The sequence below is a fragment of the Cyprinodon tularosa genome, unplaced genomic scaffold (genome assembly GCF_016077235.1).
Source record: "Cyprinodon tularosa strain WSP-4 unplaced genomic scaffold, ASM1607723v1 ctg5, whole genome shotgun sequence".
NCBI classification, from domain to species: Eukaryota; Metazoa; Chordata; class Actinopteri; order Cyprinodontiformes; family Cyprinodontidae; genus Cyprinodon; species Cyprinodon tularosa.
Genome location: NW_024039229.1, coordinates 2,243,495 through 2,315,583, shown reverse-complemented (window position 1 = coordinate 2,315,583; position 72,089 = coordinate 2,243,495). Strand labels below are relative to the sequence as shown.

Sequence of the window (72,089 nt, the reverse complement as noted above, 5' to 3'; positions counted from 1 at the left end):
GATCAGCTCTCTTCACTGCCATCGAAGGCTCCATCGTGTTTTCTTTTCAGGTGCTGCATCATAACAGTGGTGCTTCCGTGCCATGTTCATTTGTTTTTACAAAAGTTGTATGTTACGACTTTTTTCGCTTTACAAGGCGCAGGCTGTCTGCGAATTGAGACGCAGCTTGCGTTTGCGGTATCAGTCATTAGAACAGTTGACGCTTCTGCCTTTTGAAAACAGCCTTTGCTCACCTGCAGCGCTGGCTCGCTCTGCCGTAACTTTTTTTTTCTTCCCCCGTTTCAATCGAGTGGCAGTGATGATGACGGCGGCGGATGACGCATTAATCGCGCGACACAACTAATCGATGATGAAATTCGTTGCCAACGCTTTTAAACGTCGATTTTTATCGATTCGTTGTTGCAGCCCCATTTATTAGTAACCAAAGGGTTAAACTGTAAACAGTGTTTCTATCAGAGCTTTTAGCTGCAGCCTGATTTATACCGATACTCATTTATAAACTGATATTGAACCAATTTATTATAATCAATGTCTGATTGGAACTAGAGCTGGGCAATTATTTGCATTTGCAATATAATCACAATTTAACAAAATGCAGTTTTCAAATTACAGAGGCTCTTAATGTTGGTCACATTACATTTAACAATAGTAAGACACATTATTTCTAACTGCAGTCCTTTAATTGGTGATTATATGTTTAAAGTGGGTTTGCTGCCAAAGAGAAAAGAGAAAGTTGCAGCTAATATGCAGATCGATGCATGCAAGTAGAAGTAAACACTCTATCAAACAAAGATTACAGTAAAGTCCTACAACAATGGACTGGACAAGAAAACTTTCAAGGCAAAAAAAAAAAAAAAATGAAACTCTGGAATGAAGCATCTATAAGCTTGTGTTTAGTGCAAAGGAAAATCGAATAAAATCCCAGACTATAGAGATAAAAATAAAGTCAGTGTCAGAGAGCTGAGCTTCACTGGTGTTTAAATGTTTTGCAAACTTTGATCCAAACAGTGATCAGTTAGAAAAGCAAAAAATAAAAATACATTTAATTTCTTTGTTAATTAATTCTGCAAACTTTGATCAGTTTAGTTTCAACAATTTGAATTCATCATTTAACTTCAATGGGACTTATTTTAGATTATTAATTTACATTTATTGAAATCTTTATTAATTAGAATGAAAAACACAAAAATCTAAACATTGTGAGTAGAAATGATTCAGTCTAATTTCTATGTTTTGATCAGAATAAATCAGCAGCCTGAGTTACTAAATGATTCAAACTGTCGTTGGACCATCTGAGTGTTTTTGCTCATAGATCAACATTAAAACCGTGAAGTTAACTTTGTTAAAGATTCACCATGAATGTTTGATCTCAGTCTGTCGTCATGACGACAGAGCAGATCATCAGCTCTGATCCATGAAGGTCGACTACATTAAACAAGGAAATATTACTGAGAGAAAAACTGATTGATTTTATCACAGGCTGTTCAACATCAGGAAGATCATGAGATGAGGATTGATTTTATGATAATAATATCAGCTGATATAAATCTGACCTGTTCTCATGTCTCCATTCAGCATCCTGAGAGTTTTAACCTCTGAGCTGCTGAGAGGCTCCATCATGATGGATAATTAAGACAGAACAACAAAAATAATTTGTAACACTTGAAACATTCTAGTTTTTAAAGTAGTCTTAATATGTCCGTTAATACTGCATAACGAAATTACACAGATGTTATTTTCATGACACATCAGTCGACCTAATTACATCTAAAGTGGAAAAATGTGAAAGAAGATTTTTGAAACCATCAGACTGATGGAAGCTTGAAGCTCAGGCTGTAAAAGAGCAACAAGAAAAGCTGTAATCATGTTTCCTCTGATCAGAGAAACTTTAGATGGAGCTGCTTTATAGAGAAGGAGCTCCTGGGTCAGTGGTTCTGGTTCTAGTGAGGAGATCTGTGGACAGGTCTGTTTGTTTCCATGTTTAGAGAAGAAACACAGAGATGGAGGAGAGAAGATCAGCTGAAACATTAGAGACTGAGAGGAAGCAGGAAGATCAGAGACACTGATGGGGGATGGAGAACAGAGACTGAAGCTGCAGAGAGATTAAATTGTTCAAATCACAATCTTCTACAATCCCTTCATTTCAACAGTTTGGATTATATGAAATCACAGATCTTTTATCAGTGTAAATAAACTATGCATGCAGTAAAGCTGTTCAAGATGAAAGTTTCTTTGAAAAATAAACTTTCCTCAACTAAAGTGAGATTGTATTTCCTGTCTTCTAGGTGTCCACATTGTCCAGTACATGTACGGCTGTGAGTGGGATGATGAGGCTGGAGAGATTACTGGCTTTCGACAGTTTGGCTATGATGGAGAAGACTGGATAACATTGGACTTGAAGGAAAACACCTATATTACTCCAAAACCACAGGCTGTAATTACTACAAACAAATGGAACAGTGACAAAGTTGATCTGGAGTACATTAAGAGCTACCTCATTAAAGAATGTCCTGAGTGGCTGAAGAAGTATGTAAACTATGGGAGGAGCTCTTTGATGAGAACAGGTAGAGTCACTTTTTATGATTTTTATTAGATCAACTGTTAATCTAAATGATTTAACTTGCCAGAAATTTTCAAAGGGATTTTTTTTTTCACATTTTCACTACATTTTAAATGGGACTTAGTTTTTTTATGGCTTTTATGCAGCTTCAAATTTTTAAATCACTTGGCTATTAATCCTTAAGCAGTTTATATTTAAACTCTGATTGTCTCCATCTCCAGATCGTCCCTCAGTCTCCATCCTCCAGAAGTCTTCCTCCTCTCCAATCAGCTGCTTTGCTACAGGTTTCTACCCCAACAGAGCAGAAATGTTCTGGAGGAAAGATGGAGCAGAGATCAATGATGGTGTGGAGAAAGGAGAGATCCTCCCTAACAATGATGGAACCTTCCAGATGAACGTTGACCTGAAACTTCCATCATCTGAGGACTGGACAAAATATGAATGTGTGTTTCAGCTCTCTGGTGTCAAAGATGACAGTGTCCACAGACTGGAGAAACCAAGAATGAATGATGACTGTGAGTAATTGTGAGAATCCAATCCAATCCACTTTATTTATATAGCACGGTTTAAATAAACACAAGGTTTCCAAAGTGCTGCACAAAAAGATAAAATAACTAAAATAAATAAAAGTAATAAAATAAAATAAAATAAAAGCACTGCCCGCACAGGATAAAAATATGCATGTGTATACATAAAATCAACATGTGTACATAAAATCAACATGTGTACATAAAATCAACACTCTACATGGTGTTAAAAGCCAAAGAAAAGAGGTGGGTTTTAAGAAGCGTTTTAAAATGAGACAGAGAGGTGGCCTGTCTAATGTGCAGCGGCAATGCATTCCAGAGTTTTGGAGCTGCAACAGAAAACGCTCGATCCCCTCTGAGCTTAAGCCTTGCTTTAGGCACTGTCAGGAGCAGCTGATCAGCTGACCTGAGAGATCGGCTGGGAGTGTAGGGGTGCAGAAGCTCAGAGAGGTAAATTGGGGCAAGGCCATTCAAGGCTTTAAAAGTAAATAAAAGAATTTTAAAATGAATCCTAAAATGGATGGGCAGCCAGTGGAGTGAAGCTAAAACAGGTGAAATGTGCTCGTACTTGCGTGTGCCAGTTAAAAGACGTGCAGCAGCATTTTGAACCAGTTGAAGACGAGCAATTGAGGACCCAGCAATCCCCACATAAAGTGCATTACAGTAATCCAGCCGAGTGGTTACAAAGGCGTGGATTACTGTCTCAAAGTGCTTTCTCTGAAGGACTGGTTTGATCTTTGCCAGCTGCCTTAGCTGGAAAAAGCTAAGGCAGCTGGCAAAGTGCTTATTGGTCAACGTCTGCTGATTTAAAATATCTGTCTCTTATCTATCTGACTATTTTTAGATTTACATTAAATTTTAGTGTTTAGAATAGGAATCTTTTATTTCTTACAATTATCTAAGCCATAAAAAGAAATATGTGATTTGCTGCTATTACTATCTGCTCCAGTTGTTTGTGCTTCTTTATATTATAAGTAAATAACAATTTCTACAAAAACTCAAAATTCTATTCATTTTGAGGTTTTAGGTATTCTTAGACTATGTGTGAATATCCACTGCATTAATTTAAGATGTTTATAAAAGATATATAACCACCGACAATTATAGTAACTGAAAAGCAATACATTGAAGCCTCTTAGTGATGTGCTGTAAAAGAAAAAAAAATGACAGAACTGAAACCTGAAAAAGCAAAGAATGAGAATGTGAATTGGCACTTTATAACTAAAACCAAATTAATTGAATTGAATTAGTGAAAATACTAAATCCTGATCATGGTGTTACAACACATGAGCAAAATATTTATTTTACTTGAGTGTGACCTGTTTTTTTTTTGTTTTTTTCTCAACAGCAAATAAAGCCACCATCCTTGTGGCTGTGTTGGTTGTCCTTGGTGTCGTTGGTTTGATTGGTCTTATTGGTCTTATTTCCTTTATTGTGCACAAGAAGAATGGTGAGAAATTGGCATTTGTTCTCCATTTTCCCATATTTTGTTTGTTGACTTTAACCCCCAAAAATAGCAAGGTTTTATTGTTAGAGCTATTCATACCATGTACAGTAGATATGAGTCAATGATAAAGTGATGTACAACCATAATTTGGGCCTTATATATCTTGTCCAGGTTTTGACCAAGTCTTCCTGGTCTAAATTTGACCTAAATTTAGACTTTGGGCCATAAAAATTGTATTTAATGCAAAAATAATAGAAAAACTCATTCAACTTGATTTAATCCATTATAAATGTTTTTTTTGTGTGTCATTTTCTTTTTTGATACTGAGGAAATATAATAGTGTGCGGAAAAAAAGCATCAGGTTTTTTTTGTCTGACAGTAAAAAACTTTAAATGGCAGAACATTTTGTAAGATAATTGCACCACACTGAAAGATGCAACATACACTGGTTTCTGAGCTAACAATAAACATTCAAGCTGTACAGGCTACTGTTTGATTCATATACCCAGAACATTTTTAAATGCATCTGTTTACATAGAAATTAATCAACATGAATTATAATTTCCAGAGAACCTCCATCAAACAGCAGGGGCTCCTCTGAGTTTCTTAACATATTATTCATTCATGGAATATCTCAGAGTCAGATAAGAAACATTCATGTTTGGGGAAAAATAAATAAGTAAATTTATCCATAAGAATAAAATCAGAATAGCTAAACACGTGTTTTACATTTAACTAAGCTTGTAACTACATCTCACTTTTGTTTTTCTTACAATGTTGGCTTCAAACCAGATATCTACCAAATGTAACCAAGAGGTCCATGAGCCATTGATTTACATTTTCATTGTAAAATTTTTGTAGATATAAGGCAGACATAGCAGTATTTTTATCCAGCTAAATATCTTGTTTTTTTATCCTCTTTTTCAGCCAAGCGTCCAACTTTATGTAAGTTCAGCCACTCCCTTCTCTAAATCTTACATTTCTAGCTCTGTAGTTTTTTAGTATTTCTTGGTCTTTAAGATTTTTCCAGTGCATTTGAACTACATTTTTTAACAATTAAAATTTTAATTCATATGATTTTCGTTTTTACAGCTATTCAGAATGCTCAGGCCCCAGAGGAAGTCAGATTTATTCCAAACGCATAAGAAACAAACCATCCAAAACAAAGAGGTGAGTCGTTGAATGTTGAACAAAGGTGTTTATTACTGTGGAATTGACCATTAAGTTTAAAAAAAAAAAAACATGCAGATGTTTAATCATGGAAATGATGCTGCAGTTAATAAAGGCAGTGTAATGTGTTCAAAACCTTGGACCCAATATTCAAAAACAGACAGATCTGGATAGTTCAAAACAAGACTTTATTTAACACTCAGTATGGCTGCTCGTCAGCTGGGGCGGATAAACCGGATCCTGTTTCTGAGTGGAGCTGAAGCCAGCCGAGGCCGAGGGGCAACAGAGTCCTGAACGGAATGTCCGAAGTTGAAGCAGAACCAAGTTCACAGACCAGAGGATCAGAAAGCTGATGAGGTACAGAAGGGGAATCCAAGCCGATGTCAGAAAAACAGTCCAAGTTTGGTGAGCCAGGTGAATCCAGGAATCAGTCCATAACAGAGCAGATTAAAGAGCAGACTAGGGCAAAGCAAAACTCAGGATCCACAGGACAGAAACAGGTCACATTTAGATAATCAGAAAAACAAACAGAAGGCTAGAGTTACTCACACAAAACAGCTTGAATATTCTGGCACTGGTAGCTGGAAAACACACAGCATATATAGGAGCTGAAAACAGGTGGATCAGATAAGCAGTAATGAGAAAACGGGCAGAGTTAAACAGGTAAGTGGAATGATCAATCAGGCCAGCCACCAGTGCCAGGATCATGACAGAACCCCCCCCCCCCTCAAGGGCAGATTCCAGACGCCCCAATGGGCTGATCTGGGTGATACCTGTGGAAAGCCCTAATTAGGTCCTTATCCAAGATGAACCGGGCCGGAACCCAGGACCTCTCCTCAGGTCCATACCCCTCCCAGTCTACTAAATACTGGAGCCCCCGGCCTCTCCGCCTAGACCTGAGAAGGCGGCGGACCATGTAGACCGGGTCTCCATCAATGAACTGGGCAGGTGGAGGTGACCCAGGTGTGGGCACAAGACCAGAGGTCCTTACAGGTTTGACCCGGGATACATGGAAAGTGGGGTGAATTTTTAAGGTGCGTGGGAGCTGGAGGCGGACGGCCACCGGGTTCACCACCTTAACAATAGGGAACGGCCCAATAAAGCGGGGAGCCAGCTTCTTGCTGTCGACCTTGAGAGGCAGGTCCTTAGTTGAGAGCTAAACTCTCTGACCCACCCTGTTAGTGGGTGCTGGAACCCTCCGGCGGTTGACAGCCCTAGCTTGACCAACCAGGGCCTGAGAAATTGCTCTCCTGGCCCTTCTCCAAGCTCGTTGGCACCTAAGGGCAGAAAGGTGTGCAGAAGGAACCTTAGACTCCTTCTCCTGTATGGTGAACACCAGTGGCTGAAAACCAAAAACAACATAGAACGGAGAGAGTCCAGTGGTGCTAGAGGGTGCAGAGTTTATGGCATGCTCTACCCAAGGGAGTTGGCTGGCCCACTTAGTGGGATCAGCCTCACAGAGAATGCAGATCTTTGTCTCGATCTCCTGGTTGGCCCTCTCTGTCTGGCCATCTGTTTGGGGGTGAAAACCGGATGAGAGACTGACAGAGACCCCCAACAATGAACAGAACTCCCTCCAGAACCGAGAGACAAACTGGGGACCCCTGTCAGAAACAATGTCAGTGGGGAGACCATTGAGCCGAAAAACCTCACGGGTGAGGACCTCCCCCATTTCCTTAGCTGAGGGGAGTTTGGGCAGAGGGACCAAATGCAACATCTTAGAGAACCTGTCAATGATTGTAAGGATGACAGTATTACCATCAGAACAAGGTAACCCAGTAACAAAGTCCATGGCAATGTGCGACCTAGGACGGGACGGGATGGGTAATGGCCGGAGGAAACCAGAAGGTGGTCTTTTGGATGCCTTGGATTGGTTACACTGTAAGCAGGCTGCCACGAACTCCCGCATGTCAGCAGACAAAGAAGGCCACCAAAACTGAGAATGAACAATGTAAATAGTCTTGGTTATACCAGGATGACAGAACAGATGAGAACAATGACAAAACTCAAGGACCCTCCCTCTCAGAGCATTAGGAACAAACAGACGATCAGACGGACAACCACTGGGAGAAGTTTGGTCAAGAAGGGCCTCTCTAACCTCCTCTTCTATGTTAACCATAGTTACAGCACACCTCACAGATTCAGGCAAGACGTACTCCTCAGCACCACTGGGACTCTCCTCCTCCGCCTCAAACACCCTGGACAAAGCATCATAGTTTGGTATTCTTGGACCCGGGTCTGTAAGACAAAGAGAAGTTGAATCTCCCAAAAAACAGTGCCCACCTAGCCTGTCTGGGATTAAGTCTCTTGGCTGACTTGAGGTACTCCAGATTCTTATGGTCTGTCCAGACCAGAAACTGAATACCTGAACCCTCCAGCCAGTGTCTCCATTCCTCCAAAGCCAGTTTGACTGCATCATAGTTCTGCTCAGCTGCTGACAGTTTCTTTGAAAAGAAAGCACAAGGGTGGATACTTCCATCCTCAGCCTCCTGACTGAGCACCGCCCCGACCCCGGTAACGGAAGCATCCACCTCAACTATAAACTGCCTCTTGGGGTCGGGGGACACCAGAACTGGGGCTGAGGTTAAGGCAGCCTTGAGCCTTTGAAAAGCTCGATCCGCCAGATCGGACCAGCAAAACCTGACCTGGGATGACGTGAGGGCATGAAGGGGCGCTACCACCTGACTAAAGTTCCTAATGAACCGGCGGTAAAAATTGGCAAATCCCAAGAACATCTGGAGCTGCCTCCTATCCTTAGGAACCGGCCAATCAGTGACGGCGCTCACCTTAAAAGGGTCCATGGAGATCTGGTCAGGGGAGACAACAAAGCCCAGAAAAGAGATAGTGCTCATGTGAAACTCACACTTCTCTGCCTTGACAAATAACTGGTTCTGGAGAAGGCGAAGCAACACTGACCTGACATGGAGCTTATGAGACTCCAAGTCCCGTGAGTAGATGAATATGTCATCAATGTAAACAAAGACAAAGTGACCAATCATGTCCCTAAGAACCTCATTAACCAGGTTCTGAAAATCCGCCGGTGCATTGGTGAGGCCAAAAGGCATCACTAGATATTCATAGTGACCAGTCGGGGTGTTGAAAGCAGTCTTCCACTCATCACCCTCCCTGATGCGCACCAGGTGATATGCATTGCGGAGATCCAGCTTGGTAAAAACCTTAGCTCCCTGAATCTGATCAAATGCTGTGTTAATTAGGGGAATAGGATACCTATTCTTGACCGTAATGTCATTGAGACCCCTGTAATCAATGCAAGGTCTGAGGGATCCGTCCTTCTTGCCCACAAAAAAGAAGCCCGCCCCAGCAGGGGAAGAGGAAGGACGGATGATGCCAGCCCTAAGTGACTCGGAAATGTATTTCTCCATAGCTTGAGATTCAGGGGCCGACAAGGAATATAACCTACCCCTAGGTGGTGTGGAACCGGGCAGTAGATCAATCCCACAGTCAAAAGGTCTATGGGGAGGTAAGGCTGTGGCCCTGCCCTTACTGAACACCTCTCTGAGGTCATGGTATTCCTCTGGGACCTTAGAAAGATCTGGAGAAAACTCTGGATCAACAGAATAACCCAACATCCTAGACTTAGCTGATAGTAAACAGAAACCTGAACAAGCAATGGGCCAACTCAAAACCTCCACCCTTTGCCAGTCAATGTGCGGGTTATGCTTAGTAAGCCAGGTAGAACCTAATATTACAGGAATCTGAGGTGAATCAATAATAAGAAAAACTAACTGTTCAACATGGTTCCCCCCCACCACCAGCTCTACAGGTTCAGTCCTAAGAGATGACTCATTAAGCTGATGTCCATCTAAGGCTAGTACCTGATGAGAGTCCGGTGTCAGAAGAAGCTTGATGCCGAGCTTTCTGGCCAGGTCCCCATCCATGAACTCGGTATCTGCTCCAGAATCCAGAAAGGCTGACAAACTATGGCTATGTGAGCCAACAGAAAGAGTCACAGGAAGCAGAAAGTCTGGGGAGGCAGATAGCCTGGCTCGGCTCAATAGGATCCTCCCTGGTGCCTGATCCCTTACCGAGCAGAATTTCAGCCGATGTCCCTCTCCTCCGCAGTAGAGACAGAGCCGGAGCCTGTAGCGGCGATCCCTCTCCTCCTTGGAGAGGCACGAACGTCCCAGCTGTATGGGCTCCGGACCAGAAGAGAGTAGGGGTTCCGAAGTCCTCCCACAATCCTCCGGGACTGCATTGAAGGGAAGGCGGCACGCACCAGAGGGCCACTCCTTGCAACGCTCCTGTAGGCGAAGGTCGATGCGGGAAGCCAACTCCTCCAGCTCCAGAAGAGAAAGAGGATAATCAAGGGTGGAGAGCTCATCCTTGATCCTCTTTTTGAGTCCCGTGATGAAGACGTCCATCAGAGCCTCCTCATTCCAAGCACTCTCAGCAGCCAGCAGATGGAAATCGATAATGTACTCAGACACTGACCGATTCCCTGCTTTAGAGTCAACAGTCCCCTAGAAGCTTCTCTGCTGGGAAGAACAGGGCTAAAAACTCGAAGTAGTTCCTCAGAAAAAAACCTCATACGAATCACACAGGGAGGAGTTATTCTGCCACACAGATGTTCCCCATATCTTCGCCCTACCCGCTAACAGCGAAATAACATAGGCCACCCTGGCTCGGTCAGAAGGAAACGCGGTAGGCTGCAGCTCAAAGTGGATCTCACACTGGGTTAAAAAAGCTCTGCAGTGATCCGAATCGCCCCTATACAGTTCTGGGGCAGACAGACGTGGTTCATTATTGGCAGAAACAGAGGGAAGCGAAGAAACAGTCGCGGCTGTGTGGGAATGGTTAGAGACAGTTAGAGTCTGATTGCGCAGGTGAGTGAGAATCTCAGTAACTACGGATTCTAGCTGAGACATTTTCAGATCAACGTCCTCGCTCCAAGATCTGTCTGCTGATGGGTCGATAATTTGGCCAGAATATTCTGCAATGCGTTCAAAACCTTGGACCCAATATTCAAAAACAGACAGATCTGGATAGTTCAAAACTATACTTTATTTAACACTCAGTATGGCTGCTCGTCAGCTGGGGCGGATAAACCGGATCCTGTTTCTGAGTGGAGCTGAAGCCAGCCGAGGGGCAACAGAGTCCTGAAGGGAATGTCCGAAGTCGAAGTAGAACCAAGTTCACAGACCAGAGGATCAGAAAGCCGATGAGGTACAGAAGGGGAATCCAAGCCGATGTCAGGAATCCAGGAATCAGTCCAGAACAGAGCAGATTAAAGAACAGACTAGGGCAAAGCAAAACTCAGGATCCACAGGACAGAAACAGGTCAAATTTAGATAATCAGAAAAACAAACAGAAGGCTAGAGTTACTCACACAAAACAGCTTGAATATTCTGGCACTGGTAGCTGGAAAACACACAGCATATATAGGAGCTGAAAACAGGTGGATCAGATAAGCAGTAATGAGAAAACGGGCAGAGTTAAACAGGTGAGTGGAATGAGCAATCAGGCCAGCCACCAGTGCCAGGATCATGACAGGCAGCTCAGATCCCAACAAGCTCTCAATAAAATTTGCCCTCAACTTGAAATTTATTTAAAATAAAAGGATTCTGAAACATTCAGGATGCTAAATGAACTCTGTACCAAAATATGCTCTTAGATTTCACTGAACTTCTGTTTGAGTCTAAATAAATTTTTCAAAATGAAAACATCCAGATGCAAGATGTTCAAGCATGAATACTGAAAGTCACTGCAAAGATTACAATACAGAATAAAATAAACATGAAGAACAATTTGATTTTGTGGCAGATTTGTTTTATTTTTTGGGTAATTTAATATTTAAAAGATAAAGCCACAAATTGTGTCTTCCTTACATGAATTTGGTTTTTAAGGTTTTAAAGGATGTGATTTGGTTTAACTTGCGTGAGGGATATTGACACCCATCACCATGTTTTAACTAAATCTGTCTATATCTCTTTAGGTTCAGGAAGAACATTTGCACTGTAAGAACAAACGGAACCACTCTCCTTCTACTACTGGTGAAAAATTGAAGTCAGACCTCAACAAATGTTTTTAAATCTATTTTAAAATGTATGAATAATGTAAGCTGAATATGAAACGTTTTAAAATGCTGTTAAATTGAACAGAAGAGATATTTTTATTTTTCTTGTCTGGAAAGATGTTCACTTTGTTTACGAAACTATTGAATCATAACAAATTTTTCATCCAGTAACAATTAATCTGAACAAAAGTTTATCTGTAAACATCAAATACATTTGGACTCAGTTCACATTTTATCTGCTTTTTAGGTTTAACTGATATAAAGAAATCAATAATTGATATAGAACTTTTCGATTTACACAAACTGACTACACATACACAAACTGACTACACATAAACAGCATCAGAAAAAATGGTTATAATGATCCAGTTTATTATTCTTTTGAAGGAAAATACTTGCATATGAATTAAGATGTTTCTTGTGAATCCGATTTAAATGAAAGATTGAACAATTGGATATGTTAGCTATCTGACCAGTTAGTGTAACATCTGTGAGTGGTTTGTCTGTTGTACCTTTCTGATTCAGACATCTTCAATACTTCAAGCGGTCAGATATTAATAACAATAACTGGGTTTATCTTTCAATTAAAGTATAATTTTGTATTTTAATTTATTCCCAGATGTCTTAACATTAATGTATATCTTTGACAAATCTTGTTTGTGATAAATTATTTTTTTTCTACACTTTTGAATATGTGGGGTTTGTTTAATATCTAGTTCCTTTTTGTTTTACAGATTATTTCACCTTTCCTTTTTTTTTTCTTAAGATGTTTTGGATAGTGTACACATCAGAAATATTATGTTAAAGTTTTATTTTTGGCTAAGGTTATGATCTGGAACCTAAGTAATTGTGTGTGGGGTTAGGGGTTTGGATATTGGTGCTGTGCTGCATCCATTGCTGTAAATGTGCTTTACAACAAATTTCCACCAAATCCAACATTGTTTTGTCTTTATATGTCTGAGATAATTAGTTTCTGTCTATAGCCCCATTTACACTACCCTTGAAAAACCAATCCATGCCGAGACCGGTCCGAGCTCTCCGAGCTCCGTTCTGACGACCGTTTACACATCACACTATTTTGGTTCCTCGCCTCCTAGTGACGATCTGCGGTATTACTGCCAGTATTGAAGGAGGAAATCAAGCAGTTGGTGGCAGCAATGCACCAAAAGTTGTTTACCACAAGAAAAAAAACACAAGAAGAAGGAGGGAATCAAGCAAATCTAAATGGCGGCGCCCGTCACATTCAGAAAGTTATGCTTGATTATTATTGCTGTACTTCAGTGTTATTGTTTCAAATGCCATTATTTAAGATGTGTGGAGAAGATTTCGATTGTTGTTTAAAGTTGAAGAAGTTGTTCTTCTGTTTCTGGAGGGGCATTACCGCCAACTTCTGGAATGGAGTGTGAATTTGGATGTGCAGCCAGACGGAGATGACGCGTTCTGCTCATGCACTCTTGTTATCAGAGAACTGAGCCAGGGAAAAACCGAGCCGAGCCCACCTCTGGAACTGGTCTGCAGTTATCTCGATTCGGTTGTGTCTAGCTCGGTTCAGTTCAGTTTGCTTTCCATTTACACACGATAAGTTATCTCAGTTACTGAGCTCGGACCGGTCTCTGCACGGTTTTTCAAGGGTAGTGTAAATGGGGTATTTGCTTAAAAGACCAGTTTTATAAATAAGCAAATTTTCACCCACCTCTACCCCCATCTCCACGCTCATTCTCAGACAATTTTCAGTCCTACATCTGGCACAAACAGTGTCCAGGCCCCAGGGGAAGACGACTCCAATCCTTTTCTAAGTTACTCATCCCATTGTAAGCTGATTCACAGCATCACAGTCTTCTGCCGGAGCCCAAGCGAAAAGAAACTTATTTAATTTGTCTTTATCTGCCTCTGTTTCCTTGAACCCCAGTTGGCCTCGGCAGATGGCCGCTCACACTGAGCCTGGTTCTGCTGGAGGTTTCTTCCTGTTAAAAGGGAGTTTTTCTTTCCACTGTTGCTTCAAACATGCTTGGTGTGAGAGATTGCAGAGTCAATGATTCCTTGCAATCAACTGGTTTTCCTTAGATAAACTTTGAGGAATATGATTGTGTTATCTGTATAAATAAATTAAATACTATTCTAATTTCAGCTTTTATCTGTATCTCCCCAGGTTGAATTAAGCCTAACCTTAAGATACTAGAAGTGTAGTACAATAAATTTTTAATGTTTAGTTGTTAGGCACAAGTGGCTTTTATTTTTGATGACAGGTAAACAGGAAATTTGATTGGAAAGAAGAGGAAAACATGCTGTGAAGGTCACCAGGCTGTTACTGCCACATCAATGACCAAGGCCTCTACATTTATAAACCTTGATGTTTGCCATCATAAGAACAGGAATAAACACCCCCTGGTTGGTGATTGACCCAGAATCTGAAAAATGCACAAACTTTCTCCCTGTGGCTGTTGTTCCATTTTGCTCCCTGTTTGTTCCAATAAGAGCAAGAGAGGCTCATCATGACAGTAGCTGATTCAGAACATTACTTTTCTATAGTTTCATGGAGAGCACCATTTGAAATCTGGAAATCGATCAGCTTGAATTCATCTTACCTTGGATTATCATGTGTATCACCAACAGCAGCTGCATTCCCATTGGCTTATCAGTAGCATGTTATGGCAGTTTTTTTAGGTTATTGGTTTACACTCTAAAGGCCTTTATTCTTATTTTTTTAAAGTAGGCAGACAGGAAATGGGATTATTATTATTTAATAATGATAACATTAATAATGATTACATTGATAGAGGATAAAGATAACAGGATTTAATTCCTACATTAAGATGAATGGTGAAGGCTTTAAATGATCTATTCTCAATGAATCCATAGCTCAGATATATCTGGAGGTTAAAATTTACAGAAAATTTGAGTATTTTTCTTCAACAGAACATATGTTTCTTGTTCTGATTAAGAAAAGGGTGGAAATAATTTAAAACAAGAGAAAAAAAGCAAAGCTAAACTAATAAGGATCCATATAGATGCTGTTTATTTTTCCATCTGGAACAGTCCATGTGGAATTTGGGTTGGTAATTGAGAGCAGAATAAATAAACAACCTAAATAAAATACTAAATTATGACTAAACCAGTAAAGTAAATAAATAGGGGAATAAAATGGCCTTATAAAGGAAAATTATCTATTTAGGTAATTCTTAGCAGCAGAGGACAGAAACGACTGCTAGACTGCTGGATAAAGTTTAAACACCTCAGCCTGACTGTCTGATGTGTGTTTGGGGAAAACCAGCTTTGTTGATGTTTGGAGATGGTTCACCTTCTTGCACCCCTGGTTTGCACCCCAGCTTCTTGAAAGCCAGAGGTCAAATCGGGACATTTAAATCTTAAGTGGCATCAGTAAATGCCAGACGGGGAGTGTTCTGCCCTGAATATGTTTAATATGTTTAAAAGACACTTAAAAACAACTTTGAAATGTTAATATACTGTTCTTTATTTTTCTATGTAATTTCGGGTGCTTTTATTTTGAAAATCTGCCGAACCGGAAGTAGGAAGTAAAAACGTTAGCAGGAGAAAAAACGTGTATACATCGTCTCAGGACCGCAAAAATGCTGCTAATCTCTCAGAAAGCAATGGTTGTAAGTGTTACTCCTTGTTTATAGATTCGATAAGAAGTGTTGATATCTTTTATTGATATTTTGTGTGACAGCAGTGTGTGTTGTGTTTACTTGCTAATTTGCTGCTGTGCTAGCCTGTTGTGAGAATACCTGTTGAGTTAATATTAAGCAGCTAATACTTTGATACGTTAATACTGATATTTACATGGCTGTTTAAGACATTTTTTTGTATCTTTCTTTTCTAGTTTTACACCAAATTCATTGCAGTCAGAAATGCTGACTAAATTTGTAAGAAGACAATAAAGGAGCAAGCCGCTCACTTCCTGGCTCTTGAATAAGGAGTTTGGCTGGCTGTTTATCTGTGTTCACACAAGGGCAAAACACATAGAGAGAACAGTACAGTAATAAACCATATCATCAGAGGGATTCGCCTGCTGCAGTTATGGAAGCACAGACAACGCAAAAGGATGAAAAGGCAGCATCAGTAGCCAGCTCAAAGCGCACGTCTTCCTCCAAGCATTCAGTGGCTAGCGCTGCTGCTAAGGCCAGAGCCGCAGCTGAAGCTGCACGCACCAGGGTCACATATGGTCAAAAAGAGTTGGAATTGAAAAAACAGAGAGCCAAATTAGATTTGGAAAAAGCTACACTAGAAGCAGACCTAGAAGCACTAGAACTTGAAAAAGATGCTGCTGCTGCTAATGCAGAGGCTGAGATTTTAGAAGCTGCAGCACGATCAGAATATGAGGACATAGGCAGTGTCATCAGGAGTGACGTCTCACCACAGGTAGTTCAACGGCGAACTGAGGCATATCTGAACCATCAAGCTCAGACCAGGTTCAGTCCTGACACACCTGCCTCAGACACACTGTCCCCTCCCCATATAAAAGAGACACAGCCAATGACAAGGCAGGAGGTCCCTGAATTAAGCCCCAACTACCGCCATGTTGGTTCTCCCACCACACCAAGACACACAAGGGCTTCTGCTATTAATCCAGCTGCTAACATGATGGACTTTGCTAAATATCTGGCACGCAGAGAGTTAGTAACGACAGGTCTTACCAAGTTTGATGATCAGCCTGAGAGCTTCAGAGCGTGGCAGTCCTCCTTCCTTAACGCCACTCAAGACTTACACCTAACAGCTAGTAAAATGGCTAGGAAAGGAATCATCTGAACACATTAAAAGAATTCGAGCAGTACATGTCACTAACCCTGAAGCTGCTCTTCATATGTCTTGGACAAGGCTCAGAGAGTGCTACGCCACCCCCGAAGTGATAGAGAGTGCTCTATTCAAACGGTTGGACAGTTTTCCTCGTCTCACTTCAAGGGAGAACATCAAACTAAGAGAACTTAGCGACCTGCTCATGGAGCTGCTCTCAGCCAAAGATGATGGATACTTACCTGGACTCAGCTACCTTGACACACCTCGGGGCATTAACCCCATTGTTGAAAAGCTGCCAATAAACCTGCAAGAAAAATGGCTGTCTACTGGATCAAGATACAAAGAACAGTATAATGTAAGTTATCCCCCAATTTCCTTCTTTGCTGACTTTGTCAATAGTGAAGCAAAAGCTAGAAATGACCCCAGCTTTGTCTTGACAAACAACAACCGCCCTTATTGCCGTAATGAGAGGCCCATAGGAAAGCATGACGGTGTGAGAACGACTATAGCCGTCCATAAGACAGACTTGTCAGCGGCTGCAGGTTCGAACTCAATGTATAGAGCAGAGATGGAGAAGAAAAACAGTGGTGATCCAGCTAAATACTGCCCACTTCACAACAAATCTCATCCTCTGGAAAAGTGCAGAGCCTTTAAAATGAAACCGCTAACAGAACGAAAAGGATTGCTAAGAGATCACAGACGATGTTTTAGGTGCTGCTCTGCAACTCACATGGCTAAAGACTGTTCTGTGGAGCTGAAATGCTACGAATGTGAAAGTGATCGACACTGCACAGCCATGCATCCAGACATACACCTCTCACCAGCAGTGTCATCTATGACTGAGCCAGACACAGAACAGCAAAACAACACGCCTTCAGAGATTACATCAAGGTGCACTGAGGTCTGCGGAGAAGGCCTCCCAGCACGATCTTGTGCAAAGATATGCTTGGTTCAAGTTTTCCCACAAGGACAGAAAGAACGCTCAATCAAGATGTACGCCATCCTTGATGACCAAAGCAATCGTTCGCTGGCTAGAACTGAGTTTTTCCAGCTTTTTGGTGTCCAAGGCAACCCTTCACCCTACCTGATGAGAACTTGTGCCGGCACTGTTGAAATGACTGGAAGGAAGGCAGTCGGCTTCCAGGTACAAGCAGTAAATAGTGAATTGTGTTTAGACTTACCACCACTCATTGAATGTAATGAGATCATGAGCAATCGATCAGAAATCCCCTCACCGGAGGTCGCTCTTTCCCACGCTCACTTGAGACCTGTTGCGCCTTACATCCCAGAGCCTGATCCTGAGGCGCAGATCCTGATCTTACTGGGGAGAGACCTCATACGTGTCCATAAGGTGAGACAGCAAATCAATGGGCCCCACGAAGCACCTTTTGCCCAGCGTTTGGATTTGGGGTGGGTGATAGTGGGGGAAGTTTGTATTGATAGTGCTCACAAACCCACTGTGGCTGTCTATAAGACCAACATCCTGCAGAACGGACGTCCATCCTCTCTGACGCCCTGTCAGGAACACATCAGCATCAAAGAAAAGGTGAGCTACGGCGGGGAGCACAGACCTGGCACCTCTACTCATCTCTCCAGCTGTTCTGGCAACGGCATAGCATCTCAGGACAAGCTTGGATGCTGTGTGTTCGTGAGAACAGAGAATGATGACAAACCGGCCTTATCTTTCGAGGACGAAAAGTTTCTGGAGGTCATGGAAAAGGAGTTCCACAGAGATGAAAAGAACAGCTGGACTGCTCCCCTACCTTTCAGGTTCCCCAGGCCACGCCTTCCAAATAATCGTGCTCAAGCTCTCTCCCGTCTCCACTCCTTGCGACGTACCCTGAACAAAAATCCTGAAATGAAAGAACAGTTTGTTGCCTTTATGGAGAGGCTTTTTTTAAACGGACATGCTGAAGAAGCTCCCCCTCTTCCTGAGAATGCAGAGTGTTGGTACTTACCCATTTTCGGAGTGTACCACCCCCAGAAGCCGGGTCAGATACGAGTTGTATTTGACTCGAGCGCACAAGAATGTGGCATCTCTCTTAACAACATCTTGCTTTCAGGCCCTGACTTAAATAACTCGCTCCTGGGAGTGCTGCTTAGATTCAGGAAGGAGCTTGTTGCACTGACTGCCGACATCCAACAAATGTTCTATGGATTCTTGGTGAGAGAAGACCACAGAGACTTCTTAAGATTCCTCTGGCACAAGGATAACGATCTGACTAAGGAAGTGATGGAGCTCAGGATGCGAGTACATGTGTTCGGGAACAGCCCTTCGCCGGCAGTTGCTATATACGGCCTCCGGAGAGCTGCCCAAGAAGGTGAACAAAAGTATGGCTCTGACTCTCGCCACTTCGTTGAAAGGCACTTTTATGTGGATGATGGGCTCATCTCCCTCCCGTCAGAGACTGAAGCTATTGATCTGCTCAAGCGTACTCAAGCTTTGCTGGCAGAATCAAATCTGAAACTGCATAAAATCGCCTCTAACAGCATCACAGTGATGCAAGCCTTCAAACCTGAAGACCTGGCTGCAGGCCTGAGAGACCTGGGCCTCGACAAAGAAGAGCTTCCAGTGCAAAGAAGTCTCGGTTTGTGCTGGAACATAAACTCTGACACCTTCACATTTAAAGTGGCAGTCAACGACAAGCCGTTCACCCGTCGTGGAGTGCTATCCACCGTTAATAGCGTCTTCGACCCATTGGGCTTGGTTGCGCCTGTGACCATCAAAAGACGAGCTTTGCTCAGAGAACTTTCTGCTGACATTCACGAGTGGGACACTGAACTTCCTGCAGACAAGTTAAACAAATGGGAAACATGGAAAGAATCGTTAAAGGACCTGAGTGACCTCCATCTACCTCGTTCCTACATACAACGGTCACTCTCCAGTGCCACATATACAGAGTTATGTGTTTTTTCTGATGCTTCAAACTGGGCAATAGGGGCAGTAGCTTACCTTAGAGTTGTCATGACAGATGGGCAGTGTTGAGTTGGCTTTGTGCTCGGAAAGGCTAAGCTGGCTCCTCAACCCGAACCCACCATCCCTCGCCTCGAACTGTGTGGAGCTGTGCTGGCCGTCGAGATGGCTGAACTGATCCTTGACGAGCTTGACCACAAACCAGATGCAGTGAGGTTTTATTGTGACAGTAAAGTTGTCCTTGGTTATATATGCAATGAAACAAAGCGATTCTTTGTGTATGTACACAACCGTGTTCACCGCATACGCAAGACAACTTCCCCTCAACAGTGGCATTATGTGCCTACAGGTCAAAATCCAGCTGATCTGGCCACCAGATCTGTTCCAGCATCTCAACTTGCCAACAGCATGTGGTTTACAGGGCCAGAGTTCCTTCAAAAACCATTCCTGGCTGAAGCACAAGAGATCTTTAAGTTGGTGGATCCCGAAACAGATCCAGATGTAAGACCTCAACTGACCACCCTTGCTACCTGCATTAATGAATGTGAACTCACCTCAGGACGTTTCCAACGTTTCTCCACTTGGGGGTCTTTGCTGAGGGCAGTTTCCTTTTTGATCCATCAAACTCGTTCATTCAGATCTGACTCATCAGCTACATGTAAAGGAGGGCATCGATGCAGCAGACTTCGTACTCCAGAAGAGTTGACAGCAGCGAAGCGGGTCATACTCAAGTCTGTTCAAAGGGAGGCTTACCCAGAAGAGTACACTGCACTGCAAGAAGACAGAGCAATTTCAAGAACAAGCGCAATCCTGAACCTCGATCCTTTCATGAACGATGACCTCTTAAGGATCGGAGGACGTCTGAGACATGCATCGATCAGTCCAGAGGTGAGAAATCCAATCATTCTCCCAAGACAAAGTCATGTGACAACACTACTGGTGAATCATTACCACATGAAAGTTGAACACCAAAGGCGACAATTCACCGAGGGTGCAATCAGGGCTGCAGGCCTGTGGATTGTGGCTGGAAAAAGATTGATAAGTTCAGTCCTTCGTCGTTGTGTCACCTGCCGCAAGCTGAGGGGAAGACTTGAGGTCCAAAAGATGGCTGACCTCCCTCCCGAGCGTCTGAGCTCATCAGCGCCATTCACCTATGTAGGATTAGACGTTTTTGGCCCCTGGGAAGTTCTCACCCAACGCACCAGAGGTGGCGCAGCTCAGGGCAAACGCTGGGCCATACTTTTTACATGCATGAGCACCAGAGCTGTGCATGTAGAAGTCATAGAATCGATGGATACAGCCAGCTGCATTAACGCCCTCCGAAGGTTTTTTGCTTTAAGAGGGCCAGCGAAGCAGCTGAGATCAGATCGGGGCACAAACTTTATTGGAGCCAGCTCCGAACTGGGCATGGGACCGGACGATCCAAAGCAAACCAGCATTTCAAAGTACTTAAATGAGAATGGTTGCACATGGGGATTCAACCCCCCACATGCATCCCATATGGGAGGGGTGTAGGAACGCATGATTGGCGTGACCCGGAGGATACTCGATTCCATGCTGCGAAGAACCAAGCGTACTCACCTGACTCATGATGTGCTCTGTACTTTAATGGCAGAGGTGTGCGCTATAATCAACGCCAGACCATTAGTCCCAGTCTCCTCCGATCCCTCCTCTCCAATGCTGCTGACCCCTGCTATGCTGCTGACCCAAAAACCAGGTGTGTCTCCTCCACACTGCAGTTTCGACGAAAAGGATATTTTCAAGTGTCAGTGGAGACAGGTGCAGGCACTTGCTAATGAGTTTTGGAGACGATGGAGAGCTGAATACCTCCATACCCTTCAACCAAGGCGTAAGTGGCACACAGCATGTCGCAACTTGGAAGTCGGAGACATTGTGCTACTTAAACAGAGTGATTCCCCCCGCAACGAGTGGCCAATGGGTCTGGTCACATCTACGAGCCCAAGCGGTGATGGGAAAGTCCGCAAAGTTGAGGTTAGGACAACATCACAGGATAAAGTAAAGACATTCTTAAGGCCTGTTACTGAGGTGGTCTTACTCCTGGCAAAGGAAAGCCAGAGGTCAAATCGGGACATTTAAATCTTAAGTGGCATCAGTAAATGTGTTTAAAAGACACTTAAAAACAACTTTGAAATGTTAATATACTGTTCTTTATTTTTCTATGTATTTTCGGGTGCTTTTATTTTGAAAATCTGCCGAACCGGAAGTAGGAAGTAAAAACGTTAGCAGGAGAAAAAACGTGTATACATCGTCTCAGGACCGCAAAAATGCAGCTAATCTCTCAGAAAGCAATGGTTGTAAGTGTTACTCCTTGTTTATAGATTCGATAAGAAGTGTTGATATCTTTTATTGATATTTTGTGTGACAGCAGTGTGTGTTGTGTTTACTTGCTAATTTGCTGCTGTGCTAGTCTGTTGTGAGAATACCTGTTGAGTTAATATTAAGCAGCTAATACTTTGATACGTTAATACTGATATTTACATGGCTGTTTAAGACATTTTTTTGTATCTTTCTTTTCTAGTTTTACACCGAATTCATTGCAGTCAGAAATGCTGACTAAATTTGTAAGAAGACAATAAAGGAGCAAGCTGCTCACTTCCTGGCTCTTGAATAAGGAGTTTGGCTGGCTGTTTATCTGTGTTCACGCAAGGGCAAAACACATAGAGAGAACAGTACAATGACTAAACCAGTAAAGTAAATAAATAGGGGAATAAAATGGCCTTATAAAGGAAAATTATCTATTTAGGTAATTCTTAGCAGCAGAGGACAGAAACGACTGCTAGACTGCTGGATAAAGTTTAAACACCTCAGCCTGACTGTCTGATGTGTGTTTGGGGAAAACCAGCTTTGTTGATGTTTGGAGATGGTTCACCTTCTTGCACCCCTGGTTTGCACCCCAGCTTCTTGCAGCCCTAAGATTTTGCTTCGCCTTGGAAACATCGTTCTTGAAATCGGATGGAAAGCCTATTTTCTTCTTCCACACACATCATGTCTGGTGGAAGCAACAGAGAAGGCTCTGCTGCAGCGTCTCCCCTTGTTTACAGTCCACTGTCACACACACTGTCCTCCCTCCCTCCTCTGCTGAGGAGAAGTTTGTTTGGATTTCTGCAGGTGCAGAAGTGATAAAGGGTACCGGACACTAAGGAAGTAAATTTACTGGGTAAGTTTGAAATTATGGAATAATTCAATAATTTGTGACAAAGTTCAAATTTTAATCTAAAGTTCTTTAAGCTACATGAAATTATTTTGATCTACTATTGTTTGTGAAAGGGTAAGATAACATATGATCTGTCTTTCCCTCAGCTCCTTTAATTCAGCATGTTGGTAACTTTGACTCCCAGTTTTCCTCCACATGAGCTCATGACGGGTCGACCCGTTCCTGGAACACAGAACGGACCAGACCACTGACCTCTGGCCAGACTGGGACTGACAGGTGACACATTAAAATGACCTACAAGACCTTTTTTCTCTTAGAGACGGTTTACAGACGGACCAAGGTGCCTGGAGACCCTGATGGAGGACCATCCCAGCCATCCTTCAGCAGGAGAAGGTGTGGCTCAAAGTCATCAAAAGAAAGTGATCAGAGCTCATCTGAGCGCATCTGGAAGGAACCAGGAAGAGCTTCAACAAAACAAATCAGAATAAAGGGGCAGAATAATCCCCTCTGATTGGTTAATTAACACATCAGTAGTCCACCTGATGTGTTGAGGACCAGCTGATCTGCAGGCCACCCATTGAACCACGTACAAAATGTTGCCTGTATAAGGGACCAACATCAACAGAAAGATGAAGACGCCCACCTGAAGATGTCTGACATCAACTTTGGCTTTTTGATTTTTTAATCATACAACATGAATGAGAAGGGAAATGTGTTGTGATGTGTTGTATTTTAATGAAAGGTGAACAGTGTTAGTATCTGAGTGTTTGATATTAGTTTCTTAATACAAAAGAAAGTCCAAGTGTTAGATGACCACCTGATGGTCAGTATTGGCAGAGATTTCTGGAATAGAGAGTGAACTTTGATGATCGTTTCATCTCAGCCACCGTTGGGAAAGAGGAGCGCTGAGATTAAATCCTCCAACTTTTCAATGTGTGCTTTGACTGACCCTGATTCTGAAGAGCTGAACTCGTCATCTGCGTGAAACATCTTTGTGTTATGATTTTAACATTTTGCATAGAGATTGATCCTTTTTTTTTTTACTTTTAATGAAGCTCAGATTAATAATTTGACTTACAGTTTTTGAGATGAAGGAGTGTATTGTTTTGACTGATTTAAATTTTTCTCTTTCCAGGGAAACAAAAAGGGTAACTGATAATGATAAGAACTAAAAATTTACATTTTCAGCAAATTGATATTTTACCATAAAAGTATCAATATGGGGAAAAACAGTAAATATTTTTGCCAACTAAGGTGTGATTCCAGGGCTCTTTTTATTTGCAACATATTTTAGCTATCATAACCTTTTCCATAAGTTTTTCCATCTATTATAATTATTTAACATTGTCCACTGACTTAATGCAGTTGTGGATTTTTGTAGAATACCCTCCGAAAGATTGTAGACTCCACTGATGGTTTTCAGTATTTATTTCCAGGCTCCTAACTTGTTGAAACCAACGTGAGAACTGACAGACAGAAAATGCATTTAATTACAATGATGTTCTTCATCTCTGTATGCGACACAGCACAGCTTTACCAAACATGTAAGAAAAATTTAGCATAGCATTAGCTTTCTAAACAAATCTCTGAGGTAAATACAGCCGTAATTTTCTGCACATTACTACTAACCTTGTGCCTCCTCGGGGTGTTACTCTTTATCTTGCAGATGTCTATTATTCATACTGTTACTTATCTCCCTTTTGTTTTCCTTAAACTACTTACTTTTACCGGTAGCTTGTTCTGTTTTTGCCTCCGTCTTTCCACAGTGTAATACTGACAGGACGTAGTTAGGGGTTTTTCAAAATAAAGCTCATTATAATTTGCATATCAAAACACATGAAATACATTTCTTATGGTAAATACAAATCATGAACTGTATTTTATACACTTAAATCATGAAATGAAATGCATTGAAAAAATAGCTCAACTATATGGTAAAGGAATATTTTAATGTTTTTAATAACCAAACGGGTGGTTTGCTACAATTTTTGATTTATTAATTTTTAAATGATCATTATTATTTTTTCTTATTTTAGTTTTGTAGTTTTTAGCTTTCTTTACATTTATTCACAATTTTAGTTTTTAGCTTTCTTTTCATATACTCACAATCTTAGTTTTTAGTTTTTTTATACTCATAAATTTTCATTTTTTCATAATATCGATTACGCAAGGATAATATCCTTTTATAATCGAAAGGGTGGACTGTTGTCGAAGTTTTTTTCTTCTATTATATATTAATTTATTCTATTTACTCACTATAAAAGTTTTCACGCAGTCTGTTTCTCTCTCAAGGTCACACAATTCTCTCAGGCTGGTGTTTGTAGACCAGACATTGCTTCTTCCTATTCGGATTGAAGGCCTGATCAGATCAAAAATGTTTCATGTAAACATGTCAGACTGAAGATTCTAATCCGATTCGGTCCAATCGGATCTAAATTTAATTCCGAAAGAGAGAGGTGGTTTTTGCCGATCGCCATTCCGATTGGCGTCCATGTAAACACCCATTCGGATCTTAAGAGTAAAATAATCTTCACTGCGCATGTGTGCGACGTCAGCGTGACGTTTTTCCGCCATGTTAACAACAGGAAACCACCGGTCGCACTCGCTCTCGCTGTGAACAACATGGCGGGAGGAGTCTAGGAACGCCGACTTATACACTCAAGTTCATTTAAAGCTGCAGGAAGCAGGAATTTATCCTCCTCCTCTTCCTCTTTTCTCTCTCCACAGCCCACTCGCTCTCCCACGCCGGTTCAATCGCTCATTCTCTACATTTTCTCTCGGACATTTCGCTGCCAAGCGCTTTTTTCCTCCTCTCTCCGTTTTTCTTTCCGCTCGCTCCGAGCGCATCGTTTGTCAGGCCTCCCAAAAACCAGACGCAGACAGAACTGCCAAGTTTGGCAGGAAGTTCTGCGCATGCTTAAAAGATTTAATCTGATCCAACGCTTGGTACATGTATACACACGTCATGATCGGATCATTTCATTTAGTGTCCATGTAAACGGAGATTTTGAATTTCCGATCAACCAAGGTTTGGATCGGATCGGGGAAATTGTGCGCATGTAAACGTAGCTAGTGTTGCCAACTCAGCGACTTTGTCGCTTTATTTAGCAACTTTTCAGACCCCTCCAGCGACTATTTTTCAAAAAAGCGACTAGCGACAAATCTGGCGACTTTTCACGGTGTCACTGGCGGCTTTTGGAGACTCTTACATGAAAGCATGTATCATTCCTACTCTTTCCTCCAGCGTCAGCTGCTGCTGTGGGGCGCCTCCCCCATCCCAACCCCGTTCTCCCGCAGGAGTCCCTCTCAGCCCTGCAGTCAGAGCCGCAGGATGTTTACCCTCAGCGTCCAGACTGCAAATGAAGCGCGCATGCGCCGGGATTGACGGCGCAAATTGATCACGCGGTGCCGCTCCGCCCTGACTTACATTCAAGGCAGGAGCGAGCGGGATGTAAATGTAAAATGTTATTTGGTCTAAAATAAATAACTGAATTTAAAATATTTTATCTTAAATAAATAACAGCATTTGTTTCACACAGCCACATTCAGTTACTTAATCACCTTGTCCATTGTGTTTTCCTCTCTAAGATTAACATTGATCTGCTGGTGAGAATTATTATGTCTCAGTCTAAACTGTACTGTCAAAAATACAGAAAAGAGTGGGAATCAAACCCTGAAAAAAGTAGCTCTATATATTGTTTAGTAAAGTGAGTAAAAACACTATTATATAGTGTTTTTACTCACTTTTTGTCTGTAACGACAATATTTCTCCCACAGCATCAATAACATTAACATCACTTCCTGTGGCAGATTATGCAAATTAGGCGATGACGTCATTTAGCGACTTCTAGCGATTTTTAGCACAGTCAGCTGTGCTAAACAGCAGTGTTGCCAACTGAGGAGTTGGCAACACTGCTGTTAACCAGAGTGTCTGTAATTTGTTTTGACTTTGACTACTTTTGAGTGTTCTAGGTGGGGGGGGCGAACCCTGCTCTGGCAGAGCAGAGCAGAATGCTGTGCCATTAGGGCTGTATGATGAACTGTTCTCTGTTTGCAAAGATATGAATAAATGTGCCGACTGAGTGAAATCCATCGATCTCTGTTTATTTAACTAGGATGAATAGTTGAATACTTTTTTCCCACGACAGATTATAATGGCGTCCTCAACTCCTAGTCTGGGCTGGCAGAAGAACTGAAGGCATCCAAAAGTGGTCTGACTATGCTGCTGCAGGATAAGACTCTCCAGGGTCTTGATGATGAGTGACGTCACTTCTGATGCATGATGTTTTCCACATCACAGGGCCCTTTTAAGTAATTCCTAAGCAAACCTAGACACAGCTTTTTCTTATATAAACAAATAAGGTGTTTAGATAAGATTTTTTCACTAAACCAAAAGTGAAATTCCCCATTTTCAGAGAGTTCTACAGGAAGTTATCAACCTCCATCTCTTTATTTGTTTATAGGTGTTCATGTTTTCCAGTACATGTATGGTTGTGAGTTTGATGACTTTGGAGAGGGGGTACAGGGTTATGAGCAGTTTGGCTTTGATGGAGAGGACTTCATAGCTTTTGACCTAAAAGCAGAGAAATGGATCACTACATTAGATAAAGATCTCATCACCAAATACAAGTGGGACAATAACAAAGTAAAGACCATGCAGACAAAGAACTACATCCTTCATATCTGTTCTGACTGCCTGAGGAACTGCTTGGAATATGGCAAGCACTCTGATAGCAACGGGTAAAACTACAAGAGCAGGTGTTGCTGAGGTTGGGTACATTTATGGGTATACAACTACTACCGGGGGGGAAACACATATCCCCTAGAGACACCGGTCTTTAACAAATGGATTAGAGGTAGAGGCTGAGTTTAACATGCTATAAAAAATTATTCCAAGTCTTTTCTCCTGCTGTCTTGCAAAGGGTTGAAAAGTGACACAGTAGTTAGCTCTGATGCTTTTCATCAAAGAATAACAGTTTTTAAAGTCTGCCCTGGGATCTTTCTGCAAGGGGTAAGCATATTCTCTCTGTTGAGGCCTGTTTTCTCTTTGGATACTCTGGTATCTTTGGATACTACAACCATCAAAATGACAGTTATGCATGTTCACCGTACCAAGTATGAATAGTTAGGTTTAGGTTTAAAGCTACAGTGTGTAATAATTACAGGGATATAGAGTCAGAAATGTAATATATTATACATAACTATGTTATTTATCATCATCTACGAGCTCAGCCTCTTAACCTTAATATTTGCTTTGCCTTAGAATTCGTTATTTATAATTACATAGGAGCGGGTCTCGCAGCCATGGAGGCAGACATCTTTGCGCTACGGCAGCGCAGAGCCAACAAACTAGCAATTGCGAGATCGCCAAAACGTCACAACGATGTAGAAAAAATAACGGGTATATTTATTATCTTAAGTCTACATGAAATCTATACCCTACACAGACTAATGAAATACTATCTGTAAAATGATCTATGTAAACAAACCTCCTCACTTGAGAAGGTAGGTGATGCGGACGTCGTGGCCGTAACGCTCGCCATACTGTTGGGGGGGAGAAGCGGTGGGGGGGAGATGTTCATGTTGCTGCAGTCTGACCGCTAGATGTCACTAAAAGTTACACCCTGTAGCTTTAAGGCTGAAGTGTCAATTGAACAGGGTTAGGGTGAGGAATGCACTGTGGTTAGCTTTAGGGTTAGGACATAGGAAGAGTTAAAAATGACTGAAAATTATTGGGAATCAACACATGGCCCTTCAATTAAAAGCCGAAGAATAAAAATAAGTTTTAAGAAGCAATTTAAAATGATCCAGGCTGTGGACGTATTTAATTTGAAGAGGTAAATGGTTCCACAGAATTGGAGCAACAACAGAGAAGGCCCGATCTCCTTTCCTCTTAAGTCGAGTCTGAGGAACTGTCAGTAATAGTTGATTATTAGAGCGTAGACTTCTCGACACAGACTAAAATTTTAAAAGGTCTCTAAGATAAGGAGGAGCTAATCCATTTAAGATTTTATAAGTTAATAAGAGAATCTTAAAATCTATTCGGTAAAAGAAAAGCAGCCAATGTAAAGAGGCCAGTATAGGCCTTATATGGTCACGCTTCCAGGTTCCAGTAAGAAGCCGAGCCGCTGCGTTCTGTATCAATTGAAGTCGCTGCATCTGTGATTTATCCATGCCCCTATACATGTATAATGAATTGCAATAATCCAAGCAGGATGTAATGAAAGCATGGAAAAGTCCTTCAAAGTCGTTAAAACAAAAATAGGATTTAATTTTTGCTAAAATTCGCAGGTCATAAAAACTTGATCTAAATACAGAGCAACTTGTTTATCTAGCTTTAAAAAGCTGTCGAAAGTAAAACCAAGATTCCAAGCAGAGGTCTGACAAAACTGAGCCAAAGAACCAAGAATCAGGTCTGGATTTGTAGTATGAAGATTCTGACCAAATTATATACGTAACTTGGGTTTTACTTTGATTAAGGTGAAGAAAGCTTTGTTCCATCCAAGATTTGACTTCAGCTAGCCAATCTATCAATAGCTGAAGAGATTCATTTTTCCCATTTTGTAGTTTAAGGGGAATATAAATCTGAACATCATCTGCAAAGAAATGAAAAGAAACACCAAACTTATGGAAAATCTGACCAAGAGGCAGTAAATACAAAATAAACAAAATAGGACCTAGAAATGAGCCTTGGGGAACACCATACTTTAAAGGTTTGTCCTCAGAAGAGCATTGGTCAAGATGGACTGAAAAAGTTCTCTTTTCTAAATACGATTTAAAGCACTCAAATACTGGTTCTCTCAGGCCAACATAATGTGTTAATCTGTGTAAAAGAATCTAGAATGTGTGTGTGTTTTCCCTTATTTGATGCATTGTGGAGCTCATTTGCTAGAAAAAATAGCACATTGTGGGGACCAACTGCTCCTAGTGGAGCCTGATGCCTGCACCTCATGAGGGGAATTGCTGAATAGGCTCAGGGGTCACATTTAAGACAATGGTGCGAATTGAGTGTAGGTTTGGATTAGGGTTTGTATGAACCTTTAACAGTTAATTTTAGGGTAAGGATCATGGCTAGGCTATAGAAATGGGTTAGATATGAACAAAATCAGTGTAAAGGCACTGTAAAGATAAACATAAATATTATGTGTGTGTGCAAGCAGTTGCTCTGTGTGTATCTGTGTTTCTCTGCGATGTACTTTTATAGAAGACAGATACAAAATAAAAAAATAAGCTGTATTCCATTTTTGCCTGAAGTGGCCCACATCCGTCTGCTATCTGGGTAGGGAATAAAGGTTGCCAAAGTTTTTTCTTTATATATATCACTGTAATATTTAAATTTCTTAATGCACTATGTAGGCGCCATATGCCTGTTTTATTTATAGTTTGAAATTATTTGTATTTTGAGAATTTGGTATTTCATTTACATTATTGAGTGACAATAATAATTTGATTAAAAATATATACAAGTTAAAAATGTTAATTTAAAATATTTACAGGACGCTGCTTAGTGTGCCTTTTGATGACATCATTTTTCTGCGCCAGGTGGGCAGTAAGGTAACAGACACGGGAGGAGGAAGGTTGGTGGCTCACGGTTTTCTGACCGTGTTTTGCTTGAGCCATGCATATATTATTACTCTGTGGAACCTCAGAATTTAGTTTTGTGAAAGTTTAAGAGGTATATTTTTGTACACGTTTGTTTTTTTTGTTATCGCCTTTGTTTTAAAATAAAAAAGGCAAAACGTGACGTCAGTGGAGGCTATTGTTTTTTTTTTTGGATCCTGGAACACGCGTCAGCCACAAAACTCCAACCTAACACGGATTTAATTGAAACTCTTGGATTTATCCTATACATTTGTCAGAAAACCTTGGCTCTGTTTCGCGTTGAAAAGGACTAAGGAAACTTTGGAAACCGTGGACAACGATTATCAAGGTCGGACTTTTACCACAAACACATGGATGTAAGGTAACTAACCACAGGAAGAGTGGATGATCATTCTGGTAAGCTGCAATTTGTTTGGATATTACGGAAGCTGCCATTATGGAAGAAGTTACTGAACAATTAACTAGTGGAAAAAGAGAATCTAAAATGACTGAGAAAGCCTATGAAGATAAGCTACATCGCTTAAGACAGTCAAGAAAAGCTAAGCTAGGACACTTAACTAGCCAACTTAAACAGATTGAAACACTAATGGAATTCGACAATAACGTGGATGCAGTTAAAAAGAAATTACGTGTGGGTTTTCAAGATTCATTTGGAGAGTTGTGTAAGATAAATGACTGTCTGCAACAATTCATGGATGAGGAAGAGTTTGAGAGGGATCAAAACTCGTGGTTTATTCCCAATGCGAAGCAAATGCAGGGCTTCATTGATCACGTGGAAATGTGGATTAAAATAGTAGCGGCTCGCGCTGAACAAGCTAGACGCTGTGACGCCGAAATTAACCCTTCGGACAGTGCATCCGCTGTATCTGTTGCCTCGAGTAAGAGGAGTAAATCACAAGAGACAGTATTTGGAAGTAGGCTGTCGACCACTTCCTCAAAGCTTAGACTTAAAGCAGAGATGGAGAAAGCTGCATTGCAGGCAGAGGCAATAGCTTTGCAGAAAAAACAGGAATTAAAACGCCAGGAAGCTGAAATAAAGGCAAAAAAGGAACAATTGGATTTGCAAACGCTCATTGCAGCTTCAGATGCAAAATTACAAGTGTTGAAAAATTATGAAAATGAATGTTCTTCTCAAATGAGCCATTCATCAGGTCATTCATCACGCCGTTCAATGACACTTGAGTCAGGACTTATTCAACTGCCTGTAAGTCGAAATCTAGTCACTGACAATAACAGTACTCATGGTTATTTCATGCCACTGCAGCCTCAGCCTATTGCTGCACAGCAGATTCTACCTATTGGTGCACAGCAGCCTCAGCTTACTGGCAAATGGCAGCCTAAAGCTACAACTGTAGCAGATAACCATACAGTTGAAACACTCTGCAGTGTTATGACTCGTCAGAATACAATAACCGAGTTGATGGTGAAGCAACAAAAAATGATGACACTGCCACCATTAGATATTCCGACTTTTAGTGGTGACCCCCTAGATTACAACACATTTGTACGGGCATTTGAACATGGTGTAGAATCACGCACCGAAAGCCCTAAGGATCGTCTCTATTTCTTAGAGCAATATACTAGTGGGCAGCCTAAAGAGCTAATAAAGAGCTGCCTTCATATGAAGCCAGAAGAAGGCTACCAGAAAACAAAGGGGTTGTTAAAAGAACATTTTGGCAATGATTATAAGATTGCTGTTGCCTACATGAACAAAGTGGTAAACTGGACGCCTATCAAGCCAGAGGATGCTGAAGGGCTGAATGCCTTCTCACTCTTTCTGACAGCATGCCTTAACACCATGACAGAAGTCAGTTACATGGAGGAGCTTGACAATGTGGCGAATTTGAAGGCTATTGTTATGAAGCTTCCATACAAGCTACGTGAAAGGTGGAGAGGTGTTGTATTTGGTGTGCAAGAGCAGCCTGACAAGAGAATCAAATTTAAAGATTTGGTTGAGTTTATTAACAAACAAGCCAAAATTGCACTGCACCCAATCTTTGGAGACATAAAAGATAATACATCTGCTAAAGCACCTCCACCCAAGCAAAACAATAGCAAAGAGCAGAAGAAAAGCATAATTAAGAAGTCATTCACTACAAGTGCTATACAGTTGGAAAAACAGCAGGCAAACACAAAGCCAAAGGAAAACATAAATTCAGAAAAGAGTGCAACAAAGACGTGTCTCTTCTGTGATGGTGAACACAACTTGGACATGTGCTTCAAGCTTAAAAGCAAGTCGCACAATGAGAAGATCGACTTTCTGAAGGGAAAAGGATGTTGTTTTGGTTGCTTAAAGCAAGGCCACATGAGTAAATTCTGCAAGGCAAAGGTCAGCTGTCAGGTGTGTTCATTAACGCATCCAACGTTGCTGCACATCAAGAAAAAAGACACCGGTGCTGAAACAGAAAAGGAGACACAGAGTTGTGAGACACAAACTATCCTCAGCGCCTTCATTGCTGCAGAGTCCGATGGTGGTGGGCCGACTGGGGCCGGGGAAGACGACTGTACATTGGCGATCGTTCCTGTTCAGGTTAAAGCCAAGAAGGGAAACGCGGTGGTACAGACATACGCCTTCTTGGACCCAGGAAGCTCGGCCACTTTCTGTACAGAGGCATTGATGAAGGAGTTGAAGCTCACTGGAAGAAAGACCGACATACTCCTCAGAACCATGAACGAAGAGAAACCAGTTCGAACTTATGTCGTGTCAGGCTTAGAAATCAGCAGTTTGTCTAGTGAGGAGTTCATTGATCTACCAGACGTCTTCACACAGAAATCCATACCTGTGGGCAAAGAAAACATACCAAAACAAAAGGATCTTGAAAGGTGGACCTACCTTAAAGAAATACACTTACCTCATATCGAATCCGACATTGGATTGCTCATAGGAGCAAATGTACCTAGAGCTATGGAGCCGTGGGAGCTGGTGAGCAGTGTTGGTAATGGGCCATATGCTGTGCGAACCAAGCTAGGCTGGACTGTGAATGGACCTTTGAGGGAAACAAACAGCCACGAAGACAAAGGAGGGCCAAAGAGGAAAACTGCAAACCGCATATCAGTCAGCAGTTTGGAGAACCTGTGGTTACAACAGTTCAAGGTGGATTTTCCAGAAAGTGGAAAACATGAAGAAGTGGAGATGTCCAGGGAAGACCACCAGTTCATGGATATGGTCACAGAATCTGCTGCACTGATTGATGGTCACTACTCCTTATGTCTACCCCTTAAAAACAGATCGGTTCATTTGCCAAACAATCGACCAATTGCTGAGCAGCGCGCACAAAACCTAAAACGGAAGTTTCTCAGGAACGAGATCTACAGACAGGAGTATACAGACTTTATGGAAGAACTGCTAAAGAAGGGCTATGCGGTGCAACTCTCAGAGGATGAAAAGATGCACAAAGAAGGGAAGGTATGGTATTTACCACACCACGCTGTATACCACCCTGTCAAACAGAAGCTAAGGGTTGTGTTTGATTGTGCTGCGTCCTATCAAGGCACATCCCTGAATGACCAACTCCTTCAGGGTCCAGACTTGACCAGCAGTCTGATTGGTGTCGTGATACGGTTCAGACAAGAGCCTGTCGCGATCATGGCCGATGTGGAAGCAATGTTCCATCAAGTTAAGGTGTCTGAAGAAGACTCTGATCTGCTCAGGTTCCTCTGGTGGGAAGGCGGTGACTGCAACCAGGCGCTGACGGAGCACAAGATGACCGTGCACATATTTGGGGCCACATCCTCACCCAGTTGTGCCAGCTTCGCTTTGAGGAGGTGTGCTGAAGATCAGAGTGGGCAGTTCAGACCTGAAGTGGTTCAGACCGTCCTACAGAACTTTTATGTAGACGACTGCCTTAAGTCCGTCGCTACAGAAGAGTTAGCTGTTTCCATGTGTCAAGACCTGATAAAGATCTGTGCTAAAGGAGGCTTTCGCCTCACCAAATGGGTGAGCAACCGACGGAAAGTGCTTGACTCCATTCCCAAGTCTGAATTGGCAAAAGAAATGAAAACCTTGGATCTGGATCATGACGAACTACCTCTGGAAAGGGCTCTTGGTGTCAACTGGTGTGTTGAGTCAGACACATTCAAATTCAAGATCACCATAAGAGATCGCCCATTCACCAGGAGAGGACTTCTCTCAGTCATCGGTTCAGTCTATGATCCATTAGGCATTTTGTCACCCGTAGTCTTGCCAGCTAAAGCTATCCTGCAAGAACTATGCAGATTGAAAATTGGGTGGGATGAAGACTTACTGGAGCATGTGAAGAAGCAGTGGACAGACTGGCTAACTAGTCTTCCTGCTTTGGAGCACTTCTCAGTGGCCAGATGTCTTAAGCCTGAAGAATTTGGAAGTTGCATATTTGCACAACTACATCACTTCGCAGACGCGAGCGAGGATGCGTATGGATCGGTCAGCCACCTTCTTCTGCGCAACACAGAGAACAAGACACACTGCATGTTCATGATGGGCAAGTCCAGAGTAGCACCTCTCAGGCCTCCTACTATTCCACGGATGGAGTTGATCGCGGCTACGGTGGCCATTAAGATGGATGGTGTCCTGAGAAGAGAGCTACAACTGGAACTTGCAGAGTCAATTTTTTGGACTGACAGTACGGTGGTACTCAGGTATCTACAGAATGAGACCACACGTTTCCGCACATTTGTGGCAAACAGAGTCTCCACTATCTTGAAGAACTCTGATGTTGAGCAGTGGAGACATGTCAGCACCGACGTGAATCCAGCCGACTGCGCCTCTAGAGGACAAAGAGTGGATCAATTCCTAAAGAACACCACATGGGTGTCTGGGCCTGAGTTTCTACATGGTCCTGAAGATAGTTGGCCCAACACTCTGTTGAGCTACACACAACTTACATCAGACGATCCAGAGATCAAAAGGGTCACAGTGAATCGAGTGGATGTGGAAGAGAATGTCACTCCATTCAAAGGACTAATCAACCACTTCTCATCCTGGATCAAATTGAAAAGAATAATGCCGTGGTTCTTGAAGTTGAAGGCCATACTGAGAAGCCTCTGTCAAAAGCGCAAAGAGCTGTGTACAGCCAATACCGGAGACAGTGCAGTTCATAGTGAACAGCTGATCCAAACCCAGATTGACAGCTTCAAGGCAAGCATTAGACCTACTCAGCTTTCAGTAGAAGACCTGGAGCAAGCAGAACTCGACATAATCAAATTCTGTCAGAAAGAGAAATACTCAGAGGAGATTGCGGCTTTGCACAAGGCACAGAGTGTGAAGCGCAGAAGTCACTTGTACAAGCTAAACCCAGTACTTCAAGATGACCTGTTGCGAGTCGGCGGAAGGCTGAGTCGGGCAGCTATGCCAGAAAGTAGCAAGCAGCCAGTCATTCTGTCCAGAGACTTTCACGTAACAGACTTGATCCTTCAACAGATTCACTTAAAGACAGGGCACGGTGGGCGCAATCACATGCTCTCTGAACTGCGCCAAAGATTTTGGGTTCCAAGTGCCAACATGGCCATTAGGAAAGTTATTGGAAAGTGCATGACGTGTCGCCGACTGCACAGGAAAGTTGGAACCCAACTTATGGCTGATCTTCCACAAGATCGTGTCATCCCAGATGATCCGCCTTTCACTCGAGTTGGCGTGGATTATTTCGGACCACTGGAGGTCAAGCGTGGAAGAACCATTTTGAAGAAGTACGGAGTCATATTCACTTGTTTGGCCATTCGCGCAGTGCACATAGAGGTAGCCTCATCATTGGACACTGATTCGTGCATTAACGCGATTCGGCGCTTCATATCACGAAGAGGACAAGTGAAAGAGATCCGCTCGGATAATGGGACGAATTTCGTTGCTGCCAATCGTGAGCTGAAGGATGCCATTGCTGATTGGAACTCATCACCATTTGTGCATCTGTTCCTCCAGCATGGTATCAAGTGGACGTTTAACCCCCCCACCGCATCGCATCACGGTGGAGCATGAGAGAGGTTGATACGATCAGTACGAAAGGTGCTGAATTCAACTGTGAGAGAACAGATCCTTGATGAGGAAGGCCTTCATACGGTCCTGTGCGAGGCAGAGTCGATAATCAACAGCCGTCCGATCACTAGGGCATCCAACGATCTGAATGATTTAGAGGCTCTGACGCCTAATCATTTACTGCTGCTCAAGACGACACCCTCGTTGCCTCCAGGATTGTTTGACCGAAACGACCTCTACTCAAGGCGCAGGTGGAAACAGGTACAATACCTGTCCAACTTATTTTGGAAGAGATGGACCAAGGAGTACCTGCCTCAATTACAAGAGCGCCAGCGCTGGGTCACAGCATCCAGGAACTTTGCAGTAGGAGACATTGTTCTTCTCGTGGACGACTGTGCACCGAGAAACTCCTGGATTATGGGCAAGATCATTGAAGCTGTTCCAGATAAGAATGGTCTGGTCCGCAGAGTCAAGATAAAGACAAAGACCAATGTTTTGGACAGACCCATTACGAAGATCTGCCTGCTTGTGGAGTACGACCGGGCTAGTGGTAAAGACTAAGCCCCATCGATGAGCCATGTGCTAGCAACCTCTGGCTCTGCTCTCTCTTTATTTCTTTACCTATTTTCTCTCTGTCTTTCTTTCTTCATTGCAGATGGAGTGATTAAGGACTTTAAAATTTGGACGAAGAACAATGGACATTTTAACATACTTAATTCATGGCATCCTGTTTATGCAACAGTGATTTGCATATTTCTTGGTTTGGGATATGATTCATATTTTATTTAGTGAAAGAAGTTTGGTAATTGTTCTTTGTTACTCTGTTATTAGAACAATTAGGGGCCGGTAATGTAGGCGCCATATGCCTGTTTTATTTATAGTTTGAAATTATTTGTATTTTGAGAATTTGGTATTTCATTTACATTATTGAGTGACAATAATAATTTGATTAAAAATGTATACAAGTTAAAAATGTTAATTTAAAATATTTACAGGACGCTGCTTAGTGTGCCTTTTGATGACATCATTTTTCTGCGCCAGGTGGGCAGTAAGGTAACAGACACGGGAGGAGGAAGGTTGGTGGCTCACGGTTTTCTGACCGTGTTTTGCTTGAGCCATGCATATATTATTACTCTGTGGAACCTCAGAATTTAGTTTTGTGAAAGTTTAAGAGGTATATTTTTGTACACGTTTGTTTTTTTTTGTTATCGCCTTTGTTTTAAAATAAAAAAGGCAAAACGTGACGTCAGTGGAGGCTATTGTTTTTTTTTTTGGATCCTGGAACACGCGTCAGCCACAAAACTCCAACCTAACACGGATTTAATTGAAACTCTTGGATTTATCCTATACACACTAGTTTGTAGAAACTACAAACTACTTTGCCGCAAACCACAAAACGCGCAAAACCATCATTTAAATAGGCCGTCTCCAACAGTTTTGCACCTGCCACCAGTTACGCAATCGCTCTTGTTAAATCACCCGCAAACCATGGTCCAGCCCCTCGCGCAAAATTCCAGTTTGCGAGCGCAAATTACTGCACGCAAAATTGGATCTTGATAAATCCGGCCCAGAGTAGTTGTAGGAGGAGGTTTTTCGACTCACAAATCAAAAAGCACTCGTGGAGAATTTTCTTGTTTCAAAAACAGGTGTTTTCTTTACTTATAAAAAAACCCAGAAATATTCTCAGAGTTGACTTACAAAAAATACAAGTATAAACATTAAGTGATGTGTGTGAAAAAACTGTTGCACTCCTCACTCCTTCAAACAAACAATCAGATCCACCTCAGCAGCTGCTTCTACTTGTTAATCTCAGCAGGAGGCGGACTGACAAGGAGAAGGGTCAAAGCAAAACCAATGTATAAACAAATAAACAATAGCTCTACCATTCACACAACCTTAGATCTTTAATATTAATAATTTAGCAAAAAATAAACTAATTAATCTAATTATTAATAGGCTCCAACAATGTCATTATTTTTTCTCCTTTTAGACTTCTTCTGGCCAGCCATGCTGTGGTGTATTTTGATGCGTGTGACGGAGCATTATCCTACAGGAATATCATGTATATCAATCATGAATATCAAGAATATAATTTCTTGAATGATGGCAACTTCTTCTTGTACCAGTGTTTGAAGAAGGTGTCTTCCAGAAACTGGCAGTAGGTCTGGGAGTTGATCTTCACTCCATCATAAACTCTAAAAGTATGGATGAAAAGGATGATGTAGTCGAAATACTAATTTGCCTAATAATTCTGCACACAGTATATGAATATACTGGTACGATAACTTATTATACGTTTGATTGGTTTTAGGTATATGTCTATTTTAAATGTATAACCACCCCTGGAGAAGCATCCATCCAATTAACTGCTCTAGCTGCTAGTATGACAATAGCTGCATTACCTGTAGTCAGACAGACTAGCCTCACCTCCTCTAAGCTCCAAGCTGCAATAAAGTATTTCAGACCAGTAGTGATGTTTTCTCCTGTGTGGCCTCGTGGCAAGAAGGACCCTTGGAGATATTTTGAGTTGAGTTAAATTTGTGATCTATGATGTAGATTGTTTGGCTGATGTGAGGCTCAATTGTGCGGCTAGACCACAAAATCTGTGGTGATGATGAAAAAGTCCACTTACAAAAGTTCATTCAACAGTTCTTGCATATAGCAGGCACTACAGTTCGTGCAAAATGACGCCTTTATGACAAAGTGTAGCATTTGTCCAATGTATTCACACATACCTTTGGCCTGATAATGGGCAATAGACTGATATCTTTCAGTCTCTCCAATGTAGTAGAGTAGGGAGTCGTTGTGTAAAGTGATTCTGCCACAGAACACTGAGCTGGTGAAGGACTTTTTATTTGTTCTCTTGTTAGTTTGTCATAAACTATATGGTGATAGCTATTTAAATGATTAAAAACATTCGTCATGTTGCCGGGTCGGGGCTGCCACAACAAAACATGTTTTGGAAGTTACATGCTTCTGCTTATCGTCTCTTTCGTAAAATCCAAAGTCCCATATGAGAGCGTTAGACTTCCTGTCAGTGTTTGTTCACCAAGCTTTTTTTATGATCCTTCTGCCATTTCTCCCAAGCTAACTGCTAACAGCACTCCTCTTTTAGCTCCATAGGCTAGCTTACTTTGAAAGGGCAGGATAATTGCACTTGTAATCATGTTACATCAGACAGCGCAGTCAATAATATTAAATTAAAAAAAAAACTTTTTTTAGATTCAGTATTATTTAGAATCATTAGGCATTGAGATATGGCGCTGCGCCGCACAGCAAAAGGGCTCCACAGCTCTATGAGCAAGTCTGGCAGTGCAGCGGTTGCCCATTTTCCCTTATTGATTTAGGTAGAAATATATTTTTTTATTATATTAGGAACTGAATAGTCAATATTACATGGGGCACCCGAAAAGCATTATATATTGTCAATGCGAGTTTTTTCCCACACCCCTACGTATAATACAGTAAGAAAAATATATCTGCTGTGCTTGTAGCACCAAATAAAATTAATTACATTTTGTTATTTTAAAACATGGAGTTTCACAGACTTGACAAAAATGATTTTCAGAGGAAGGTACAGGTGTCTGCTGTGGGCTTTTTTTATCTGAGGTTTTTATAATATTTATACAGATATTAATTTTTTCATATTGACTGAAATAAAAAAAATATATTGTTTTTTAAGATTTGACCATATTGTTCAACAACAGAGAGATGATGATAAATCATCCAGCTCTTTGCTTTTCCTCACAGTGACCCACTCTCTGAAGTATTTCTACACAGCCTCTTCTGGGATCCCAAACTTCCCTTCCTACGTGTCTGTTGGGTTGGTGGATGGAGTTCAGATCAGTTACTGTGACAGCAGAACCCAGAAAAACATTCCTAAACAGGAATGGATGAATGAAGTGAGTTCAGAACATCCACGTTACTGGGAGGAGGAAACTAAGACATGCTGGGAAAAACAACAAATGTTCAATGTCAACATAGACATTGCAAAACAACGATTCAACCAGACTGGAGGTTTGTTCATTATTGATGTTTTACATGTCATATATTCTTTAGCAACTGCTTTTTTTTTTATTCATGGAGGTTTTTGCACATATTCGTGTCAACAATTATTGTGCACATGGTTTAAATCGGTTGTCAACAGTTTTCATCATTTACTCAAGTGTACCAAATATACACGTGGGGGGTTGGAGGTCAAGCTGATGCACATTTTTTTTTAATGATGACTCTTCAGCTAATATTAATGCATATTTTATTTTACTTGGACATTGAAATTAATGTTTCATCCGTTTTGTTTTATTTTTTGTCATTTTGTTTTTAGGATCTAATTATTTTGAACATATTTGAACATGATTTAATGTAACAAGTTTTTCAGTAAGTTTTGAAAAATTAGTTTACATTAAAAAGTCCAATATATTCACAGATTATTAGTCCCATGCTATGAATAGCATTGGATATAATCAACAGTTTTTGTTGTTTTGTTCACTTCTATGCCTTATTTTTGTGCCTTTGCAGTTACATTCCGTTAAATTTTTTTTTTCGTTTTGTTTTTTTAACAGTGACAGTGTACAAAATATACTAAACTTAAAAAGATGAGATGCCTCATACCAGAGTTTGGTATTGCTAATTTTTGTCAACCCCTGGAAGGTTCACACTTTTAAAAACACATTACAGAACAAACCACATGGCCTAAAAGTCAAACATTTAAAGATGGTATCAGGAGAAACCCTGATGTCTTTTGATGTTACCTCTCTTTTCATGTGCATACCTGAGGCAGTGGAAACAATCAGGAAATGTCTTTAACAAGAAAGTGACCTAAACAACAGGACCAGTTTCACTCCGGACCAGATTTGCACCCCACTAAACCTTTGAAATGGAATGACTATGACCTGGATGACTGAGAACCTTAACCAGCATAAATGCACGGTTGTGATTAGTAATTGTACTATTGTGATTCCTTAATATGCTCGTCTAATTTTTGGCAGCAATTTAACACCATAATTTGTGCAATACAAACATTAAATTGCGTGAGATTGTCTCAAGCCTCATCTGTATCGGGAACATACTGTGTAGCGAACGCGCCCTCTGCTGGTCAGGATTAGACAGTGACTAGTGTTCAATAACTAATTTAGAAATAACAAAACAACCTGTCCTTTTTGGAAAACAATTTCACCACACTGAACATAAACAGTGTTAAACTTACATCATGTTAAACATGTATCCTTTCTCAGCTGATTGCTGTATGCCACAATACCTTAAGACCAATTACTTTACTCAATATGGACAATAAGAATCTTACACCTGCCTTTGTCAGTTGTCTTATGAGTGGAAAACATATGGAAAATCACCAGTGAAACATAATTTTACAGTCATTACTACATTTTGGTTTTGGGGAAAGATAAATATTTTCTTAATATTGCATAAAGATAGAACAAGGTTTTACTTCATTCATGAACTACAACGAGATTTGACATAAAAAGATGTATTTAACAGTGTTACTGGAATCTAGCCCCCCCCATCTCTTCCCTTCTTCTCAAGCTTTGAATCTGAAATCAACCTGGGTTTGTATATTATTGGACCTACCAAGTGTTACCCTATGTTAGAGCCCTTACAAAGTTCCTGGTTTATCAGACAGCATATGCTGACCCATGCTATTTATATAATTTCCAGAGACATCCTTTTCCAATAAGTCAGGCAAGTACTGTAGTCTAGCAACCAGGGACTATCTACCTACATTTCACTCCTTTCAACAGTTGTTACATTTAGGTCATTGATTATTTACTAACTAAAAAGATGTTTTAAAACCTCTGCTTATAAGAAAGCTATCAAAACCTGTTTTATGAACCACGTCCATATTCATAATTTTGCACCGTTGGAAAAACTTACTCTTATGAAAATGACTCAGAAATCCACTGTCCACTCTTAAAAAGCATGTTAAATTGTATCCCTTCATTATTGGTAGTCCGTGGCAGGGAATTGAAACAGCAGCACTTATGAATGCACTTAATGAAAACAGGCTCGTTCTAAACAACTATGCACCATTAAGAGACAAACTTCTTGCTTTATGTACTCTAGGCTTATTTGTTAATTTTTTTTCTTCACTCAGTAGCTTTTTTACCACCTACTTTTTTATTCTTTCTTGAGTAATTTCTTCAAAGGTTACTTTTTTACTTGTACCTGAGTAAAAATATGAAGAAGTGGTGCAACTCTTACTTTAGTGGTATACATAAAATATTTAAATATTTCAAGGGGCCGTTCTGACATTTATCAGCTTGACTAAATATGTATTTATTATATCTGAAATATATTTCTTCATAGTCAAAATAATACAAGTTACAGTATGACTGGTGCCAATGGGAATAAGGAAAAATGAAATAAATTTCCGAACACCAGAATGTTTATTTTAGATATGAAGAATGTAATTTTGCCTTCGATGGAGTGGCGACCTGTCCGGGTTGCACCCTGCCACTCGCCTGTAGACAGCTGGAGATAGACATCAGCACCCCTTTCTATCCCAGCATGGATGAAGCGTTACAGAAAAAGGATGGATGGATGAATGTCATTTTGTTTGAAATTTTAATTTACCATTCTCTAAATCCAGGTTTAGAAAACGTACAGCTTTCAGCAAACCCGCTTATTGAAATGGACCACAGCTCTCTCACATCTCAGGGAATAGAGAGTTTCTTCTGCAGGTTCTCTCCTGTTGTTTCATCTGAAGGTGGAGTGATGAATGTGAGGAAAGATTAAATGATATTTATCTACTCCTCAACTCACCACTCCCCTCTCTTTCTCCTTCAGCCAATCTAGCTTTGGGAAATTTAATCAGGGTGCGTTAACTTTGTAATTAGCCAATCAGAACCTCAGCTTCACAAAAATGGAGAGGATATCAACAAGAATTTTTCAAGCACACAGTTTAAATATACCAAACAGTACAATAAAAAAAATCCATCAAATTAATTACAGTTTTATATGGAATAATAAACAGCATTTGATCAGAAAGACTGACATTCAAAAACCAATAACACAGGGAGGGATGAAGGTTATTGATTTTGAGGTGATGAATTCTTTAATTTAATTAAAATGGTTGGTTTCCTTATTCAGCTTTTTCAGAGTTAGTTGAATTAAATTTTTGTTGAAATGTGACTTTGATCCCTCAAAGTTACACATTAAATTGTCAGATTAGCACACAAAGATATCAATATACTGGAAAATGCTATACAAACACAATCTCAATCGACATAATATGATTGTTTGGAATAAATAATATATTCTACAAGAGAAAATCATTTTACTATAAGGACTGGGAGGAAAGGGGAGTTTAGGCCACTGTGCACTTAATGGATACAGAGGGTGACATTTTAGATTATCTAGATTTATTTTTATTTTTTTTTACTTAAATTGTCCACAGAAACAGTTCCTGTCTGTAGTCAAGGCAATTCATATGGCTATGGTAAATCTGGTTAAAGGAATGCTTGGCTATTTTTGGTTGACACTTTATTCCGTAAAAGTACAAAATAAATCCACTGGACTTGGTTTCCAAGATTTGAAATGTTGGAAACCAAGTCCAGGGATTTATTTTTTTTTTTTTTACTTTTACGTAATGACTATGATCTGGATGACTGAGAATCTTCATCAGCATGTTGACAGTTTATGTTTACTTGTGCCTATTTTGTAATTTTGAAATTGTTTAATAAAGTACAAAAAAAAAGCAATCAAAGAAGCATAGTCTAGTTGAATGCACAGGAAGGGGGGGGGGGGGGGGGGGGGGCAGGAAGAGAGGTAGAGGAGCAGAGGAGCATTTTCAGGGTTGACCCTCTGTTATCGATCATATTACACTAAAAAAGAACCTTTACATGCAGAAAGGCTCACTAGAGACGATTTTCCTTAAGGTGCACAACCGCAATAACAGTGCATACCTCCCTTTCCCCTCCAAATGACCAGATCAACAGCAAGAAATATGAAGATTGTATTCCGATTAAAAAGAATACCTTAAAGTGTTAGATTCTGTTCGAAGGAGTGATGCTCTCTATAACAACATCTCAAGACCAGTTTCAGATTGGAGTTTAGCTAAGGGTTCATAGGAAAAAAGAAAAATAGAGAACAAAAAGAAAAAAAATAATAAAAAAAATCTATTTTTTTACCTGTAGAGGGCACTGTAATCTCAGTATTAGAGAATTCACAAACGTATCAGACTCACAATTAATTGGATTATTGTTTTTTTTTTTTCAAATACTACATATTTCTATATGGTCTATCTTAACAAAATGATACTATCTCTCTCTGTCTGTATATAGGCTATATATATATATATATATATATATATATATATATATATATATATATATATATATATATATATATATATATATATATATATATATATTATATATATATATATATATTTCAGTTCAGTGTATTGATATAGCGCCAAATTCACAACACATGTCATCTCAAGGCACTTTACAGTTCAACCAGATCATACAGTCAAATTGAGACAAAGTTTTCTATAAGGAAAACCAGTTGATTGCATATCACATATATCACAGAGGTTAATTTATTTCACAGGGAAGGACATTTACTTTGGTAATCTGCCCATGGCAGAGCTTAGTATTCAGAATTAAAACAGGAAAACTTTCATAAGGTTTCAGAGATAGCCATCACTAAAATAAAAACAAAGAAATGAATTAAAGCTCAACCCTACAGTTACCCTGAAAATATTGCTACTTTCACTTTCGTTCCTATCCTTACTCATTCAATTCTACCGAGATTTAGATGACGTTGTCCTAATTCAAAAATTTCCATTGGTTGAAGTGGAGGATATTACTGACCATTGAACATTTACCCTCTATTTGAGCCTTGAATCCCGCAGGAGACAGCATAACCGCGCATCAGTGACAGAGAACGGAATCATTTCATTTTTGTGAGAGTAAACAGCGACGGAACAAAATGAAAAGTGTTATTTTTGTGGCTCTGTTGGCTATGGGCCTACAAGATATCGCGGCAGGTAATATATCTAAAATACTATGTAAGATCTTTGTAAAACTGGATTAAAATGTCGTTTATTTATTGTACGTTAAACGATACTTCGAATTTTACCAACGATGAATACTTTTTGCTGAAATAGTTTTTTTAAACACCCTTCCAAATGTTGGACAATAGGTAATTGGTTCAAAGCAAAAACACTGTTACCTCCGTCAGATTAAGTCTGAAAATAGATAAATCATTATGTTGTTTCCTTTTGCTAATTTATCAAAATTATCAAGATAAGAGACACATTTTCGGGAAGATAGAAAGTGTTAATCTCTCGTTAGTGCGACTTGCGTTTTTTATTACTTGAGTGAAACGTCTAGCTGTAGAATCTTCCTAGAAACCAATCAGAAAATAATTTTCTGAATTCCTATTGGTCCGCTGGTGGCCCCGCCCACCAGAGCTAATCCCTCCCAGTCAGTCTGAGGTATATATGTGTTTGAGTGCAGTAGTTCACCATTACTGAGATCTGGTAGATTACCTGCAGATATGAAGCAGTTATTGGTGACTTTCCTTTGTATCCAGGCCACTTCTGCTGGTAAGAAGTTCCGCTGCTGATGATAATTTGTTATTTTCATTTATTATTTTAGTTGGTTTTGTTTTAAGTGCGTTTTCCCAAGACTTTGCTTATTCGATACATTGTCAAACATGACCCAAAAAACTAAGGATTATGGACCAAATCACTAATTGTATTTTCAAAAAGCTTTTTAATTCAATGAATAAGGTGGTTGATGTTGGTTAACTTATTTTATCTTAATATGGAAGATTTATATAAAAGAATGTTGCTTTTTGTGTAGTCATTTCTCTCCATCTCTTTGTTTCATATTTATTACAGTTATACACTCGTGGAAGGCATTCTACACCGGCACCACTGGTCTGAGTCAGTTCCCCGAGTTTGTAGCTGTGAATCTTGTGAATGATGAGCTGATGGGGTACTTTGACAGCAAGACCAACAGATTTGAAAGCAAGCAGAGCTGGATGACTGAGAACCTGGGCCAGGAGTATGACGAACAACAGACTAATATTCTTCTGGGCTATGTACCAAGCTTCAGCAATAACATAAAAGTTGCAATGCAGCGGTTTAATCAGTCACAAGGTAGATTTTTTTTTTTTCTCTCACTAGAAAATTACAGAAAGTTTGACAACTTTATTTCCCCTTTTCTAATAATTTTTTAATGTAATTCTAAGTGTTGTTTTAAAGATTAAAAAATACTGATATTATTTCATGAAAAAATTATTGTAACATGAGATTTTTTAAAACCCTTTTAATACAAAAATCAAATAGTTTTTGTTTAGATAGTGAAATTTAAAGTACTTATAAGAAACTCAAATGTCTCTTATTATACATCAAAATTTGCTAAGAAAAATACATTTTTAAAAGATAATCAAGTCAAAATTATTTATATAGGTAATAGTTCCCATTAGATGGAGCCCTTTTGCAGAGGTTTTCATGTGGAAAAAGAAGCAGAACTTGTAAATCCAAAAGTTTTATAGCAGTGTTATATAAAGTAACCTGATACTAAATGGATGCTCTACATGAAAATATTCAGATCAGATTCAGTTTTTTTTTTTTTTTTTTTTTTTTTTTTTTTTGCTTATTTGCAATTAGTAAAACAAATAGCAAATACTTTTAATGTGTATTATTTTATGTTAGTTTTTAGGGTCTTGAAAATAAAATCCCTATGGAGATCAGACACTTACACTCTCTTCAGTACAGCTTGTAGAGATGCCTCTGCATGTCATCCTCAAAATAAACTTTTTTTTTGTGACCTTGAAAACAGGATTTGCAACATGGCTGAGTGGTTAAACAAACAGACTTTAAAATGTACAACTGAGCAGTAGAATATTGGCACACTAAAAGACATATATAATATTTTAAGGGTAGTTTTCTAAAATGTTATTTTTGTATAACCAAACATTCTACATGCCAAAAATATATTTTTTACATAGTACAACTGCTGGAGGAGAATGATGTTTCCTCCAGCAGTTTTCTATTTCTTTTATGAAAAGAAATATTTTATGAAATATTTTACAGAGCTGAAATGACTAAAATACCACAGTGAATTAAGGCAGTAAGGAACCCTCAGCAAAGTCCTTTTTTTTCCTCATCTTGAGAAAAAAATCTTTGCTTTCTTGAATGATTGATTGATGAGATGAGTTAAAATAATTAGGACTTCATCCTTCAAAAACACAACAGCAGGAGAGGATTTATACATGTTAGTCATGTGTAATTCTAGGAATAATCTTATGAATAACCTAACTTTTAGGTGATGAGACAAGGTTGTTGGTTAGATGATTTTTTCCCCATGTTTGATTCATGAAAATCATCTCATGACAAGCAAACAATAATGTTTTCTCATCATAATAAGATACGTATCTTTGAAAAAAACAAAAAAAAACAATAGTTTAACCATGATAATGAAATAGTTATGTCATTATCAGGAGAAAACTACAATTAATAAAACAGTTTCCAATCAGTATGACTGCTTGGCTTCCAAAGATTTAAAATAATAAACAAATTTTGCTCTGTGGCACATATACTTTGTATGAGTCTGATCAGTGTTTGTTTTTGGCATAAAAACGTTCAATATTTGGCTCCTTGTAGGAATTTCTTTTATTATTAGCAAATTGCCAGACCAAGAAAGCATACAGTGGTAGTTTTAATTTTACTAATGAGATTAGAGTAAAATAAATAATTAAGTGACAAAATTAAAGATACATTTCTGCCCGCATGATATTAACACTTTAAGTTGTATTGCTGTCGGGGTGGACTTAATTTAATTGAGGACTGAAATGGACAGAATTCAAAATAAACGCAGAAAAAAAAAAACTTGCTCAACATGTAAACCTATACTCTTTAAATTCTCAGACAAATTTAATAAAAGGAAAATAGCTATGTAACGCCTTTAAAAAATATCCCATGTATTTATGTTGTTTTATATAATCATTTAACCATTTTTAAGTCAACTGTCATTCTATAAATATTTATTTGCCTTTGACCACAAGTAATTTTGCCTTGAACAAAAAGGAATTCAGCAGTAAAGGAAGTTGTATTGAGTAACAAGTTTGAAATATTATTATTCTGACAGGAAACCTGACACACAACCAGATTAACAGTGCTTTTTCTGAAAGTAAATAGAGAATTAAAGAGCTGAGAGCAGCTAAACTGGGAGTTTATTGATCAGCAGCTGGAAGATCATCCTGATGGCAGCTGGAAGCAGCTCAGACTGTCTCACTGATCACTGACAGTTTATTGATGGACTGAAGCTTTAATCAGGTTTCCTCTGATCAGGAGGGAACATCTGGAAAAACCATCCTGATCAACAGCTGCTTTAGATGGAGCTGCTTTATAGAGAAGGAGCTCCTGGGTCAGTGGTTCTGGTTCTAGTGAGGAGATCTGTGGACAGGTCTGATTGTTTCCATGTTTAGAGAAGAAACACAGAGATGGAGGAGAGAAGATCAGCTGAAACATTAGAGACTGAGAGGAAGCAGGAAGATCAGAGACACTGATGGAGGATGGAGGACAGAGACTGAAGCTGCAGAGAAACATCAGAGAAGTTCTGATGTTTCCAGTTTTCAGAAACTTTTGGATCTTTTAAAGCTTCACTTGATAAAAACATGAAGTCAGTTTTTCCTGAAGGCAAAGCAGCGTCTCCAAACACAGAAACATGAAGGAGAACAAAGGAGGATCTGGGTCCAACCAGAACCAGAACAGATCCTAGTTGATGGTTCTGTTCCTGAGCAGCTGTGGTTCCTTCAGGTAGATCCTCTGGTTCCTCTCAGACTGCCACCTGGCTCCATGTCCAGGAGTCTCCATCCTCCACAGACAGAAGCTCTGCTGCTGGGAGGAACCGGACCATCAGCTGGTTCTGCTCTCCATACACCAGTCTGCCCAGTTAGAGTTGGTTCTGGTTCTGTTGTTAGCAGAGCTGCAGCATCTTCAGCTCTGAAGGTTCTTCTGGGATCTGTTGGCCTTGAAGCTGCAGAGAGAGCAGAGCTGTGAGAGCATCAGAGGAGAGGAGCAGGAATGATGGACCTTCAGAACCACAGAGGATCCATCTCAGCTGGAACATTGAAGCTGCTTCTGTGCTGATGTTCCTGCAGGGATCAAACCCTGGAGATGAACTCTGCTTCAGTGGAAGCTTCTAGAAAACCTGCTGAAGGTTCAGGTCTGCAGAGAGGAAGAGGAAGCTCCTGAACTGATGAAGCGAGATGTTAGAGGAAGGATCAGGAGTTCTGGTTCTGGTCCAGCAGCTCAGATGAAGCTCCATCATCTTCATCAGGGTCAAAGAGGAAATGGACTCTAATTGGCTGAAAGGTGACCGTTAGCCAGTCAGAAGGTCCTGCAGAGGTCAAAGGTCATGAAAAAGTTCAGGTTTGGATCCTTTTTGGTTCCAGTAAAGAGTTAAACTGGTTCTGCTGGACAAAAACCAGCAGAACCAGACCATGACCCAGTTCTGCTGTTAGAGGCTGAAGAACGGAACCAAAGGAAGAACCTCCCACAGCTGAAGACCCTCTGAGACCAGAACCTCTGTAGAACTCAGTGGTTCTGTTCGTCTCACATTAATCAACAGATATCAGGAACACTTTCCCACCAGAACTTTAACAGTTAGCCCCTACCCACAGGAAAGCGCTCCATCAGAACCAGGTTCTGGACCGAGCTGAGCGGCGCCGAGCAGGATGGAGACGCTGCAGGAAGATCCGTTTGTTCTCAGAGGAAATGAGTTTAAATCCAGTTAACAGACAGAACATCAGTAAAATGGACCCATTTGGACTGAAAGGAACCAGCAGCAGAACTTTACTGAACAGAACCAGTTTGTTTGGTAGATAAAGTCCAGATGAGATGAAACCAGGTCAGAATGACTGAAGGCTGTCGGTTCTGTCAGAACCATCAATGATCCGTTTGATGCTGAATTAGCTGAAAAAAAATGATCAATAAAATCTATGAATGAATAAAATGACATCAGATAGAAATAGAATCGATTCTCTGATCAATAAAATCCTGAAATGTTTCCATATTTGGTCAAAGAACCAAAAACAAGCAGAAAAATCCTGAATGAGTCCAAATGAAGAATCAAACCTAAAACCTGAGATCAGAGATGATTTCCTCTCTGGGTCTCCATCACTGACAGTCGCTTCAGAACCTTCCAGACATCAGAACCTTCAGGAACATGTTCTGCTGTTCTCCAGCTTCCTGACCTTTGACCTGTCGCCTCCCTTCCTGCTGACCCTCAGCTGGTGGATCAGGATCTAGAACCAAACTGAAACTGAGGTCCAAACTGGTTCTGGTTCAGATGTAGAACCTGTAGCTGAGAGCCAACATGTGTCAGACAGTCTGACCCGGTTCTGTTGAGCTGATCTCAGTCCAGCAGGTCGTTTATTGTGGATCAGAACCGCTCTGGTCCAGAACCTTCATTATAGACGCAGCTTTTCTCCTCCGTCTGTTCAGAGACAGAAATGAGACAGAGACGGGATGATTAGTCTGCTCCATGCTGGGAGAGAAGAGTTGGACCTCTGCTGCTGGAGAAGAACCAGCAGGTCACCTCAGAGGACCATGAGAGGAACGTTAAACCCAGACGTGGTTCTGCTCTTAGTGAGGAACCTCCTCCAGCTGCATCCAGTGGAGCAGAGCAGGTCCAACCATCTCTGGGTTCAGAGGGAAGCAGAACTTTGTGACGCTGGAAGCAGTTTGTCCTTCAGGTTCAGCAGATTGGATCAAACCCAGTAGAACCGTTCAGACGGTCGAGGCTCTTTGCTGCAGCTTCTCTGTTTCCAGCAGCAGCTGCTGGATGAAGCTGCTTTTCTCTCCATCATGTCCTCCATGTTCTTCAGACACTCAGGGAACAAACGTCTCAGCAGCTCAGAGCAGAAACACAGTTGGTCTGGTTAGCAGGAAGCTTCATGAGACACAATCAGGTTTCTGCTCCTTCAGTCGTCTGGAAGCAAACAGAGAAATAAAGAGCTGAGAGCAGCTAAACTGGGACTTTATTGATCAGCAGCTGGAAGATCATCCTGATGGCAGCTGGAAGCAGCTCAGACTGTCTCACTGATCACTGACAGTTTATTGATGGACTGAAGCTTTAATCAGGTTTCCTCTGATCAGGAGGGAACATCTGGAAAAACCATCCTGATCAACAGCTGCTTTAGATGGAGCTGCTTTATAGAGAAGGAGCTCCTGGGTCAGTGGTTCTGGTTCTAGCGAGGAGATCTGTGGACAGGTCTGTTTGTTTCCATGTTTAGAGAAGAAACACAGAGATGGAGGAGAGAAGATCAGCTGAAACATTAGAGACTGAGAGGAAGCAGGAAGATCAGAGACACTGATGGAGGATGGAGAACAGAGACTGAAGCTGTAGAGAGCAGAAAACTAAATGGATGATGAGATTATCTTAATTCATAATCTTCCACAATCCCTTCATACCAACTGTATAGATTATATTAAGTCGCAGTGCTTTGATCAGTGAAAATAAACTATGCAGGAAGTAAATCTGTTCGTGATGAAATTTTCTATGGAGGATATTAAATAAGTTTTTTCTCAACAATTAATTTTAGTTTATCTCTAAGATGTCTAAAGGTGTTTTAATAAAAATGAGCGTTTAAGAAAACTAAAGTGAGATTGCATTTACTCTCTTCTAGGTGTCCACATTTTCCAGTACATGTACGGCTGTGAGTGGGATGCTGACACTGGAGAGGTTACTGGCTATCAACAGTATGGCTATGATGGGGAAGACTTTCTAACATGGAACACAAACACCTGGGTTGCTCCAAAACAACAGGCTGTAATTACTACATACAAATGGAACAATAACAGAGCTGAGCTGGAGTACTATAAGAACTACCTCAACCAACTGTGTCCTGAGTGGCTAAAGAAGTATGTGAACTATGGCAGGAGCTCTCTGATGAGAACAGGTAGAGAAACCTTTCCCGATTTTTATTTAAATAAACATTATTTTAATGTTTTATTTTACCAAAAATGTTCAAGGGAATTTTGTTTCACTTCACTGCATTTTAAATGTGACTCAGTTTTTATATTTTATTCATTTTTAAACATTTAAATCAATCTGCATTTAAACAGACATTATTCCCCAAACAGTTTATATTTAAACTCTAATTGTCTCCATCTCCAGATCGTCCCTCAGTGTCCTTCCTCCAGAAGTCTTCCTCCTCTCAGGTCAGCTGCTTTGCTACAGGTTTCTACCCCAGTAGAGCAGAAATGTTCTGGAGGAAAGATGGAGCAGAGATCCATGATGGTGTGGAGAAAGGAGAGATCCTCCCTAACAATGATGGAACCTTCCAGATGAGCGTTGACCTGAACCTTCCATCATCTGAGGATGGGACCAAATATGAATGTGTGTTTCAGCTCTCTGGTGATAACAGAGATGTCGTCACTCCTCTGGACAAAACAAAGATCAGAACTAATGAAGGTAAAACTTTAGTATTATTAATGGAATTTAAAAACAATATGTAGTTAAAACATGATTTTATTTATATATATTTGTTGTAGATACTCAAGTTTGTCACTTTACATTGCTTAATTTATTTTTTCATTTATTTCATATTGGAAAAACAGAAGAGCACAAAATTAGTTTCAGGTTTTCTGCTTTACATCTCTTTGGGGTTAAACTAAAGTTGAAACAAAGGTCTTAAAAGGTCATAAACAGTCATCTAAAAGCCTTAAAAAGTCATACAATTATTATTTTCCACCCTTTTGTTTACTCATATCTTAAATTTGTTCACTTGTTTATTGGTTTATTTTTCCATCTATCTTATCTTCAGTTTCTTATTCTACATTTTGGTAACATATTTATATATTGTTTTATATTATTTCACACATTATTTAACTAACAGCTCTCTACCTTCCACAGCTCAGTCGGTAGAGTGGAGGACTGTAGAGAACATTAGAAGACATCCTTAGGTTGCTGGTTCATATCCAGCTCGAAGGACAGAGTTTTAATGGGGGAGTGGCGGCCTAGTGGTTAGGGTATAGGGAGTTTGATCCCCCACTCCCCCAGACTGCCACTCTGGCTCCCTGAGCAAGACCCTTAACCCTACATCCCCGGGCGCCGCACGATGGCAGCCCACTGCTCCCCAAGGGGATGGGTTAAATGCAGAGATAAATTTCTCCAATGTGAGATCAATAAAGTTCAGTTAAAAATTAACAGGCCTGTAATGCAGATCAGAAGGAGGAGATCATGTCCTGATATAAAGGAGATGGACATTATTAATATAACTTCTCCTAAAAAAAGATTAGTGGCTTAAACTGTTTATTTGAGGCAAACATATAAATATTTAGTTGGATCTCTACCATCTCCTCAGCAGCTACAGGTCAACATCTCCCCTATGATGGGAGCTCAGCCTAAATCAGATTCAATGGACGTGTTCAACAGAAGTGAAAGATAAATTTTTCTAACAAGACTATTTACAGTAGAGTAATGATGGAGCTCCTACAGTGCAGCTAAGCTGAGAAATTAAAGTTGATGAGAATCTTCATCAATTACAAGTTTACTAAACTCCAACACGGAAATGAATCCTGAATTCTTTTTATCTTCATGATTGGGTTCATTGCTGGCTGTTTGTTTTCAGCAGCATAGAATTATGGTAGAAATGCATCATTTCAAATTTAGTCATTTAAAACTTCAGTTTTAAATAAATATTATGTTTTTGATGTTTTGAAAAAATAAACGTACAAAAGAGCAGCATGAGGTCTGGCAGCAAAAATATTGGTTCAACCTAAAAGAGAGCAGCAGACCTGAGAGGTCTCCCATCAGGCTGTTTATAAACAGAAGGAAGAGGGTGTTCCTCCATCAAATTAAATCTGCAGAAAGGCAGAAACGTTGGCAGTGATGGTCTGTTAAAATCATCCTAGTGATTGATGTTTTAAGATACTTAAGAAATAATAAACACAAAATAAACAGAAAAGTAGAAATTATTTTTATTATTGGAATACTATTGATTTGTCCTCATAGTATTAATTAGTTTGCGGAAATGTTTACTTCCACAGGTAAATGGGTTTTGCACAATATTTTGTGTTTTTTAGAACAATCTGAACACAGGAAGGAGATTTAAAGTTCCTTTACACGTCCGACTCCGTGAGAAAAACACCATAACAGAAGAGCCCTCTTCTTGCTGAAACTGATAATGATAAAGCGAGCAAATGTCATTGCCAAAGGCTCTTTGTTATGCAGAATAACTCCTATAATGGAAGTCAATACTTTATTGAGACCAGATTTCCACTTTCATGAGGTGAAAAAATTATTTCTCATAATTTTGTTACATTTGGCTAAATTGTGCTAAAATATCACTCCGCCTGCCACAACTCCCACTAAAACCTCTGAAAAGAACAAATGTGTTTAACTAAATATATTGATTTATAAAATCTAAGGTTTTTCCTGGTTTTTAAAAGTTTTTTCATTGTGTTTAAAACTATGTAGTTAGAAAGAGCGCATAAAGAGCTGTTTATGTATTCTGTGTTTATAAAATGTTTATTGTGCCTGAGGTAAAAAAAAAAATCTTTTTAATAACAAATAAATCAGAAATAGGAAAAGTTGAATTAATGGTTCCAATTAAAACAGTGTTTATATGTCTTACCTTTGCACAAATTTTAAAGGCTTGCATCTAAGTCTGATAATTATGAAGCTATTTTTCATTTATTTCAGTTAGGATTTTTTCCAGGCAGAAATGCTTCTAAAACCCTTAAAGCTCAACAAGTTGACCACATTTGATTTTAGTTCATAAGCACAAAGTGATGTTTGGATAAACTCAAACTATAAGTAAAAATTCAGAGCTTAAATAACAGTGATGCTTTATCAAAATCAATATTTTTACTGCAGTTGTTACTCCAAGGCTTTAATATTTTTTCACCCCCAACACATTTGTTTCAAATGTTTTTTTGTTTTATTTTTTTTGTGATATTTTACTTAGTTTAATCAATTTAAATAATTTTCTTTCAGGATTCCCCATTGGGATGATTATTGGGGTTGTTATTGCTGCACTTCTGGTTCTGGTTGCCATCATTGCTGGAGTCGTCTGGTGGAAGAAGAGAGATAACGGTGAGAAACCAAAGATATGTTCCAAGAATCATAAAACCTGCTTACATACTATTTGTTTATATTTCAGCTATATTTATCGTTTAATGCTTCTGAGTAAACATTACATTTCAAGATTTCCTGATTTAATTCATTTAAATGCAAATATTTTATAATAGTTTCCTTTTATAAAAACTATAAATAAATGTTATGCTGTTTTTTTTTCAGGATTTAAGCGGGCAAATAGTGAGTATTACAAATATTTTCATTTTGCTTTGTCTCATAATATTATGTTGCTGATGGAACAATTTTAAAGCCAAATAGAAAAGTTTACATTTCATTTTTTTTTTAGCTTCTGACACGGCATCCTCCTCTTCAGATGGATCAAATCCCAAGAAAGTAAGTTAATTATAATAAAATGTTCTTGGAGTGTAATACCTTTAGGGTCAATCTTTGATTACATTTTCCACTGGATTTCAGAAGTTTATTTAAAAAAAACCTGATTAATAAAAAACAATCTGTCTATTTATCAACATTTTTACAGATGAACAGCGAAGGAGAAAATTTGATGAATGTGAAGACCGGCAACTAAATTCACAATGAAAAACAGGCTGAGGAAAAAGTCTATAAATCACAATATCAAAAAATGTAAATGACTTAGAATTAATCTCTTAATGTTTGAAACCTTTCTTTTGAGACTTTTCTGTTTTTGCAATTCTGCTTTTGTGCTTTCATTTGGGATTTAGTTATATGGGTTAATTAAACACAACAGATTTATTAAGCCAGAGTCAGATTCATATTTGTCAATGTCAGACTTTTATCAAATAATTTACATTTATTATTCATTAATTCAGTTAAGTAAAATTTGTATCACTATTGTCTTTTTGTTTCTTGATCTTGATCTCACTCAAGTCGTTTGAAAGAATTTTTCTATCAGGAAAACTTGTGTTTTCTCAACTGTTTCTTCAAAGTGGTGTTTTTCTTTGTTCCTTTAAATGGGTAATTTTTTTCTGATAAATATTTTTTTTTAATAAAGATTAGATTAGATGAGCTTTATTGATCTCACAGCGGAGAAATTCACTGGTCACATATTGGCATAGTAATTAAAGAAGGTGCAAACAAGGAAGGAAAGGTGCATTAAAGTTTGTATGTTTAAGTTTATCAATAATATTTTACACATGAGATTGTTTGAGATTTATTTCATTAAATTGTATAAATGTGGGGTCTTTAAGTCAATAAAGTGATTTTAGGGGATTTTATTGTGACTTGTTTCTAAAGCTCCAAAGGTTTTTAAAAACATCTCTGTTGTTGGTTAGTTTTCCCCCATTTTATTTGAAGACTAACATATATTTTTCAAAAAGTAAAAGTGATTCCTTTTTTGTCTAGTAACACTATATTTCTATTTTTTACCCATTTGTTATTCGGGATACATTTCATTTAGTTTTAAACATGAGAAAAAGGATATTTATAAAATCTGAAGGAAGTTAAATCTTCTGTCAACAAGTTGAAGTTTCCTCTGATTTGTGGAAGATTGTGTGAAACTCCACCAGCAGCCCTCTGCTCCAGTCTAATTATAGCAGAAAATTTAGCTGGAAGTTTGTGCTTCTCAAAGTGGTTTGTTAACAGTTTTTTTAAAAGGTCAAACGAATTACATTGCTAATAATGTGTTTTAAGCAGCGATGCCAGATTAGTTTGAGAGGAGCCATGAGGCTGTTGCATCACTCTAAATTTTATCAAAGTAAAGTCAGTGCAAACTTAAAAATGGGGGTTTTGTCTAGAACCCTCTTTTCTTTTAGTCCTTAAATCCCTAAAGCACAGAGAAGCAGTGGTGCTGGAGAAAAAACGTTCAACTGCAGGAACCAGTGAGGCTCAGAGCTTTAAAGGCTGCATTCAAGAAAATAATTTATTCAATGCAGTTATATCAACAATTTCCACTGAAGACATTTTTGTTCCATAAAATTCTAAATGAAATTTAGATGCAAATTATTGGCTTGTATGTAACCAACATAACCAAATCAGACAATTTCTGGTTTTGATTTAATTTACAGGTTTGATTTCACATCTTTTAAATGACCAAAAAAAGGTTTAACTTTTTTTAATAATGCAGACATAAAATATTCAACTTTATTAAAACCGAGCACATGGATTTGTTTCACTCACATTAATGGGGATTATAGCGGCTGATTTTCTATATTATTTTCAAATCTAGCATAGAGCTAAATCCACAAATTGACTGGCAGAGAAGAACAAACCGGAGATACGATGTTTAGGAGAAACAAATACATTAATTAATATCTTTATAAGCTCTCTATATATGAAAAACAAAAAAAGTAATCAACACTCTTACACTTCAAATCTAACAACTATTAACTGTGACAAAGGTTTTAAGATTTGAGAACATGCTAACGTGATTGTAGTTATTTCTCTACCGAAAAACATTTAGTATAAACAGAGTTTGCATATAAAACAGTAATATGCCATAGGAGAGATGTAAAAAAGTGAAATATAAAAGCCATAAACTGTGTGGTAAAACCAGATACGAAGTTAATGTCAGCTACAAATTCATTTAAACTGGATTTATTGAATCTGTCACAAAAATCCTTTTTAATTAACAAGGTTCTGGTCATAAACTTGATATGTTTTTATTCTTTATTCTCATTCTATTCTCACAGAGAATAGAATGACTATATTTTCCTTTGTGTGAACACTCAGCGAAGGTTTGGGTGTGGCCACCTTGTTTAAAGATTTACTGAAGTCTAAATGAGGTTTTTCATTTCAAATTTGACTAGAATATTTGACTCCAGGTAAATGGAATATTAACATCCTAAGTATCCTAAGTTGGGTTTAAAGCGATATGTGTTGAATATGACTGCTTTGTTATTGCTGGATATTTCAGCATTCACATTGACAGTCCTGATGACAGAAGAGCAGAAGAACTCTGTGATTGTCTTAGAAACTCTGGTTTAATTCAACATGTTATACTCCAAATGTACAAACAGGGACAAGACTAAACATTTCCAAGGTGTCTGTAACAGGTGCTGACTTATCTGACCACTTTTCATTTATCTTTGAAAGCATGACATTCAATGATTCAGTTAGTTAAAGAGACATCCCAAGAAAATGCTTCTTTAAGGATGGCACTGCAGCAAGGTTTTTTTTATTTTTATTTAACCTTTATTTTACCAGGAAGTCCCTTGAGATAAAATCTCTTTTTCGAAGGAGACCTGGCCAAGAGGCAGCAGTACAATAAGACATATAAAAACAACATAATAAAATCAATCATAAACTAGACTCTAGAATAACAGTTACAATTCTCTGTGCAAGCGGTTTTCAATAGTGATTTAAAATGCTGTAGCGGAATAAGAGTCCGTAATTACAGGGAGTTTTGAATATTGTGCTACGACCATGGTGCTGCATATGAAAATGTTTTGCCAAGATCTGTGTTGATCCTGGGAATAGTGAAAAGAACACGACTTGAAGAGCGTGAGTTATAACCACTGTTAGCTACAGATATGAGGTGACACAGGTATGCAGGGAGTTTACCCAGGATGGCCTTGTAAATAAAAGTAAGCCAATGATGTTGTCTTCTGAGGCTTAGAGAGGGCCATGAAACCAGAGCATACAGTTCACAATGATGAGTCCTGAAGGCAGAGTTGGTGCTGAAACGTAACTGTGATAAACTATGTCCAGGGAGTGGAGAGCTGAGGAGGCAGCATTCATACTGTATATATGATGTCTCCATAGTCAGAAACAGGAAGGAAGGTGGTCTGAACAAGTCTTTTCCTCACTGAGGGAATCAAAGAGGATTTTTGTCTGTAGTAAAAGCCGAGCAGGGCTTTCAGCTTTTTTAACATATTATCTAAATGTGTTGTGAAAGACAGTTTGTCATCTATCCAGATACCCAGGTACTTATAACAGGACACAATCTCAATTGCTTCTCCACTTAAGGTGTTAATGCCGTGATGCTGTGAGTTTTGGGAGGGAGCTTTAGAGAATGTCATGAATTTTGTCTTTTTTACATTTAGGACCAACATAAGGAACAAACAAAAAGTCACTTTGAGACTGAGGTCAGGCCGTTCCTATGTCCCTCATTGAAATAAAAGGAACAACTAAGATCAACTAGTACTGTGTGTTGACTTTATCAACAAAAAAAACAACAGCCTAGAATAGCATCCAACATATAACTTGACAAACATTAATAGCAGTTAAAAGAAAAAGCCTACTCTCTCACTCTCCTGCTGTGACATCCTAACAGGTCAGTAATATGGAGATTGCAAATCTCTGCCCACATCCAGCTGACGCTCATATCCACAAATTATAACAAACCACAAGAGCTCTAAACCGAGACAAACATCAGTTTACCTTTTCTGTTATGGCTCCTTCTAATTCTAAAACCTCAGACATTAATTTATTTTCTCCAGTAAAAGCTATTTTTTTCGGGGGGAAAAATATCTCTATAGAGAAGTGCTCCACTAGTCAGAAGTGAGTCAGTCAGTGTAAGGTCTGGAATGCTGATAATCTGAACACAGACGGCAAAAGTCTAGACTCCAGGTTCATTATAACATCTATAAAGATAAATTTTAAAGATATAATTCACAACTGAAAAATGCGAGAGAATCTTTCTTGTCTGAGATCACCAGAAAAAACATTAACAATGCGCAATTTCCACAGTGAACAGTCTAACGAAGCCTGCTGTGACTGTAGCATCTGAACTACACTGACACTAAATCCCAAAAGATTAGAGGGGCAGTCTGCACATCCATAACAATTTGCCCTCATTTTTCATTCCAGACTGAAATAAAATTAATACCACATATAAACATCCTAAAGGTCAGTTTGTGGGTCCAAGGCATTCAAGTTCTGGGTAATTGGGTTACTGGGTTTAAAATTCCTTTTCCAGGTATTCTGCAGCCATTAAAAGATTACACTAAACAGTGTTTTAGTGCGCCTCTGTTTTTATTTTTGTTTTGTTTTTTGTTTTTTTACAATTTCTGGTCTGGAACTTTGATTCAAACAGTTTGTTTTTCAGCATTTTTCTTCTTTTGTTGAGAAAGAATTTTAATCAGGTTTTATCACAATTGTAAAACCTCAAATATGTATTTAAGCTTTGTGGAGGAACTCAAATCCAGTGAGGAAATTAGGCCAAAACATATGACATGATTTGGTATGTTAGCAAGTAAGCCAGTTGTCATGAGGGAAGTAAAGGGAAAGTTTAATAAATGTTAAGTCAGGCAATATACTGTTCTTTTTAATATCAACAGATGGTTTGATTCAAAATCAACAAGGATCTAACTAATGTTTTTTTTTTTTTTTTTTTTTCATTTTCGGAAAATAGAAAACCCTAATGAAAGTGTTTGAGTCAAGCAACTGTAGGTCCGTCAGCCTCCACCCTTAGAGGGTCCCGACCAACTATCATTACAAAGTTACACCCTTTGGGAAACCAAATATTTCAACATGTTAAAATACTGTGTTCCCCTACATAACATAGGAACAAAAACTATTTAGCAGCAGGTCTTTTACTGTGTTTATTCCTCTAATCATTGAGGATAACTACTTCGTTGAAGACATTTGCTCTTTGCCAGAGTTACATGCGAGGAACCAAATATTTTAGCCTGTTAAAATACAGTGCAAAAATTTGGTTCCTCAGATGTATCTTTGGCAAATAAAGAGCAAATGTTTTCATATTATACTAGAACCAGAGTAGCTGACAGCACTGGGCTAGACTTGAAGTTGGTAGAGAGGTTAAGCCACAGCTTGAATCTGCAGTGAAGATCTAATGAGGCTTTAAACTTCCCAGGAAGTCTGATGAGCCTGACATCCCACATCATCAATATCCCAAAGAGACTTCTGTTGGTTCACATCAAGCAAACAAACAAGCAGCTATCAGGAATCCCTGCAGATTGCTTTCCATCGTGGAGTTGAAGATGTCATTACAGACCTGCTTCAAAAAACCAACCATCATTTATAAAACACGTTCTATGCTGTTGTAAAGTACAGTTTAAGCCAAACTTAGATCCAGTAAGACACAGCACAAAATATCCCTGCGCCAGTGTCAACTGGTGTAGTGTGCCTACAATGATTGTAGTATTTGTTTTGCTACACGACCATTCTTCCCACTTAATCTGATTTTGTGGGCAGAATTGATAGTTGTGTGTTGATTTTAGGAGGATGCTGCCTTTTCAACTTTAATTTTGTACTTAACTCTAATATGGGGGGTGGATGAGTAACTGGGGAGCAGCCATTAAAAAGAACGCAAATTCAGCAGCCAGTTGAACTCAGGCACCATGATCATCTCCACAATCGCAGCCGAAGATGAAAACAAAAAAAACTGCCCAATGCTGGTCTGGAGGCATGTTACGTTATGTCTGTGAAGGGAAAGGAGCATGAGACTTCTCTCCAGTCCTACGGGATTTAAACTGGGATGACAGAGAGGCATGGAGCATGCTGCTGCAAACAGTGGCACAACTGAATTATCCCTCTGCTCAAAATCCTCCACATATTAATATTAAGTTAAAAATAGCCCCATTGATTGAAGTAAAGACATAAGTCCAGCTTTTTCCACTTAAGGCAGCTAGCCAAAGTAAAACCCATTCTTTCCAGACAGCATTTCGAAACAGTGATACATGCATTTGTGACCACACGGCTGGATTACTGTAACTCACTTTATACAGGGGTCAGTGATTTGTATATTTCCCAACTTCAGAGGGTTCAAAATGCTGCTGCACGTCTTTTAACAGGTACACGAAAATTCAACCACATTTCCCCTGTTTTAGCTTCCTTACACTGGCTGCCAGTACATTTTAGGATTGATTTTGAAATTATTTTATTTGTTTTTAAAGCTCTTAATGGCCTTGCCCCTTGTTATCTGTCTGAGCTGTTGCATTCTTACACACCCTCTCGTTCCCTCAGGTCAGCTGATCAGTTGCTTCTGAGGGTCCCAAAGACAAAATGCAAGCTCAGAGGAGACTGTGCTTTTTCTGTGGCAGCTCCTAAGCTGTGGAATGATCTGCCTCTGAGCATAAGACAGGCCTCTGCTGTTTTTAAGTCCCTTCTTAAGACTCATCTTTTTTCCTTGGCTTTTGGCACAATTTAAGAGGTTTTACTTTGTTTTATTCTCTTTGTATACTAATTTGTATTTTACACTCATTTTTATTTTTATTTTATAATTTTATTGTATTTTATGATTGTGTACAGCACTTTGGTCCTGTCCGGTGCATAATGGTATGGTATGCTGTTCACTCAGTGATGCAAAAAATTGTTCTCAGTTATATTATTAAATTTTTTGTGTGTGGGTATGCTTCCCGCCGTGCCCCGCTGGTGTAAAATCCTTGTAACCCACGGCTCCTCTGGGCTTATTGCTTATTAGACAAAGCAAATATCACATCATCATCCTCAGCACCAGCACTGTTCCAATTGCCTACAAAGACAATAAGACCAAGAACGGACAAAAACCCCCAGATGTTGTTCTCGTCCCGCCCTCTCTACCGAGCATGCATCAGAGCAGACCTGTGCGTTCTTTAGACTAACCGCGGTCCCAGCATGCACTGCTGTCACAGCTGGGTTCCAGGGAAGCACCCATGGAGATAAGAGTGTTACATTGCAATTTTACTTTTTCTCCTGCCATTGTTCTCCAAAAGTACACTTAAAAAAAAAAAAAAAGTTATAAAGTTGAGAGAACCATGGCAACCAGCAGGCCTCAGAGGCTAACTGCAGCCAGAGCTAATGTGGTTTACTGCTGGCTCTGATGGTGTTTTTGTTGTTTTTTGAGGGGGCAAACCTTTCATTGGGGGGCCACATGCCGAAGGCATGGCCCACCTACTACTATCGCTCATATTTATTGGGGGGCCACATGCTGAAGGCATGGCCCACCTACTACTATCGCTCATATTTATTGGGGGGCCACATGCTGAAGGCATGGCCCACCTACTACTATCGCTCATATTTATTCCGCGTATTATTATACTAGCTTATAGTTCTCCTCGCCACCAAAACTTCGGCGCGTAACTAGTCACGCACCTTTCGTCGGATCGGGCCCAAAGTTTTTACTCAGCAGTCGTTTGTTCGGAGGGGTGCTTTAGCAGTTAAAAGGTGAGTGAGAGTGAGGTGCTGCAGTTAAAACAAAGGGGGACGCAGGTGGGACCAACCATGTTGTTTGTGCTTCGTTTTGGGTTGTGAAAGACCTACAGACATGAAGGTTACCCCAGTCTGAGACAATCCGTGTATCATTCGTTCTTTCTATTTTCAATTGTCAATCAAAAAATAAAAAATTGACTGGTTATTTTGTTTTTTGTTTTTTATGGTTAAACCAAAAACGAAAAAAGGATTTGTTTTTCATATATCAATTCTAAGCTCAGATCAAGAATACGAAATGGAAAAACGGACAGCAACGCAGAATTTGATTTTAATATTTAATCGGTACAGTTTACGTGACCCGGAAGTTTGGTGGAGCGTTAGCTAAAAAAACAATTGGCTTACCCCCACCACGTTCGATCAAGCTGCACCAGATAAGGCAGTCGGACCTATCAGCCATGGACAGTTACGTTTTATTTCGAGGATCCAAGCGTGTGACTCTTAAGGAGGAGGACATGACAACGGAGAAAATCAGCAGGATTTTCCAGGTATAACTTTTTTCTTGAAACTTTTTTGTGCACTGTACTTTTAACTAGCAACAACGTAGCATAGCCTATATTTTGCTGCATAAGCCTTCTTTTATTTTGGTATTTATTTTGGTATAGTTACATCAAATGCAGTCTCCCTCTGCCATAGTTTAAATTCCTTTTGTTCATTTTGTTTGGTTGCTGTTTTACCTTTTGCTAATTTTGACGTTTTTATTTATCTATTTGCACATTTGTGGTCAATTACTTCAGTTAATTTATTTGATGTAATGTTCAGTATAAATCATATATCATTACTTTTGCAAAGGTTCATGGCTCCAGTGTCTACATTTATGATGACACCAATGTTGCCATATTTCCTTGAAATGATGGTCACTTCAGCACCATTGACCTCAGAGTAAGGGGGCATTATGAAGTGCATGGAGAGAGTGACGCTGTGGGGGAGCCATCCAGTGTGGCCTTCTCCAAGAGCACCAGTGACAAAGACATACCAAAGGTGACAAAACTTTAACACATAAGTATCTATCTATCTATCTATCTATCTGTCTGTCTGTCTGTCTGTCTGTCTGTCTGTCTGTCTGTCTGTCTGTCTGTCTGTCTGTCTGTCTATCTATCTATCTATCTATCTATCTATCTATCTAAATTCTAAACATATTGTAATCTTCAGGACCATTTTTGTTGCTGATCTTGTGGAAGGCTTGTTGGAAACAAGCAAAACCCTGACGGTTAGATTCTCGGAATTTGAGGCGTCTGTCATGGGCATCACAAGTAAAGTAAATGATGCCCTTGAACATGAGGACTCCTTCATTCTTACGGATGGTCAAGGGAAACGGATTTTGGACACAGAAGGAACCAGAGGTCAATGAATTAATAAATAAATGAGCACGTTTAACTGCCTGATTTTAACTAAAACACTTTTGCATTATTTTGTTTCTGAAAATGTGATATATTTTATGTAATACAAAATCAACTATTTTCCTTTTAAGGAGCCGCTTTTTGGAAACAAAATGCTAGGAAGGTGTGTGCTGTGAAAGAAGGAGATTTGCAGCAGTTACAAGGAAGCAAAAAAAGAAGACTGAGGTATTTAAACTTGATTTTTCAGTCATCAATGGCCTAGCTTGGTGGGAATTTTTGCCAACAAAGGCCATTCAAGTCTGTAATTTCCATTGCATGAGTTAGAATCACAATGATTACATTAACTTGTAGAAAGTTTAATTAAAAGGTATGAATTAGTTTAATAGATCATTGGAAGTTGCAATGGTAGAGTTATTATATTTTGAGTGGTGTATTTGAAGTATAAATCAGACAACATGAATACAAAGCTGGTTATAATTGCTATTATTACCAAGTAGGTTATAACATCTTTATTCTGCCTGCTTTTCAGTCGGCGAGATGATAATGGTCTAGAGGCAGTGTACGACACAATTGAAGAGGTGGTCCTGGCAGCACAGGGTCTTCAGGAGGTGTCAACTACAATTAAGGAGCTGACACATCTGGCAAGTTCCAACAGAAGAACACCAGTGTCCTTGACTGAGGCTGAAGCAGCTGCTGTTAAAGAAGCCTTTTCCTGTATTATCTGCAAGGGTAAATAAAAACTTTTGTCTTCTTCGGACAGAAGTCAGTACAACTCATGTACCCAGGTTCATGAACAGAATAGCCCTCAATGCAAAAAATATGTAAGCACATGCAGTTACTGAATTTAAAAAAAAATATGTTTCTGAATCAAATTTGCAGGTCCAGTGGTCGACCACATGGTGTCTTCGTGTTGCCATAGCATTGTTGGCTGCAGGAGCTGCATTGAACAATGGCAGCAGAATTCTGCATTTTGTCCAAAATGCAGAGCAGATGATTTTGGTAAAAATACACAAAAACTTACTGGATTGTCTGATGCACTGGCTGCACTAGACAAAATACTGTACCAGTAAAACTGTACAGTATTTACTTGTGTTCATGCTGTTCATCTTTTGTGTTTGCATCTCTTGCAACGTTTTAATGATTCACTCAAAGCACTTTTGACTGTTTAAAAATGTTTATGCAACTTCAAAGTGTTATTTTATTTTGCCAAAACTGTGTTTCAGTTTTAAGACAGTACCTTAAATTTGCACTATTTTATATTGTATATTTTCTGTATTTTACAGTAAAAATGGAAAACCTAGAAATTAGGACTCTGTTGCTGTTTTGTTGAGTTTTGAGCACAACCTCAAATTATATCCTAAGCTTTTGTATTTTTCTATACCTTTTGTAATTCTAAAAAGGTTGAATAAAACAGTTGAAAGAAATTGTTTTCCAAAATTATTTAACTGAAATAATGGCAGCTTTGTAACATATGAAGAACTACAGAATTGTTAAGTAAAAAAACTAAATTCTTTGCTTATCCAGCAAATCAAGCAGACCACATGCTGTGAAAACACAACTAAAACATTTAATTTTTTCAGACATATCTCGCTGTCACATTCATTAAGCAGATTAAGGCATCTTGGAAAGGAGTATCATCATTGTTTACCACATGATTAAAAATGAGAGAGATGTCAGGGTAGTTCTCTGCAAAGATCTGCTCAGCATGGCATCTGTCATCTTCACATGAAAATGGATCAGCTCCAAATACAGACTCCCAAGTTAGTGAGGATCCCAAGTCTTGCTCATATAGGTTTCCCACAACAGAAGCACATGGCAGCAGCTCCTCGGATACTTTAGCCAGGCAGCCATCTGCTGCTAGTTCATTGGGTATTCCACGACCTAAAACGTAATCCAAAAAAAATGGTTGGATTGGAAAAAAAGAAGCAATAATTCTATAGTGAAAATGATCAGTTAAGCGTACCTGGTATCTTGTGTGCATTCCATGAACGCACAACTCTGTTAAGTCCAATTTGGCTTACTTGACATGTCAGATTTGACATGCAGAACCTAGTGAGGTTATCCTCCATGTTCAAAACCTCTTGGTCCAGCAGGTGCACCAGAGCCCGTTTAAGTGGGTAGTTCACACGATTGTTCACCTCTGGCCATAACCTCTCCACACGAAGGTTCTGTTGATAAGTCCATGATGTTTTTAGGTTAAAGGTAAATACAAAAGCAGGAAATGTAACAACAAGTTATGTATTTTTCTTTTAAGATCAGAATCATGTTAATATTCTAAGTATTTCAATTTTCAATTCAATTCAATTCAGTTTATTTATATAGCGCCAAATTCACAACACATGTCATCTCAAGGCACTTTACAGTTCAACCAGATCATCCAGTCAAATTGATACAAAGTTTTCTATCTAAGGAAAACCAGTTGATTGCATTGACTCATTGACTCAAATACAATCCCTCACACTAAGCATGCTTGTAGCGACAGTGGAGAGGAAAAACTCCCTTTTAACAGGAAGAAACCTCCAGCAGAACCAGGCTCAGTGTGAGCGGCCATCTGCCAAGGCCGACTGGGGTTCAAGGAGACAGAAGCAGAGATACAAAAAGCAGCTGTAAAAGGCGGCCCTGTCCAGGAAACACACAGCCAGGCAGACGAGCCTGGCTGTGTGTATGTGTGTGACACAATAAATCATGTCACGGCACAGATGAGATTATACAAAACTAGAAATAAGGATGAACACAAAATCAAACAAAAATGTGAAGATTAAAAATAAAAACATACTGGACAGGTAATTGCACATGTACAGTAGTTCCACTGGGTTTATGGAAGAGTTAAATCATGTTTAATAATATTTAAAGGGAACAGTGCATGAACCATGAATAATTTCAATAACTTCTCACCCTTGTTGATGTGGTTTGGAGGTATGGTGGCCTGCTGAGGTTGTGTCTGTATCTTGACAGCCTCTCCTGCATGTAAAGACACAGGTAGAACTCCTTGCCATGATCAACCCGAACTTGGTCCCACATGCCATGGTTCACGACCGCTGATCTGTCATAAAAAATGTTGCATCACTAAATTGAATTTAAGTAATTCAATGACTTGCTTTAAAGGTTATATACTAAAGACAATTATGACAATAATACTATTTGTTAATTTATTCACCTGTATACATCCTCGTAAATCACAAGGTTATTTTTGATGGGCATGGTTGAATGTGCAACAATTCTGCTGCTGTAGCCATCAACAGCCAACACATGGGTAACTCCAAACATCCCAAGCTTTTCATTTTGGTCTAAATGAAGTTTATGGCCCATATATTCAGCATGGTACGGAGTAGGATTTAAATTACGAGCACCCTGGGAGGGGGAGATTAGAACACCATTTTAATAAAATGTATTTAGAACGACTCAATTATACATAACAACGTCAAAAATAACAAACAAATATTGCAGCCTTTTTCATTTGCCTGATTTTATTTAATGCATTTATAAAATGGCAAAATAAAACCGTTTAGTTATTTAAAATGGATACAACGAGATAAATCTTGGGGGCGGGGCTCAATGTGTTTGGCATCTAAGCTGCTTCGCTGTCCCGGTTGCTAGGCAACATGAGTAACGCCAAGGTAAGGGTGAGTGGACGAAGGACCCAGGAGCGGGTCCTTTTGAAGGATGCAGCCCCTCAGCTTTCCTTGACTCCGCTCATAGCTCAACTTGCATCACGATCTGCTGAAATCACTCCACGCTTCACTGAGTCCAGTGTTGCCAACTCCTCAGAAAGGAAAGTAGCTATTGGCTGTGCTATAAGTCGCTAGAAGTCGCTGAATGACGTCATTGCCTAATTTGCATAATATATATATTTTTTTTAAACTTTTTTTTTTATTCAACTTTTTCTTTTTTTCCTTGTGGTCCACTAACGACCTTAAAAATCATGCTGAAACATGAACATTTTGAACCATAATTTTTTTTTTTTACATTACATTAACAATCTAAATGGGGAAAAAAAGACTATAAGGAATCAATGACAATGTGAGCAAATGTTAATTATTGTTTTTTTTTTCTTTAACTAATAAGAATTCCCTGCACACACACAGGCTGTGCTTGCCTGCTCACAGAAAGAGTGGATCATGGTCATGTTGGTCAAGGCTCTCTATGGCAGGCTCAGGAACTGAGGGAGCTGACTCCAGAGTGATCAACCTGTGCCGTCAAACCCGGCGCATGCGCACGGTTCTTTTGCTGTCTGGACGCTGAGGGAACACATGCTGTGTCTCTGACTGTAGCGCTGAGAGGGACATCTGCGGAAGCGGGAAAACGGGGTTGGGACGGGGGGAGGCGCCCCACGGCAGACACCAGAAAAGTCGCTAGATTTGCCGCCAGTCACTTTTTTGAAAAAGAGTCGCTGGAGGGGTCTGAAAAGTCGCTAAATATAGCGACAAAGTCGCTGAGTTGGCAACACTGACTGAGTCCGCACATTTCAAAATAAGAAGAAACATGCACGTTTATTAATCTAAAATGACGCCTTAGTTAAAAGAAGAGATGGGAAATTAAAGGAGGCTTTTTGAACTGTAGCTTCGTCAATGTAATCAACCTTTTTCCAAGAAGAAAACTTTGAGTGAGAGGTGGGAGATCCTGGCACGATTGATCCCAACCTCAGTAGCATTATAAATTTCAAACGTTAGGCCTATCATTACCAAAACTGTACTTTTTAAAGCACAAGAATTACATGACGTCGGAGTTCATGGTATGGCTGATGGAGCTCTCTTAGGTGTTTTCCAACCCGACCTTCTCCCGCATGCAGCCCCAGTGAAGACAGATAGCCGGTCATGAACTTCCTGCCATATGATGGTCCCGTCTGTCACAGAATTACAAATTTACTGTCGGTGTATTATATAGATATAATACTTAAAATATACAGTGGAGGTCTGGCCGATTATCATAATGAAATCTGAAAGACAACTTACCTCATATACAGATTGAATCAGAGCGCTATCTAGCTCTGCGTCTGAAACAGACCCTTTTCTCCTCAGACCATGGAGAGCACAGAATCTTCTGATGCTCATCTTAGAGCATTCCTTGATACCCATCTGCTGCAATGAGCTGGACATTTCGGCGTGTGTCAAACCGCTGGCAAAAAGCTTCTCGATCAACATAGTGTGTGGTTCTAGCTTCGCCATGGTAGCCACTTCATTACCCCAACTGCCGTGCAAAGAGCTATTTCCGGGTCACGTAAACTGTACCGATTAAATATTAAAATTAAATTCTACGTTGCTGTCCATTTTTCCATTTCGTATTCTTGATCTGAGCTTAGAATTGAAATATGAAAAACAAATCCTTTTTTTGGTCGTTTTTGGTTTAACCATAAAAAACAAAAAACAAAATAACCAGTCAATTTTTTTGTTTTTGTTTTTTGATTGGCAATTGAAAATAGAAAGAACGAATGATACACGGATTTGAGACAAAGGATAGATGTTGCTTTCACTGAAAGAATTTTTCAAATACCTTTTACGGTTTTTGCTCAGCAGTCGTTTGTTTGGAGGGTAAGCACCTGGAAGCTAGCTGACAGTTAGCTTCTGCAGCAGCCTGCTAGAGTGCAGCAGGCGGCCGTTTTTTTAAGATAAAACATTTTGTTCTCGCCCTCACGGCCACATATTTGGAGCTACAGTCACCATTTTTGGTCAGTTTGTAGGCTGAAACCTCTGGACTCACACAATGTCTTCGGAATTACGGTAGGATTAATACTTTTCCTTAAAAACCCTCCAGACCAACCTAAAGTCGATGAGAGTTTCAGCCTTTTTCCATTGGTTTTTCAGCAGAAGAGGGGAGAAACATGAATGAATGAGACTATGTGTTTTCAACTCACGCTCACGGTGAGCAATGGCTCTTAGCAGGCGGGCTGAGCCCGCCTTTGGTGATTTCATCACTGCAATGGCTCGTAGCATGTGGGCAGAGCCCGCCATTGGTGATCTCATCACTGCAATGGCTTGTAGCATGTGGGCGGAGCCCGCCATTGGTGATTTCATCACTGCAATGGCTCGTAGCAGGCGGGCGGAGCCCGCCATTGGTGATTACATCACTGCAATGGCTCTTAGCAGGCGGGCAGAGCCCGCCATTGGTGATTTCATCACTGCAATGGCTCTCAGCAGGCGGGCAGAGCCCGCCAATGGTGATTTCATCACTGCAATGGCTCTTAGCAGGCGGGCGGAGCCCGCCATTGGTGATTTCATCACTGCAATGGCTCCTCTGCCACTTTAAACAGCACATATTAATCTAATGGAGGGAGAAAACACTGACCCTTCCCTTGACATTCAACCCTGATAGACTTTTAAAATAACGCTCCCCCAAGATGGTGAACATTCAAAATGGCGGCCGCTCCTGAGCATTGCAGCATAATGTTTTAGATTGATTTACTGTTAAAGCGCTTTTTCTTAATCCCTGTTGTCTCTAGTATATACCTATTGTGGGGATCATTAATATACATGAACTTCAAATCGTTTGGAAAACACGGATTTATGATGCTCATTCTATTCCCCCCCTTCTTGCTTTAACAAAGGAATACATCCAACATGGCGGACATACAAAATGGCGGCCGCACCGAAGTGTTGCACAATAATCTTTGACATTAATCACTATAAGAGTTTTAAAGGTTTAAGTCCCTTCCTGCTGTTTCTAACATATAGCTGTTGTGAGTATTAATGATGAACATGAACTTTAAACTGTTTGGAAAAAAACAGATTTATGAAGTTCATTCCATTTTTTATTTACTTTATTTTATTATAGCTTTTTAGTTATTTTTTTAATGATGGGCATGAACTTTAAACAGATTGCAAAATCATTTTTTTTATCTTTATTTTATTATTATATTTTATTCATTTTTTTAAATGATTAACATGTACTTTAAACTGTTTTGCAACAACAGATTTTTAAAGTTATTTTTTAATTTTTTTTTTTTTATTATTATTATTTTCCCCTTCTTACCTTAAGAAAGGAACACATCTAAGATGGCGGACATGCTCAGCCCTTCCAAAGTATTGCAGCAGCTGTGATCTGATATTCTAATCTGCCCTGGTAACAGCAGCCTGTCAGATCATCAATCAGAGATGTGATTGGTTGTCAGCAGCTAACCTGGCAGCTGATTGGCTGTGTGAAGTCTCGCCAGAGGAGTGACCCGCACCGCTTGCAATTGCGCAGTTAACAGTTTTGGCTTTGTTGAGGTAAGCTGTTGTATTTGCTCTGTCTTGATTAAAAATATATTTTCTTCGGTTTCCTTATGGTTCTGAGTAACATTATATGTTAGGGAATGATGGAATGATTGTTTATTGCCTAAAGCTTGCATGTACCTGCATTAATTTGGACTTTAGTCCGTGTTTCTGTCCTTTGAAGAAGCTGCTGTTAGCCTGCTGTTAGCTTAGCATCCTAGCATTTATTCTATTACATTTAAGAGCCAC

At 39.7% G+C, this 72,089-nt stretch overlaps 3 protein-coding genes and 1 long non-coding RNA gene across 4 annotated transcripts in view; 3 read left to right on the top strand and 1 right to left on the bottom strand.

Moving 5' to 3' along the window:
• Positions 1-5,679, top strand: part of LOC119795106 (class I histocompatibility antigen, F10 alpha chain-like) — a gene marked incomplete at its 5' end in the record, with an annotated part of 14,126 nt that extends 8,447 nt beyond the window's left edge. The window contains 5 exons of the mRNA XM_038302930.1: positions 2,286-2,564; positions 2,782-3,075; positions 4,436-4,537; positions 5,462-5,479; positions 5,627-5,679. Of these exons, the coding sequence (XP_038158858.1) occupies positions 2,286-2,564; positions 2,782-3,075; positions 4,436-4,537; positions 5,462-5,479; positions 5,627-5,679 (746 nt within the window). The remainder of the gene's footprint in view (positions 1-2,285; positions 2,565-2,781; positions 3,076-4,435; positions 4,538-5,461; positions 5,480-5,626) is intronic.
• Positions 5,680-45,638: 39,959 nt separating this feature from the next.
• LOC119795105 (major histocompatibility complex class I-related gene protein-like) lies at positions 45,639-62,709 on the top strand. The gene is made up of 7 exons (XM_038302929.1): positions 45,639-45,699; positions 45,997-46,257; positions 51,795-52,067; positions 52,286-52,582; positions 55,109-55,207; positions 62,023-62,092; positions 62,550-62,709. The coding sequence occupies exons 1-7, from the start codon at positions 45,651-45,653 to the stop codon at positions 62,707-62,709; spliced, it is 1,209 nt and encodes a 402-aa protein (XP_038158857.1). The 5' UTR covers positions 45,639-45,650.
• A 1,913-nt stretch (positions 62,710-64,622) lies between these two features.
• LOC119795074 lies at positions 64,623-65,279 on the top strand. Its single transcript, XR_005282286.1, has 3 exons — positions 64,623-64,656; positions 64,785-64,878; positions 65,183-65,279. It is a non-coding gene; the product is annotated as an uncharacterized LOC119795074 (long non-coding RNA).
• Positions 65,280-66,198: 919 nt separating this feature from the next.
• On the bottom strand, positions 66,199-68,027 carry LOC119795072. The gene is made up of 4 exons (XM_038302908.1): positions 67,811-68,027; positions 67,549-67,696; positions 66,617-66,821; positions 66,199-66,534 (listed from the first exon to the last, which is right to left on the bottom strand). Exons 1-4 carry the CDS (start codon positions 67,960-67,962, stop codon positions 66,230-66,232), a joined length of 810 nt encoding a protein of 269 aa, XP_038158836.1. The 5' UTR covers positions 67,963-68,027; the 3' UTR covers positions 66,199-66,229.
• Between the last annotated feature and the right edge of the window lie 4,062 nt (positions 68,028-72,089).

Excerpts from the sequence above, each read along its gene's own strand:
- LOC119795105 (XM_038302929.1), top strand. The coding sequence starts at position 45,651 with ATGAAGCAGTTATTGGTGACTTTCCTTTGTATCCAGGCCACTTCTGCT. Across the intron at positions 52,068-52,285 it reads GAGCTCTCTGATGAGAACAG|ATCGTCCCTCAGTGTCCTTC; the intron begins GTAGAGAAACCT and ends CTCCATCTCCAG. Across the intron at positions 52,583-55,108 it reads AAAGATCAGAACTAATGAAG|GATTCCCCATTGGGATGATT; the intron begins GTAAAACTTTAG and ends ATTTTCTTTCAG.
- LOC119795072 (XM_038302908.1), bottom strand. The coding sequence starts at position 67,962 with ATGGGCCATAAACTTCATTTAGACCAAAATGAAAAGCTTGGGATGTTT. Across the intron at positions 67,697-67,810 it reads ATTTACGAGGATGTATACAG|ATCAGCGGTCGTGAACCATG; the intron begins GTGAATAAATTA and ends TTTTTATGACAG. Across the intron at positions 66,822-67,548 it reads TCCAAACCACATCAACAAGG|AACCTTCGTGTGGAGAGGTT; the intron begins GTGAGAAGTTAT and ends ACTTATCAACAG.